This window comes from Pempheris klunzingeri, chromosome 19 (genome assembly GCF_042242105.1).
Source record: "Pempheris klunzingeri isolate RE-2024b chromosome 19, fPemKlu1.hap1, whole genome shotgun sequence".
NCBI lineage: Eukaryota > Metazoa > Chordata > Actinopteri > Acropomatiformes > Pempheridae > Pempheris > Pempheris klunzingeri.
In genome coordinates, this window is record NC_092030.1 from 5,375,541 (window position 1) to 5,447,629 (window position 72,089).

Genomic DNA, 72,089 nt, shown 5'->3' on the forward strand with positions numbered 1-72,089 from the left:
GTAAAATCTACTTCATAGTGATAAGCATTATTTCTCAGTTATGACTATCTTCAAAGCTGAATTATCTTTCTGAAACATCTTTGTAAAAGTGCCCCCAATCTCATCTTATTCCATCTGGAGGTAACTCCCCTTTCAAACATCATTAGTTTCTTGTTTGCATCTTGTCTACAGCTGCTGTAGAACACTGACTCTCAGCTTTTGCTGACATGACATGATCTCATTCTGGTACTTCTTTCCCCTCGCTGGCTCCCATCTCGACTTCGTGTTGACGGTTGGGTTTCTGCTGCTTGTTTTGACGGCTTTAAATGGGCTGAGAGGTTTAAAACTCTTAGGGATCCCGCAGAGAGGTTAGGTTGTGAGGTTGTGAACCTTCGACTGTGGAGGAGCCCTCACTGAATGAAATCTGCAAAACTCATTTTATTCTTCTTAGCACTCTTATGTAAGTCAGCACGGCTGTGAATGTATTCCTGCTTGCGTTGTGTGTGTATGATCAGATGTTTCGCAACCCTGGTGTATCTGATATATTTCGTATATTATTTTACAGTATTTCGATTGCCCACGGTTGTTTTAAGCTTTGATTTATTAATAACCTTGACTTCATTTGGACTTAGATACCAGAGCTATTCTTTTGTTTTCATCTATGTGGAATAAATAATGTGCAGTGTTTTTAATGAAACGTTTCCATGGGTTTTTCATGCATATTTTAAAAATCTCAGTCTCGTTTAAAACACACCAGTCTCTCTAAAGGAATTCATTCCTGAAGTTAAAAAGTCCACATGTAAATCACTTTGTAGCAAGAAGGTAACAGGACACTTAGAGCCCATTGGCTGTTATCTGATGTCAACTTCTGGGGGCAAGAGCTGATGTTTTGGGGCTTCCAGAGTAGCCAGCGGATATCCAGATAATGGATGCATATCCTGACGTCCTCTTCCATGTGCTTGTTAATGTTCAACCCATATGAATGCAGATAAATTTAACTGTTGACCGATGATAGCTAATGGGCTCTCAAATTGCATTTTGGCCAATGTGTTCCTCCTCTTTGTCTTTCTATGTGGCCTGCCTACCTGGATACAACCAAAGCCTGCACTACAAGCGGAAACCAGAAAGCTTTCCAAACTAAATGTTGCCCCTTGATAATCAACATGATACTGTAAGCTGTGATACAGAAAATCAAGAAAATAGAAATACACTTTTGGACAAAATCTTTACAAAACATGATTTACACCCAACACATAAAAAGAGATACTTGGCACATATATGCACACATGAAAATGCATAATTGATATATTTAAGAACTGTCCGAAACCCTGTGATTGAATGAATGCAGATAACTGCTAACGTCACACACCTCACTCCACTGCAGTGCATGTCTAATGTATCTTTTTGGAAAATGCTTAAAGTCAGACAAACAGTTGTTAAACTCATGTAAAGTTTCATCATTACGCTAGCCACCCTGCAAACAATCCTACCGTTTTGCCTCAGGACATTTCTGTGGAAGGAAAAAAAAACAGGATTCAGGAAATGGCCTTTTTAGAGGGCAGTTGGTCTTATCAGCTCTTGGCCTCAAATGCCACTTCAAGCCAGAAGCTGAGTTTCCCTAACCCTATTGTCAACACTTTCCCAAGAAGGGATTTATGACCAGCTGGGATGATTCACCTCAACAAGGTAAATGCTGCCTGTGCTAACGTGTTTTCAGATGCCCGGGCTGTGTTCAGTCAGAGTGTGCTAGCAGCTTGTGGTTGATGTCTTGTGTGTGCAGGCTAGGTTCTGCTCTTTAGTTGTGCTATTATCTCAGGTGCTGCTTATGTATTTATAATGACTGTGAGTTCATGTCTTGTTGTGAGCTGTTGATGTTTTTTTGTTATTCTTTGCCAGAGGAATATGATCCCGTTATGCAGTTTATTTACTGTTTATTAACAACTGTCTTTCTCACATCTCATTCACAAAGTAATTTCAAATTACTGGATTCGTGAGAAAATTGATTTTAGAAAAATATTCACATTTTCTCCACAACTTCATGTTCAGCTAAACAGTAGAAACATATTTCAAATGAAAGCAATGTGCATGCATATGCAACAGCTTATGTCACTGGTGGACGTGTGGTGTAACCCCCCTTGGTGCCCTCTTGGACGCCTCTATGGTAAATAAAATTTACTCCTGTTAATGGAGAAAAAACGATGCATTGTACTAATGGCTGCCCCTAAAATAGCGAAAACAAGACATAGTGCAATATAAGCTGCCCTATAAAATAGGGTTTGGAACTGTTTCATCATAAATCCATCACCATGTTTTTTTCGCCCCTGCCCCTCAGACAGCCTGAGTCCGCCACTGCCTGGTATCATTATTCCATCTAAACTGCTACACTTTTTACTCAGTGCTTTATTTGTTGCTTCACTCAGCTGCATTCTTGGCCAATCTTAAGTTAATACCAATACACTGATGGTCATCTGCTGCTTGTCGATGCCACATGGTATTTCATAAAAAGGGACTGTCTGCTCCAAGGCATGGATTTCTGATTTTAATATCCGAAAGTTGATAAGCATCTGCTTCTGGGGTGTCTTACCCTGCTGCCGCACATGTGGTGCATTATTCAGTTTAGAATCATCTAAGTTCACAATTGCATACATAGTGCATTACCTCCCATGGCTGCTGATGGATGCTTTGTTAGGGAGAGGCCACTTTCAGCTGTTGCTGCTGGCTCACAGATTCCATAACATAGTTTTATACAGCTGTATCTTAAGCAGTTTCAGTAATTACATCGATTTCCACCTCTCAAACACTGCTGTGGTGGGTTAAGTGTGTTCTTGTAGGGAGTTACACAGTCAAAGTCATCAAATATCAATATGTGTACATACTCTGCATTCACTTAACTAAAACCATTCCTTATGAATTCAATCAAAAGAAGCTGTATTTCAATCAGCCAGATTGAAATACAGCTTCTTTTGATTGCCCTTTTCACATTTTTGGTGGTGTGCTTGTTTAGGAACAGCCCTTAAAAATCTCTGTGGAAGGAGGTCAAATGCTTTATCTCAACATAGTTCAGAAGGCTAACCGTTGTTGGGCTCCAGAAGAGGTTGCAGACGTGCACTTTGATATAAACTGAGGATTGGGGCATGCTGTACAGGCTGCAATCCCAAAATCAATGATGCATGGGCAACAAAGCAAACATTTCCTTTGTTTCCATGCCACTGTTTGCTCACCCTGGTTGAAGATTAAAAAAAAAAAAAAGGAGGTGGGAGGAAACAGGAGAAAGCGTCAGACCAGCAGTTGGTGATGATGGTATCAGAGATGATCTCAACAAAAACCCTGCAGTCCCCCAGTCAGGAGCAGATGGTTGAAGCACTTGATCTGTTGAATGGCACTCCTGGTGTGGGTTGCAAAAGCAGTGATGAGGCTGTTTTGAAATAATTGGTGCTTTGGTTACCATTCATTTGATGATGGAATTTGGTATTTTCACTTCTAACTCATTTCTCTTGAGCAGCCGCTGACTAATTGCTCTGACAGTCATAATTAAAATGAAAGCCACCCAGTGAGCCGCACTGCAAGTTGGAGATTATATGAGGCTATGAGTGATTAGAAATCATTCCTAGAGAGGCATACACATTGCTGTGAAAAAAAAACATCTAGTAAATGATACTTCACATAGGAATGTCAAATCAAATCAACATGCCTAACATAAAAAGAATGATTCGCTGGTGAGTCAGCCATCATCAGGTTAGACAAAGTTATTAGTGGCACATTTGTTTGAAGTGAAGACCAGCGGGAGGAGGAGGAACACAGGAATCAAAGGGGTTGTTTTGCAGTTTTCTTTGCCAATCCAAAAAAAAATCCTCTAATGGACCCCACTCTATACATCAAGGCTCAAAAAGGTTGCTGATGATGTTTACTGTTTTTCCTTGCTCCAATACTGTCTGTCTGGATATCCTCTAGTCTGGCTTGGCCTGTGTGTGCAGGTTTTCACACTCTTCACACAATCTGAGAGAGTCAATGTTTAAAAGTTATGTTTACATTGTCATGCGAGCAGCTTGATAAATCTTGTGTCAGTATATTTTGCTTATAGTTTAACCTCGTCTTCTTGGGGCCTTTCTGTGGAAGTGTTATAGACTGCCAACCGTTTGGACTCGGGTCAACAGGGAGACAGAGCCCCATGAATTATGCATGATGTCTGCTCGCAGGCATACAGGCCTGTCTGTGCTGCCACTGCACATGCAGCGCCAGAGACGGAGACTGAGTTACACAGATCATAGAGAACAGCAGCAGATGAGACAGATACACAGAAAGGAGAGAGGGGGACAGAGAAATACAGAAGATGTGTACATGGCAGGAAAAAAAAAAAAAAGACAAGATATTCAAAGGATCAGTTCACTCAAATCGCAAAAAAACATTTCTCATGTAACACTACTAGGACTAGGTCGTTATAAATTATTCCTACGATATCACAAGCCTCACACTTGAACCGCTGAAGCCAGCAAATATTTGGAATCTGTTCAAAATATGTGAATTATGTAGAGCAGGGCATTCTGGTTACTCTAGTGGTCAGTCAAGTTACTCACATTGTACCTGTTTTTGACATTTGACATCTGTATATTTACAGAGACAATGTCCCAGTTACTCTGGATATTGCCCAGATTAGCTCCCATTGGAACCAAATGTTGATTTTGAATGACTTGACCACCACAACTAAAATTACATTCAGCAGTCATCAATACAGAGTAAAATGTTCAATTTTTGTTTGACTATTTTTTTCATGTGTTGTGTAAAACTGAACCACCAGAGCCAAGAGGACAAAGCTCTTACTGTAATTTGGGTGAACTGATCCTTTAAGACAGAATGAGAGGAGGCAGGGAATGAAGTGAAACCTAAAGTGAAACGGATGCAGATAAATACTGGGAAGAAACCGAGAGTGAGCGAGATGTGGGCACCCGACAGAGAGAAAGACGTGAGGAGCAAGGGAGGGATGTTGTAGCTGGGGGAGCTAGGTGGAGAGGCGTATGTGAAAATACCACAAGGAGCGCAGGGCAGATTGGCCATCTGGATCTCTGTGCTGACAGCTTGACATGTTCCAAGAGCAGCAAACGTGGAGCAAATTCACTAAGCAGGACCCCCTCTTGAGATATGCAACACATTACGCAAGAAGCGTAATTAGAGGGCTGGTGGGGCCCACAGTGAGCGTCACCAGGAACAGCACGGTCGAACAGAGATCAATGTTCTGCTCTCTAAATTAATGAGGCTAATGTTGATGTGACAGCCTCATCACAGGAGATCTGAGGGCAATAGGATTCCAACGGGCGTGAATGGAAACGTGGAACATGGTACAAGCTTATTAAATTACAGTGGACTGCGAGCACGCGCACACAAAAACACACACAGTAAGAAACTGCCTCTCACACAAATAGCTTCAACACCAGAAATGATTGATGAATATTTTAATTTGACCAATTCATATTGCTCAACAAGAAAGTCATTATTTTCATTATAAAACATACTGTTGAAAGTGAACAAAGAATACAGCTGCTTACTAAATATCAACAAATTCAAGGGGGGAAAGCAGAAATTTACAATAGAAAATTACCATTTTCCTGTGTAGTAAGATTATGTCTGAAGGTTGAAACAAACAATTTACAACTCAATGCTTCTCAAATATAATCAAGAACTCATAGCGGATGAGATACAAGCACACGAGGAAGCGCGCACGGCAACATCTGCAGTCTGTACGAGGGGAGAGATGGGCTGATTGTGTTAAGGAAAGTGAAGCAAGTACTCAACATAAGTCATAAAATGTAAGCAGTGCTCGAGGTTGTCTTTCAGGCGAGATCTTCCTAATGAAGATGAGGTCGTTGCAAGATCATTTGTTCACAAAGACGTACACATTACACACATGAAGAAAAAAAAAAATCCAATTCTGTAACGGAGCACTGCTGGATGTGAGGGAAGTTGAGGCTTCTTTTGAATTTTCGTGGATTTCTTTTAAGAGAGCAAATCCTGGATCTGTTACAACCCATGGTGAGGAGAGCCAAAAGCCAAAATTGCTCCATTCGGCTCTTTGGTATTTGGTGTTGGAAATGGCAGAAACACATATTCATAAAGTACAACATTAACAACATTATAATTGCAGAAAATTACATTTTACCCTTGATAGGAGCTTTTTCTTTTTTCCCTCCTTTGCTTCTGATTGCCCTTTCTGTCCTCCAAATCAGACTAGATAGTCGAGGTGTGATTGCAATTAGAAACAACTTAGAAAAAACTTCTTTTTTTTTTTTTTAAAAAAAGCAAACAAACAAACAAAAAACTTCACAGAGTGTCATTGGCTGGGGGATAGTTTTACTTTCCTCTGGCAACTTTTCGCAGGCTTCAAACTATCTTCAAGCTGCCTACTTGATTTCCACCTGATGGAGCAGATCTCTTTTTACTGACAGGTGCACAGAAACTCAGTGACTCCTTTCATAATTTTTCTGCTCCAGTGAGGCACATTTACACCATCCGAGCCTTTGATGAGTCTTTCTTTAAAAAAAAAGGATTGAAAGATGATAATATGATGCTTCATGTGGAGTCAAAATATGGAAACCCATTTTAAATTATACACAGCTGTGTTAGCAGAGTGGTCAGAGCCACTTCAATGCTTTTTCATTAAAGATTCGTTGCTCAGTTTGCACTTTTTAAAGCCTCTTGAATTTGTCCAGTCTCTTGCCTGTGTTTTGAAACAATGCCACGCTGTCCTCATGGAGACAATAAGCTATACAATAAGCTCCCATGTTGGTTATAACCATCCACTGGTGCTTGTGAGTCTTCTCCTGCTGTTCACCATGGAAATGCATCTCCACAACCATCTGTGTCAGTGTTTGTGTAGTGATGAAGCAGGATGGGATGCAGCAAAGCCGATGACCAAAGACCACAGGCCAAAAAAAGACATTATAAAATTTACTAAAAAGAAAAAGACGGTAATCTCCGCATTGTCTTGGTCAGTGGTTGCCCTTGTTAGCGTGGAGGACCGTTTTGAATGTATCCTTGAATGTGAATTATGGGAGTGGGGTCCTGATGGGTTCTCTGCATATGTCTCCGTCCTGTATTCCTGTTTCTGTGTGGTTTGCTGCACCATCCAAAGCACTTTAATGGATGGTAGGCACATCTCCCAGCCAGGCACCAGGTAGGGGGCGTGGACACGTATACTCATTCTGCAGAGGCAAGACAAAAGACAATAAAGTTAAAACCACTTAACAGCTGGTCTGTGCCAGTTACAGAGGGGGTGGTTACAGTTTAAAGTTAATTATAGTGCCCAGTGATTTGATAACAGTACAATGGAGCTGTGACGGTGCCAGCAAGGCAAATTAGGGTAAGCAATTAAGCAGATGATGAAATCCCATGTACTTAGATAGCTTAAAAGGCTGAGGTGGAGTGACTTCCCTAATGTCTTACAGAGATTAAATGAAAGCCCAACACAGAGAACTCTTACAAGAGCTAATTTAGAAAATGTCAATTAAAGCTGAAATAATAGAATAAAAAAGGGGTTCAACTAAACCTGCTCACCTAAACATTTTGTCACATTATGTCATTTTTGCGACAATAGATATTACATTTTCCTGGTTAAGCACTGATAGGCTTCTGAACAGAATGTAAGTCAATTACCTGAAACCTGCCAGTGAGAGGGCTCATTTTTCACTTTTGTTTTTTTTTTTAGATTTATTGTATCCGTAGAGGGGGAATACATTTCTCACATACTGTATTTAGAAATATTTAAAAGCAAGTCTATGTAGTTTTTGTAAAGTATTTTATAAAGTAAATATAAAGTGATAAAGAAAACATGTTATCTTTCATTGCATTCTTTATAATGTAAATATACCTGAACATGGGCTTATATTTCCAGTTTATTCCCAATGTAATGTACGGTTACAGCTCTGTGGGCTACCTCAGTATAAAACACATTCATCTGAAATAAATAAGCTCCCTCCTATCACACCGCATATTTGTATTGCTAGAAACAGTAAATTAGAAATCATGACAAGTGAATGATTCAGGACCTTTAAATGTCAACGCTTTCCCACAGGTCAGCTCAAGCTTTTGGAGATTTTGTTGTGAATTAGTAAGAGATTTTGACATTTTACTCTCATTTAAGAGCCACAAGCTTTGAATTGATCTCCACACTGACAGAGGCCGAGGCACACTCAGCCCGTATATCCGGGTTTGCCTCTGAGCATTGGTGCTCTGAAACCTTCTACTTTATGACTTAACCTTTTAAAAGAGCCTATTTTGACTTGGCTACAGGTAAATCCACATTACTTTAATAACACAAATGCTGCGAGTTTTGCCAGGCTAAGCAATTTCTAAAGCTTTCAGAATCTGCTCAAAATTATCCCGGCTCAACTTTCTGCTGCTCAAGCTGAGATTGTTGTCGGCTTGAAGCAGATCTCTGTAACACAGGGCTGAGACGAGTATGCCCTGAGCGGAACTTTTATTTAAACGTTATCAAACAGGCTGATAAGACTTCACTCAACTTTATCTACCTCTCAGGTGGATGTGAGTGAATTGAAGACAGCTGCACAAATTGTCATACCTTAGACAATTTCACCAGAGCACAAAAACAGAAACATCTCAAAAGCTCCGGCTGTGTTGTTGAACACGGTAACGTGAATGCTGAAGCAAACAACACAGACACAAAAGCTGAGGCACACAACGCTCCGAAGAGGCAGACACACACATCTAAACGGAAACTCATCATCCTATCAGATGGTGGAAAAAGACGGGATAAATGATGAAATAAGTAGATCATCTAACCATTTAATTTCATATTATTACACACTCTAAAAGACATGTTATGCCCCATTATAACTGCTAATGAACCATGCATTGGCATTGATACCCATGTTTATCTGGTAAATCAAAGGTAATAAGAGAATATACAAGAAATCCATGATGATGTAAAGAAAACATTGCATGTTGCACAAATTACAATTTATATCGTCTTATTCATCATCATCAGCCTCAATCTATGACATACTTTGCTTATAGTTTGCTTATAGAGATGAAATGAAATGAAATAGGAATGATAACCATTGTCTCCTTCATTTATGTAGTATATATGTTACAAGTTTAGATATACCCTATTTCCCATAGGGGGAAATTTACACAGTTTACAGTTATCCAGCATTCAGCTTGAAATGTTCATTTTACATTGTGCTTTAGCAGGACCTGAATCAAGTCAATGTGGGATCAAAATAAGTGACACGGCAACAGGTTGAAAGTAAGCGCAGTCACATCTCTTACATTTAAATTCAAAAGATGATCTTCACATATATTGCCGGGTGACTGCAGGGGTGCAATGGTCGCAGGGCTAACTGTCACACAGCTCACCATGCTTTATTTGATGGTAAAAGACCATTTTCACTAGAGCAAAAAGATGATCAACACCAACTGATGAACTGATCATGTTACTTTATTGTCTTGTTTTCTTGTTTTTCTGTAGTTTTGTTGCTGCCATAGTGTTGTTATTTTAGTTATTTCAGCATTCAAATGTTTCATGGATACCTGAGCTGTTATTTGAGAAAAAAGTCATAATGCATGATAACATGATTTTCTTCATGTGTTTTGTAAAATGATGATTGTGACTCACTCTGCTGCTCACACTTATTCAAACACTTGCATTCCAAACAGCCTGTTTGATGGCTGTCAATCACAGATTGGAGACAGTGCTATTACATCACTTTGCATAAGTTCACGGCTATGGTTGTTATGTTTTTGTCCCCCAACTCACTTATGCTTGCATTGAAGACTGCTCACATTCTTGATGGAAGGAAGAAAGACATGCTGCTGTGCAATGTTGGAAAGGCAATGCTTGGTTCTGCAACATTTTTTTAAGGACAATTCAAAAGCACTAGTTGCCTTTCACTAGTTGCCTTTCACAAGGGAGAAATATACTTATTGTATCTGCAGGAGTAATTGTGCTCGTCTGCTGTCTGCGGTAGCCAGATAATTCTGCTACTACTTCCATGATAGCAGCACAAAAGTAGGGGAGCTCATCATTCTAAAAGCAAGGCCAAGTTAGCTTTCTCGAATTTAGCCAAAGATGGAGTTACGACAGCCTGGCAAGAGCCCAGGATAAACTTGGCAAACATTATGGTAAGGGGTCTCTCCTTCCCATCGATGCAGGATGGCAGCACGTGCTAGAAGTGTAGCTGATGGCTATTAATACCGTTCAAGATCTCAGAGACGCTCTGACACTGGGCCACGAGGAATCTGCCCCACAACACATCACATTTCAGGCAGCAGAAATGAAGATGCTAATGTAATGCCCAAAGATAAGCCAATTGCTGATAAGATACATTCTGATTCTGAGTCTGATTTAGAAGTTTGGAGAGTGAAAGAGGATTTGTTTGCCTCAAGCACAAACACCCTCTGTCCTTTGTGGATCCCCTGCCACCCCATAACAAAGATCCTGGCAGTTTCAGACTGGACAACTTCCCCTTGATTGGACTGATTAAATCCTCCCCCAGAATGCACACTGAAAAGCGAGGATTCAGGGGACCCAAGGAAAAGCATATAGGAGGGAGAAAGCCGTCACTATCAGTGGAGGAACGCCCTCATGGAGAACAAAAGCGCACATTGCACATTTTCTGTCATGCCAACAGATCCACCTTTACTGTCCCGAACCTGTCCCACAATGTTTGAATAAGTGCAGGATTCAGCCTCCACTCGTTTTGAGAGGGACCTCTAGACCACTCTGATGGAGAAGAGATTGGTATGACACCACAGCAGTGTATCTCTGGCAGCTGAACTGAGCGAACGCCGCCCAGCTGATATGAAATGCTAAAGTAACCAAAGCTTTCAAACATGGTGCACACTCTCATTTTCAAACCATATGCCAAAGCCACTTTTGCCATCCCATCCTCTGATAAGACTGCACACGTGACTTTTGTAGTCGACCTACTTTTACTGCACTGCATTATCATTATTGCTGTTATGAACATAACTTTGTCCTCCGTGGCTGTTAAATGGTCAAATATTGGCTTTCCTCATCTTCAGCCTCACCCACCACCAATGGTCTAATCACAGCACTAGCCTTAGCACTAGACTGGGCTGTGTTGGTCTGTCCAAACTGCTTTGAAATAACTGCACAAAACAACACTAATAAACATAATTAAATAGCTCGCACGATGTCTCCCTGTTATATAGACAATCTGACTACATCTAAGACTAAACTCGGGTCTTTTCAAGAACACAGGTTACATGTCCAGAGCTGTCTCTGCAATCACCCACCCCTTCTAATGCCTTTATGTGTTTTTAATTAGGATACTAATTAGCAGGATACAAACATGATGTAATTAGTGTGCTCTCAGTCAGGACAGCTGGAAATAACACAGACATATGCCAGCTACTCTCAAAGGAATACTCCACACAGGGCTCCAATTACCCTGTTCTGTCTCCCCACCCCATTGCCTGTATGTCTGTGTGAAGTTGCATATTCCCTTCTTTCCATAAAGACCATGCAAAGAGAGAGAGAGAAAGAGAAAGATATATATATATATATATATATATATAGAGAGAGAGAGAGAGAGAGAGTAAGAATGTGTCAAGTCTTTGTGAGTAGTAAAGTTAATGAGACAATTGTAATGCTGCAACTTTGGGCTGGCAACCCTACCAAGGTCGATGCATGAACACGGCTGCTATTTAATGTTCATACATATATGTGCATATGTACAATATAGTTTGCCTTTGCATGTCTGCACACACAAAGACACACACACACATACACACATTCTTAGATTCACATGGCATACTACTTGGACAAAACAGGGTAAATTAAGGCACCGCAACCAAGCTTATTTCTGCTTTAAGAAAAACAACAATTATACAAGGAAACTCTTTCTGGGGAGCTGATGCCTTTATAAGCTCTTGATCTCTGCACCACAGATTCTTACATTTTCTATTAAAATCTCTCTCTCTCTCTCACACACACACACACACACACACACACACGCACACACACGCGCACACACACAGTCAATCCTCTGATTAATCACGACCAGTAATATTTCTTTTTTTTTAATAAATTGCAGTGTTGATTCATTTTCATTTGATGTCTCAGTGGCTGGTAAAAAAAAACCATATCAGTATATGAGCGACTATGAACAAAGATGTCTGTAAATGTCGGTAGAAGTTGGTTTGGAGTAACTGGGATCCTTTCATTAGTAACAAGGCAGTATTCAATGGAAATGAGAGGTAAGTGAGTGGACTTCCTGCTAATATCTTGGCAAAATCCTGTCATTGAAAGCTTTCAATTTTGTATTCTGCAACGTCACGGTAGTCGTGCCTGACTATTAACACACATTCATCAATGATTCAATATTTGTATCATAGGAGAATTCAATAAACTTAATTACCTTTTTTTTCTTTTTAACCATTCCTGTGGCTCTTGTTCATTATTTCAATAACCATCAGGATAATGTTATGTCTAATATAAATGAATAATATACATACAGTATAGTGTATAAAAGGTGCTCTCCCATTGAATTGCATTCCCATCTCTTTTTAAATACATATATAATATGTACATGGATTGATAACAATGCTGAGAGCATGATTTCAGGAATATAAAATGAATAAATCTGGACAGAAAGCGCAGTATTTCTATATTATATTTGTATTTAATGTCTTTAAATGCAATAGAAAGGAAAGGAGGTGGTAAACAAACCATGTGGTTCTAATACTGTAAGCACACCATTACATCATTACAATCTGGATGGAATCACTGGGTGAACAGAGGCTAAATACCAGTCACTAGAAATTGAGGCTTACTCATTCACATCAATTTTGACCGGCATATAAAAGGGTAAACACGTCATTGTAATAATGACCTCATAACCTGATTCGAAGTGTAACAACTACAGCAGCGAGCCATGACAGCGTTCTAGCAAATACTGTTTTAAAAATAAAATAAGTAAAAGTATATTCTTGCATAACTCAAATGATTGATCTCTGTGATGGTTAAGTGTCTGAGAGAGAAGAAATAAGGTTCACTGAGCTTAAGTGTATTTACCTTTTAATATGCCCCTTTCTCTACTATAAAAAAAAAGTATTTCATTAGAAGCGAGGATATAGTGACCCATATGTAAATGTGCCAGAGAGAGTAAGCTGCTCTAACGGAACATCATTTGAAGTTAAAGAGAGCGATTGAAGAGTGTGTGCGCATTAAGCGAGAGATTCAAACTCTAAACTCAAAATCTCTCCCAGGAAATCTGATCTGCGAGTTGTGGCTGGAAGCAAACTCGGCATGCCCCTGATGAAATGTCTGTGTCTGCGCATATTTATGTAAGTGCATGCACATGCATGTTTCTCTGTGCCTGGGCGTCATGATTCATGATGATTGTGATTTATGAAAGTGATAGATGACCACATTAGGAGCAGCAGGTTTTCCCCTGCAAATCTCTCTCTGTATATATCATGTGGAGCACAATAAATAAAAAAAAAAAAAACATAAATAAAGCAAGAAATAAATTATTACCCATGTTAGGATACATGTATCATCTGAGGAATTATACCCGTAGAGGCACGTTCTGCTACCGCAATGGAGTGCATGGTCACAGTGTCATTCATTACTTGTATTGTCCAAGTAATACCATACACATTCGCCAACAAATTGCCATTTCATCAAATTAAAAATCTTTTACTGATTTATTTTTTATTTTTTGGTTATATAACTTAGCTTTGATTTGGCCCGTTTGTTATAAATGATTCAGAAATAATAGTTGCTGTGCCTTAGAATTCCTGCTGCTTGTGTTGCTAGGCAACATGTAGCCTTGCAAACCATGAAAAAGGCTGACATCAATTTGAAGGGACTGGCTTGGATTATAGGTTCTTTTGACCAAAATGTTAGTAGTCTTGACCAATTTTCAAGGTTTACTGAAAATGTCACTGCTTATCTCTTCTGAAATCAAACTACAAGCATACAAAACAATGTATCTTCACTGAAAACAGGACATTAAGAGGAACTCCCTCTTTAACACGCGCATGCTCACCTCACTCCTTCTATCTCCACCTCTCTTCCATTGTCACACTCATGGCAACACACACTTTAGATCTCCGTCTCGCTCTCTCTTTCTCTCTCACACTCGAACTTGTGAACTCTCCCCATCTCTTCATTATCCTTCCAAGTAAAGACTTGTTAGACTCAGCAGTTTTGGCCACAATTTCCTTTGCTTTTCACCTACAGCTGTCCTTTAAATCTTCAGGAACCCCATGCAAGTAAATTACTTGGTTGAGATTAGCAACGACACTAATATTTTAAAAAAGATTAATAGAAAATTTTAAAAAGTAATCAAAAAGTGTTTTTTTTTGGCAGAGAAATCATAACATCTTCCCAATTTTCTACCTTTTTTGGATTTCTTTAAATGAAAAATTTGAAAGTCAAAGTAATTTTCTTTTCATGGTGCGCAGAAACCAGGTAAATTCTATTCCATTGTCAAGTTTGCAGATGACACTGTAGTGACTGGCTGGATCACCCACAAGGATGAGAAGGCCTACCTGGTGGAGGACCTATGGTACTATAGCACAAAGCCAACAACCTCTTACTACAAATGACTGCAAAACCAAGGAGCTAGTTGTGAATTCTGGGAAGAAGCATCACACAAACCACACATCCCCGAGGAATGAAGCAACATTTGTAGACAGGGTGAGCACACTTAGGAAATTAGTGTGCTTCTCCTGTCAGGGCATGTCAAGACCAGATGCCCTGTGGAGAGTGGTGTACCATCTGATCTACACTCTCCACACTGCAGGACTTACACACAGAAAGGTGCATAACCAGTGGTAGTATGGTTATGAATGATCTTCACCATCCTAGCAATAGACCTTTCCAGCTTGTATGCTTAAACACTTCTACAACCACAAGTTCAACACAGGCTTAGAAAAAGTGAGACATCTGTATATCCTCTGCCTTGTCTAGCACACTGTCCTCTCTCAATGTGAGAGAGGACAGTCTGCTCATCAATGCTCACAATGGCTTAACAGACGTACAGCAAAGATATCCTTGGAGGCAGATAAACTATAGAAAAATCTCTTGGCATCTAACATCGCAATGTTCAGACATACTGTGCACTGAGCTATTATGAGGGTTTGTATTAAGCATTGAACGTTTGGAAAATGCTTCATTTTAACCATTGTGTTTTCAAAGCAAGAAATATGCTTGACTTTGAGTACTCTAAACTAATATAGCTACACACTCTAACTAAAGTTCTTGATTTTAAAGATATTCTGGCATTTATCAACACAATCTCTCATATGTAAACCAAAAATATTTGAAAATACCACAGCGAGATTGTCTGACATGGGCTCTGAAATGAAAAGGGGCTGTTTTTCTGTTCTGCTCCACGTCTGGTGCAAACCCGAGCACCCGTTTGCTCTCATAATCCTCTGACTTTTGGCTGTTACTAGAGAACAAGAGGATTTAATGGCAATTGGCTAACTAATGAAAATACTTTAAAAATGGCTTTGGAGAGGAGCCACGGGGAGGCAGGAAGGAGATTGACCTGTATACAATGGAGGAGTTGGCCTTCGCCAGCCAGCTCTGTTGCTTGCTTAATCTGGAAATTAGCAAGTATTAAGTAATCATGATCAAAACATACAGTCAGTTACTATGAGCAGCTGGTAAAATAAACAAAGTGACAATATACATCTTGCTGTAGGTATAAAGGAATTCTATAAACTTTTATATTTTGCACTTGCATTTATGGTAGCAATTCAAATATGATGATAAAGGCTTCAATAGCCTGGAAATTTTTGCTTTAGGTACCTTGAAAGTGCTTGAAAAGTGCTGGAATCTTTTTTAAAAAGCTGCATGAACCCTGTACTATACGACTGTGTCTATGTTCAAATCCAATCACTCTCTTTTCCCACATCTTCTGAGGCGAAGTTGGAAACTGAGCAGCACAGGGGCTCTGCTTTTGTCATGCTGGCTCCCTGCAGATCTTCTCGTCTCAGCTGTAGAGAGGAGCTGATGGAGTGACCTAAGCTAACACTCAGCTTCTCTGAATCCGAATCAGGTTTATTTCCAAGTAAGTTCTCACATTACAAGGAATTTTGCTTGATATATTGGTGAGTAATCAAGAAACATAAATAGAAAAAAATAAAAATCCAAATTTAAAATAGAGATGTCTTACAATAAAGAAAAGTGTACCCTTTATCTGTTATAAATGGAAGAGATAGATAAGCAATAAGAGGTGTCTCTACATTCAACACTCCAATATTGCACTGACAAGTCAAATATTGCACAGATGCCTCAAATATTGTGTGGGTGAGCAGATAGCTCACAGAGTGAGTTAGATATTGAAGCCTCCCAACCGTCATGTTTCCTTGGCGAGGACAGTGTCATGATCCTCTGAGTTTTGTTAAGTTACAGTTTTGTCTCGTCTCATGTTGTCCTGTCATTTCCGGTTTTTAATTTGAAGTAACCCTGTCTCCCTCTCGTTTCAGATGTCTTTAGTTCCTGTCCTTATGTGTCCCGCCGTCTGTGATTGTCCAGCCCCTCCCTGATTGTTTCCACCTTGTTCCCCATTACCTTGTGTATATATAGTCTGCGCTTAGTGCATTTAGTGTCTTTAAACATTCCTCTGTCCCCACTTCTCTTCTTTTTCTGACCTTAGCTGTCCAACTATGGCTGTGAACCAGGCCTTGCTGTTGTGCCTCACTGTGGTGCCTGATGGTGCACAGCTGTCCTCACAGAAGCTGATGTAGAACGTCCGGTATCGATCCACGCAACCATGTCTCCGCGAAGCATAGAACAAAGAATAAAGAAAAGTCTCTGTTCTTAACCCAATAGTAGCTGACGTTTGTTTCAAAGTGAATGCATGTTAGAGTGAAAATATTCTCGGATGTTGCGCAATGTCCGTGCTGATGGAGACACATTGGTGCACAGACCCACCTATCTCCTACAGCATTTCACTGTGTGTGCAAAGGTGAGCGCACTTTTACTGGTTTCTATGCTTGTTTTGCTGCTTTGGATAAAAAATGACTCCATTCTCTTCATTTCATTTTTCTATTGCTGACTTTGTGATTTTTACATGGGAAATTAAATGAATGTGTCTGACGAACTGTAATGACTCGCTGAATGAATTGGCCAATAACAAATTATAGTGGAAAGAAAAGGTCACCTTAAATTATGGAGTTCATTATAAAAAAAAAAAAGTTCATGTGTATTATTTCTGTGGTCAGAGACAGTTCAATCAATCATCATTTTATAAGCACGAGTAGCTCATTAGCAAAGTCGCACAAGGGAGCCAACGGTCTTGTTTGCTATTTCATTTAGAACGGGGTAAAAATCTGCACCAGGAAGTCTTCATGTTTGTGTTCAGTCTAAAATATTGGTAATGCCTCTGATGTGAGAACATGTCACTCACTTTTGGCTTTGTATCCTTTTGACACTGACTCAGTAAACATCTTTATGTAGAATCAAAATCTCTCTTTGCTGACTTAATGAAATTCACTTCAGACCCGTCTTGATGCGATACATTGCATTTCTATGATTAAGTATGATAGAATTGTTGTAAACACTTTTATTATTCCATTATTTCTACTGGACAGTATTTTGGCCACTGGGTGCAGGAGTGGATTTTTGGCATCAGTAAGAGAGAAAGATGTAAATTAAAATAGACTCAATGTAATGATCATGATAAAAACCTTTTTAGATGATTAATTGTGTTCTGTTTGGATGGATATTGGAACAATGTCATTTTATTAGAGATAATACAGAAATCAGTCAACTGAAATTAAGCCCCCCAAACAGGCAATTGTTAATTCACAACCCAATGCTGCTGTTGGTGGTTGTGCGATTTGTATACTGTATGCTGTGTCTACAGTAATTGCTTTTGACCATGCAGAATGGTTGGTGAGTAGAAAATATTGAATATTGACAGCAGTGTTACAGCTGATGGATAGATAAACTGAACCACATACAAAATGGCAGTTCATTGGGGAACCTTTTAAATTAAATACTGCAAATACCAAAAAAATCACATTCTAGTTCCAATACATAATAACCAAGCACACAGCTTGGTTAATATATCTTGCTAGTGTGCTCCACTGAGTGGTGTACCATTCTAACAGAACTTATTACTTTTAATCATGCAACCTTAAGTTCTTCAGGGTCAGCTGTACAGATTGAGGGGATTGGTAGAATATGGTCAACTTTGTATTTAAGGATAGAGGATGGGTTTTTCCAATGCTCTTCATCATATTGAGAATTGTTTTGAAAAGTGGCATCAAACAGCCATTCAAAAAAATTTACACTTTGGATTCATTGTTCACAGCAAGCACTGTGGACACTTGTGTTGGCTTTATATTAGCCTCACTACAACCTCATACAAACATTAAGTCTAATATTAGGTAATTGGTTGGACACATCACCTTCCTGTTTGCTGTTTGTAGAAGTAGGCTAACACACACTTTTAAGTACGCAACCCAAATGTTAGGGTGGAGGTTATGGTTCAAGTAGCTTTAAAACAGGCTTTAAGGTTAACACTTCAAGGTTACGATTAGGGGATCAAACAACTTTGGTTAAGGTCATTAATTTTACAGGACTAAAAACTAACTCAGGGCATCAGTGTCTTTGACTCCATTTGCACCTGTCAGATTTTTTAGCTGTCATTTCTCAAAAATGCTAAATTTAAATACACCCATGAAGCATTTGAGACATACTGAAACCCGCTTAAGTGGTTTGAGTCTGGCCAGAATTATAAAAGTTGTAGATTCAACCATCTCTCCAACCAATATTAGTTTTATTAAAGGAAAAGGAAAAAAGGCTCCAGCAGTATACATGTACAGGCATGAAGGTGCACTGAGCTACTGTAGTGCTTCTCTGATCCCTGATCAGTTTAACCTCTGAATCATCTGTGTGGGTGAGAGAGCACTGATCAGTATAGTTGAGGGAGCAACACGAGTGAAAGCCTGTGAAGATTTTTAGACTTTTGTCTCACTTACTTCCATTGTAGTTCATAAATACGATTCAAATACAAGTTGTTAGCTAGCAAACTAAACTGCTACAGAGCAGATGCTATTTTCCTCTGGCCAGTTTTGGCTGTTACAAATCCAACTAAGCTGGAGTGGAGCCGACTCTGATTTGCATGTATCCCTGGAAAACCAAGACAACTGTACTGATCATATTTGTGATCTGGCCAACAGAGACACATGCTGTATTTGTGGCTTAGTGTATTACATCCCCTCTGTGTTTTAGCCCCAATACGAGACAGTTGAAATGATCTGTGTTTCCTCATCTCTTTCATTCAATTTTCTCACATTGTGAACTGAGCATTTGTATTTGAAGACAAAGGCGAAAACTTTCTGAAATCAAAGGAGACCAGGTTCAGAGTGAATGCCTCTTTCAGTTGTGTTGAAAAAGGGGGAAATTACTCATACACTTTCCCACCCCCAAATCTTAAAAAAAAAAAAAAACCTCTGACCTTTTTGATGAAAAAGCTGCCTGTCAAAAGGATCATGGTTGGATTGTATCAATTATGTCATGAAACTGTCTCCCTATTTGATGGTACATAATTTTTATTTCAGTATAGCAAAAATAGATGTGTCAGTTTTAATGTTTTGTGTAACTGTGAGGGCCATGATTCCTCATTAGATTTCCAGTTTAGATAAGATGAAATTTAACACATCATAAAACTAATATTACACAAAATTAGATGTCACTACTGCTTGGTGGGGTCATGTCATGAAACTCGAAATGCATTCTCATATAACAGGACTGGCTGAGCACTCGTATTAATCCAACAAAACACAAATACAGTTTTGCATTTTGGCTACTAGGCCTCCAGTTTCTACTTCTCTAGCCAAAAAGACAAGCATGTTTAATTAAGTTGTATTTTTTCAATTTTCTTTAATTTGATTAATCCATTTGCTTAATTTCGGACGGAGCTCTGTCATGCTGAAGCAGCACCAGTAACAAAAATGTGTTTAATGTCTTTAGGGACCAGTGGAAACTTTTACAAATTTTTTGTCTTTCTATCCTGTTTCCATGTTCCAAATCAGCTGTGACTTTCTGATATAAAAGGACTTGATCCTGAAGAACTTCAAAATAGCTGCAGGAGACATCTTTTTCATCTCCCTCCCCTTCCCACTGGAGTGGCTGTTGACACTTGCCAGAGGGTGCAATTGTGCAATTAGCACTCCTACTGCAACTACTAGTGACAGTGTCATACTCAGCTGTTCATAAATAACAGGCATAATGTGACATTTAGCAGAAAATGAAATGCAAATGATACCATGATCCTGAATGTGATGCCTTGAACTTTTCAAGCACCCTGGTGTAAAAACACTATCAGCATGCCACTGAATCCTAGTCTATTACCATGGGAAAGCTTAAAATTGGAAAGTCTGAGTAGACATGTTAACCAAAAAAAAAATACAACAACAATGGACACACTGATACTATTAAGTATAAAATAAACTACACCTAAACATCTACATGTGTGGTGCTAGCAGATACACGCCTTGTGTGGAGTAATGGGCTGTTAAAGTTCGGGATGGGTAAACTCTTAAAGGGTTTCTCACATCATCAGTTTTTATATGAAGTAATTAAAGGAGAGAAAAATCAATTTGGTGGAATTATGTGAAAGAAGAAACATATATTTAATCAGGAAGTCGTACAAAAGGGCTGATAAACTGTGGCAAAATAACCAGAACTGGATCATAGTGCATGTTTGATAACTCCAAACCAATGATTAGCTGTCACAGAGACACTGGATATCATGCAGTTTTCTAAAAGTCTTGTGAAATTGTTTCAGCTTTACCACTCAACGCTAGAATGTCTATTCCAGACCATTCTACTGTACATACTGTTTATTAGGTTGCGTTCCTACTGTTTTGTTCATTTTGTCTATGTTTCATCCCTTTTCTCTGTCACCGGTGTATCAATCATTCTATATATTAGTTCATCTTTAAAAATCTCTCTATGCACTTCTGTCTGGGTAGATGCATTGTACTTGTATTTACTATGTACAATGTCAATAAAGTTAATTCAGTCCAATCTAATTATAGAATAGTCACACTTAACTCTATCTATAAGCACTATATAAAAATGAATGGTTCATAATGCAATATTAAGCATTACAGTGCTCTTGTAAACCACATTCATTTGGGCATGACCAGTTAATGAATGTCCGATAACATGTTTAGTAAAGTTGTAATTTAATATAAAAACTGCTTTACATATGTGAAAGCAGTTAACTCTGGCTAACTCTTTATCATGCTTTTTCATTATGAACTATTATAACGACAGGCTAATCTATAATCTGTGAAGGATTTGTGCATGTGCATAATCATTTATTGACTGCTTTTTCTGCACTATAAAAGTGTAGTGAGCTATTATTCAGAGGGTTAAACTAAGTGTTACCAGCATACCATAGTAGTACTATAGTAAGCCAGTTTTAGAACAGTCCAAATAGAGTGTAATAATATATAACCAACTGTATTTCATACTTCTTAACATAGGACTGATATTTTCATGTGGTGTATTCTGTCTTGGCCTGATGACATAATGCACAGTGTAATAATATGTATGACAATGTGTTGATGGTCTTTCTCTCTACATTGTTTTCCCTTTGTTACAATGGCATATCATGTAAACTTTTTAAACTTTAATCAGGGGTTACTCTAAGTAGAAAAGCAACTTTATGCTGTACAGAGTTCTACAAAAAGAAGTGGACTTTGTGGCTGGCTGTGGCTGCTGCCTGATTCCAGCGAATGAATATTATGCCTAAAGGGCACCATTCAAAAATATGTGATCTTCACAAATGTCTCTGCTCTTTTCTGAAAACCGCACTTTAATAATTCAAACATTTGCAGAAAAAGAGCTGAAGCCTTGGAAAATTAATATTAATGTGACAAGAGGAAAAAGAACATGCACATACAGGACATTTCCGGCCAAAAAGAACTACTTGCAGCAAAACAAAAAAAACACGAAAAACAATCAAGGGAAGACAAGACCATGAAATATTGCACAGCAGTTTCTATAATTTATGATTCTAATAATACTAACCAATTATGATGAATCACTCCACAAAAAATTGCCAGTTTTGTGTCATAAACTTGGTGCTGTAGATAATTTTATAAAATGATCACGGACAAGCAAAATATGGTCTGTCTGACTAAGTCATCTTTATATATTTCCTTGATAGCAAAACAAACAGTGCTGTAAAATATTACACTGCATTAAATTGCAGTATCACAAAGAGCCCTTGCTGTCCAAATTATGAAAGCACATAATCTCTGCTTAACTTCAGACGGGCCCAATCTCTACAGAAGAGGGTCAGTATGTCTGGCTGAGTCAGTTTTGTCTTAGTCCATCACAGTTAAGGTAAAGTGGTCATTGCTGTAAGTCTCCTTATGGAGCTGCAGGCCTGCTCTCTCAGCATCGAGGTGATTTCATGGTGCTTCATGCATGATTGAACTTTGACGCAAGTAGCATTTTGAATGACACGTCGCCTCCTCCTTCCTTCTTTTGAGTCAAGCTGATTTCCTGCAGGCTTCATTTCCTGCACCAACAGTTGGCTCACAGTTGGGGACAAAAATTTCAAATGAGTAATCAAAGGTGCTACAAGGAAGCTTAAAAAAGACGAATGGGTTGATGGGAGTATAAACTCATACCCTTTGCAAATAAAACATGACACTAAGGTTCTAACTAGTGATTATTTTTGCTAGCAATTTTGATTATTTTCTAATAATCATTTAGTGCATTGGTTCCCAATGTGGATTTCAGAACTCCTCAGAGGGTTCATTATCAGGGTTTCTAAAATCCAACAGAATAAATCCAACAGGACAATAACAGGGTGATAAAGAGAAAACAACATAGTTCTGCTACTGCTAGAAATGTATTAACAAATATTGGAGTGATTGTCATGATTGACATTCGTGTCCCCCCAGGTTGAACTGTAATCCCTTCACTTCTCCTCTAGCGCCATCTTTGGATAAGAGTTTCAGTTTTTCCAAGTCTTGGGTTTATGACCAAATACCTGCTAAACTAATGACATTCCAATCAGGTGCGTTTTGCATTTAGGGCTAATTTCTTAATGTCAGCATGCTAACACGCTAAACTAAGATGGTAATCGCGGTAAATACTAGTCTGCTCAACATCAGCATGAAAGCGTCGTCACTGTGATCGTGTCTTTGGTAGCATTTAGCTCAAAGCCGTGCTGTGTCTGAGCACAGTCATACAGAGCTGCTAGCGTGGCCGTAGGCTTAGTCTTGTCTACTTTAACATCCAAGTGAAGTGACAAGGGGCAAAATGAGGTTCTGACTGGAAAAGATAGATTTAGATTTTTTAATACATGACATAATCAGTCCTATCAGTCCTCATGTTGGCAGTGAAGTGATACCTTGTTAAGTGACAAAAGTGAAAGAAATGGGGGGAAAAAAATCCACAGTCCTGGTTTGTTAAAAATTCTATTTTTACAGTTCAGCTGAAGCTAATATGCAGCTTCAGGATACTGCCACTTCAGAGGGGTATCTTCATCCTGGTATTTGTGCGTAGATTTATTTCCAGTGTTTTTTTGTTTTTTTTCCCCGCAATACAACAGAAGGTAACCTTCCACCTGAGGAAACACTGTCCAAAGAAACATAAGTACTGCTTAAAAGAGTGCAACACTGAGACACAAACTTGATCTGACTGACTCAGACTGCTTATGCCTCATTTTAGCTTAGGATAAAACGTGGACTGTGCTTGATCAATCAATTGATCTATGAAATGTCAGAAAATGGTGAAATAAGTCAATCACGATTTCCCAAAGCCGAAGGAAACTTGTCTTCACATTGATTGTTTTGTCACACGAATAGATAAATCACAAACAGTGAACCCAAAAGACTAGAGGAGAACAGATTAGATTGGCTAAACATTTAAATTCAACTATCTGAATATCATTCCTTGGGGCATCCTGGTGGCGGCATAGGGTATTTAAGATGCTGATCATGTAATTGCAATGTCCCCATTTTGAGCCAGGACCAGGCAGCCAGGGACCTTTGTTGCATGTCACATCACATCTTTCTCTGGCGTTGCCATTTCCTGCCTGGGCTAGAACTTTTGTACAGTGGTGCAGTGTGTTGGCTACCTGGCTTGTTTGCAAGTGCTGGTTGTGTTTTTGTAAAGTGGTGCAGTGTGTTGGCTGCTTGGCTTGTTTGCTAGTGCTGGTTGTGTTTTTGTAAAGTGGTGCAGTGTGTTGGCTGCCTGGCTTGTTTTCTATTGCTGGATTTCTTTTTTCCCCCTCTGCTCCGTATGCTTGCATTTGAAAGCCTGGAAACAGCAAATGTTTGGCATTTTTTGATGAATGACTTTTGAATCAAAACTGTTAATTATTTTTCCGTTCATTACTTTAGCATTATATTACATGTTCACTAACTTCTATCAAGCTTATTAAAGTAAACTAAAACTTATAAAATATAGAAAACCAAGAAGATATACATGAAATATCAATTGTTTTAATCTTTGTCAATGTGGTTATATTTCTCAACACTGCAGGATGAAGAGGAATTGGTGCACACTTTTATTGAGGATGGGATCTTTACAACTGCCTTCGCAAAGTGTGGTGTTTATACAGTGATGCCAATGCTAAACGTCTTTAATCTTGCCCCAGACAAATACCCCCCCCCCACTCTGCTTCCCATGTGTAAAGTTGAATGAATGCACTTCATAAATAGTGAGCATGTGTAAGCAGGTGTGTTGTTTATATTAATTACACTTAGACCTTGCAGTGTACAAATGCTGGTTACCCCTATATCCATCCAGTATGTGCACACTTCCCTATGTGTATGGATTTGTGCCGGCTTTGTAGTTATAAAGACTGTGGCGGAATAAGATGTTTGCATGTTTTTGACAGAACAAGTGAAGGTGGGTGGGTTGATGTTACTGTTATCAGAGGATGAAGAACACAGTGACTGCCAAAGCCTGTGGCAAGAGGAAAAGGGGAGCAGGTAGGAGATTATAAAATTCAATTTAGGGCAATAGAGGGGGTGGATCTTTTATATAAGGTACCGCTGAGCTGCTTTCCCCTATTCTAAGACACAAACACACATGCATACACACACTTTCGAAAATCTGCTGTAGAATCTTCCCTCTCTGTGTTTTTGTTGTGATATCCAGTAAAACAGAAGATCCCTATTTGTCTTAGCTGCAGGGCCAAGCCAAGCTCCTGATGCTGCTAATAATACACCACTCACTGGGGTCTGAGTTGAGTATGTATGACTGTACTTCTGCATGTGAGAAGAAGGGAGGAGCGCCTTGGGCTAAAGAGCCACGTTTACAACATTTCAGTACATGCATCATCATCCAGCTCAGCCTCTGCAGGGAGGAGTTCTTTTGAAGATCACTCTGCAATCGAGGGAAGAGGGCATGAAATTGCCCCTCTGAGATAGTTAAGAGGTTGTTGTACTGAATAAATGGAAATACTTCTCACCAAGGGGTTTGTCGGCATTGTTGTCCGAGCAGCTGTTCTCACCGTCCGCACATTCAAATGAAGATAAACGGAGATGTTTTCGGTTTTTCTCTGTTTTGTCAACCAGAAAAACATTTGAGCCAAGCAGTAATGAACATGTATCTTTCCCTCATTAGCCTCCCATTGCCATTAATAGCGGTTCATTTATTGGCTGACAGGAGCAGCATGATCTCGCTCCCACTCGAGGTGCAACACCCTGGGAGTTTAGAAACTGAATTGAGCGGACACAGAAAGCATTCTACAAACTATAAAAACCTCTTAATAATTCAATTTTATAAAACTCTATTTTGCTTGATCACAGAAATGATGAATTTAATAATTCAAGACCAGAGAGGATTTCATGATGCCCACATTAAAAGCTGCTGTTTCTGCGCCTGGAAGGCAGAAGTGTGTGTGGGGGGGGGGGGGGGGGGGGGGGGGGGGGGGGGGAAGCACCAGAGCAAATGACTTGACTGGAATCTGGAATATGAAACCTACTGTATATTCATTGAAATCTCGCTCCGCGGTGCACGCCTGCTTGCACTTAAGCTCTTAATGGTTTCTTAAAACTGATGAGGTAAAGGGGACAGGGAGCAGAAAATGAAAGTGTTCTTCTAAATGTTTTTTGGAGGAACGCCTGTCAAGTGGAACGGAACTGGAGGGGGAAATTAGCCAGGGGACATGTGAAGTGAGTGCTGTGGCTGGCTGTGTGACATCCTTCTCTCTTCAAAGCTGTCTAGGAAGGGAGGGGCACAGTATCTCAGAGAGGCAGGGAGTGCTTGAGGAAAAGACCACAGAGAGACAGTGAACTTGCAAATCTGCTTTTTCTGTCTCTCACAGGAGCCAATCACAACCTCACTTACCTAGTGCTGAATTCTTAGAGTGTTTTAGTGATTGTTTATACCATTTAAGCATTTCTGAGTCCTTTCAAAGCCGAACATCCTTTAGTTAATTGCAACCATTTATCTTACAGATAAACAAAGACTGGGGTTGGGCATCTTTGGGAGTTTATCAATACTGCAATTGATACCTCTACTGCTGAGCAGAACTCTTATCAATACTCCTTGATTCAAATGAGAGTCAAATTAAGAGCAGCAGTATTCAATGTCTTTATTTATTCATTTTTCATAAAGTGTCCATGTCGTATTATTGTTTACAAGGAGATACGGAGATTTAGTGTGTGATTTAGTCTCCTAACAAATGTTATACATGTATTATTACATGTTGAATACTCAATTCTGATCAATTACTGAACTGTATGCTTTTTATTTCTGTATAACAGCCCATTGCTATGGATGCAGTTCTGATAGAGGAAGCGATAAAATCATTTCTAAGTCGATGTTTTGGGTCAAAGTAGGGATTTCTTTACTATGACATAGTATAGCGAGACTGTCAGTATTGCAAAGCGATCTCCAAACAGGGTGATGAAAGACCTGTGTCATGCTGAAGGGGTTTGTTTTGCAGTAATGCCTGGCTCTCTGTACATCATCCCTTATATCTATTGTAACTACTGTCGTTCCTCAAAATTACAAATTACAAGATTGCATGATTGCACAGCTCAAGTGATGTAGCCTCTTAGCGGTCGTAGTAATTATGACTTTTGTCCGTCAAGGAGGAAGTTGGGTGAAGTAGATGTAGAACTTGAAAGTCCGTCTAGGGGGCAGGACGTGGTGAATGAATGGGTCAGCTAAACACAGGACTTTGCCATGGGAGGTCACTGTTTGTTCCCTGACCATAAGCACACGGTTATTAGTGTAACCATGATGACGAAAAGCCTCCTAATCTTAATGAGGTAGTTATTAGTTAGATGACTAACTAATTTAAGTTAATCAAGTTGTTTTCTAACCATAACCAGACAGTTATTTTAGCCCTAAACCTCCATGTTTGTGCCTAAATCAATGACAACTAATGTTGTCATGCCAATGGCTATAACATGTCATTCAGGAAGGCAGTTACAAATGATGTATTTTGCTGTTTCATTTGGAGGACAGCATTTATCTGGGAGAGTTATCAAAGTAAGCAAAATGCACTTTTTAATGCCTTTTCAATCTCTCAAAGTAGGTGTGTGAAAACAAATATTAGATTTTGGCTCCTCTTCTCTACAGTTCACTTCGTGTTGAACATGTGACCTCCTTAAGCCTCTCAGCAGGCTGCAGGTCCCGCCTACTGAAAACTTAAAACCGCCTCGCTGTCTGCCATTGTTGTTACCACACTTTAAAGAGACTGAAGCTAAAATGAATTGGGGGAGGAAGAAAATAACAAGATGCAGTATATGCAAGGTATAAGAATTAGAATTATGTGTTTTTGCTACATATTGCAATAAAGCCACTGTCACATAAAACCATTCCATAATCTGACAGTGAGAATGCAGCCTAAGTCAAAACCTCTTACAAAAAGCTCCATTTGCAGGAGGAATATGTGCCAGCTTTGAATATGACCCATGTTATTTTAAAAGTAATAATAACAAACAGTGCTTTTAAATGTAATTGTGGTTGGATATCATTGAAGAACTGAATATGTCAAGAATACAATGCCTTGAATCATGTTTTGTCCCCCACAGGTCCCAATGCAGCTACTTTCTAAAGATATTTTTATCTGAAAACAACACTTTTTTTTACGACTAACCTAGTTCATCAGCCTATAAAACACACCCCACTGTCTTTTATCAGATCATGGAAGAAATGGAAACAGTACAACAGAATTAAGCCTCACCATAATACCATCATATATACCTAATGAATATACCTACCACTAATTATAAGTATATTTTAAACCTCACATATCTGTATTTTCGTTGTTTTGACTGATTAGACCCCGTCTAATGACTGTTTGGGCGTGTACACACCATGCTTGATTGACAGATTTTCTGCCTCAGGAAAGGGGTCGGACAACTTGCACATGCATTCAAACCACGACAGCAGATCAAGGGACAAAACAAGCAAATGGCCTGATGGCATACCCCCCACTGCTAGCACCATGGTCACAGCAGATAAATGAAAGTGTAGCTATTTTTACCATGTTACATAATTAGTTGAACTGGTCATTTACACTGGAAAAAAGACATTCACCTCTTTTACTTATGTGGATATTTTGGCAATTTTCACAATTCCAATTCTCGGTGTCTTCTGATTAAAATCAGAAAATTGAATTGATTCGAGAAACTGAAACCTATTTACTTGAGCACACTGTGTGCAAAACGTTTCAATCATGTTTTTGGTCAACTGAAATGCAATATGCAATATAACAGGCAGTTCAGCAAACTGATCTTGATGAACCTCACCAAACATGTTGATCTACAATCTGTGGAGCAAGAAAAAAAAGCAGTGTTTGCGTATATTTTTATATCTCCGGCTTTGTAGTATGCCCTCTATGCTGCAAGGCTAGTAACAGGAAAAACCATCATTATCCACACATTTGTACAGATGTAGGTCTTTAAAATTGGAACAGACTGTGAGCCGAGTTATTTTTTTGGTATAAAAAAGTTTGGTCAAGCTGTCGTGTGTGTGTGTTCGCAAATGTGTGTGTGTGTGTGTGTGTGTGTGTGTGCTGGTTTTGCTGGCTTGTTTGTTAGTGCTGGAGTTCGATGATCCGCTCGCTAACATTCGTCTCTGGGCGATGATGTACTCTCATCTTGCAAAGCTACTTATCAACTCCTTAAATCCAAACACTGGCCTTCTTTGAAGATTAACAGCGCTAATTTTGGAATCTTTGAATTGATGCAGAATCACACAAGACAAGAATCTAAATTCTTCTTTAAATGCACTTTTTCCTTCAATCCCACTTGTTAAAACTGTTGTTGATTATGTAAGTTAAATGTCACTATTAAAGTGATGAATTGTTGAGCCTTACCAGACAATGTAGACTCCTTTTTAATAACGGATTGTATCAGTGGTAGTATTGAATTCGCCAGATCTGATGGCTTTCTCAGTAACTCTTTCTTGAGATGATTTGAGCTGCATTTCCCTTTCACCTGCTTGCATTTGCAGTCTGTACAACTGATGTGAATGTGGCATCACTGAATGGATTTTAGTGATCTCAGCAAACCCCCGATACGGCTGCATCCAACGTGAGCAGAAGTCTTTTCAGTAAATGATAGCACACCTGTCTGGTCTTAAAGGATGGAAACTTCAAACTTGAAAGCTCCCTGTGAACCCAAAGTGAAAGAGACAGTGAACTGTTTGCTGCTGGTCTCTGACACCATTCTGTGCCAGTTTTGACAATACCTCACTGAATCCTAGCCACAGCATAGTAAATGTGTTGTGTTGGCTTTTGTTCTTCCACATTGCCATCCTCAGGGGCTGCTGGTGCTGCACAGCCAGCCGGCCAGCAAGATGGCACTTTCATCAAACCAGGCTCATGCCAGCTTCTCAATTATTAAACGCCTGAAATAAGCAACAGTGTAGAACACCCCAACGGTAGTCTGTAGGCACCTGTCAGTGATGTTGAAAAGGAGAGATTGTTTTTGAGATGATGAGATTTGGATTAGTGTTATGTGGCGAGAGACAATACACTGATGCTGATTGCTACGGAAACGCTTGCAGTGTTAGACGGGAGAATTAGAACACCCCTTTTGTTTTGTAGCAAACTGCAGTCAAACTGCATATTGATGCCAGATGTACGACTAACATCAGGCACAGGAGTGTACATACCACTGCCTAAGCCTGGGTCTCAACTCCCTGGTCCTGTTTTTAGAACCCAAAATAAATCTGCATGTCATAATGCGAATTTGTTTATGACAAACTGTGTTATATTTAACATAGAGCATGGCAGCAGCATCAAATTGATTATACATAAATGACAGGTTTGGAACATATCTAATGTGTTTATTGTTCTTTAAAAATACATCAAAAAGACATCTTTTTTTTTTAAACATTCTACAAAGCAGCTAACTTGGATGTGACAGACTAATTTGGAATGTAAACAATCACAGTATGATTTTTTTTTTTTTTAGCCAAGTCCCAGTAGGACTGTCAAGAAGAACTAAATAACTCTGTGAATTCAAAGAGACATGGAATATCCTTCTCCAACATCCATGGAGGTCACCGAATAATGGGTCAGAGTTGTTAATAAGTATAAATAAATAAACGTCCTACACAGCACAAACCTACATTTTCAACGTTAAAGCAGGCTCAGCAATTTTTTGTGAGCCCACATATCAAGCAACGGATACAGACATTTCGGTTCTTTTCTCAGCTCACTGCACAAGCCTCTGATTCCTTTATTCTGAGAAAACACTGCAACCACATTTTTAATCTCCAGAGAGTAACACAGCATTGGGGCAAGTGTTTCTGAGCATGCTCAGGGACCCAGTTCTGTGTTTACAAAAGCAAAGGTATCATACTTTGATGTATTTTTGATTGTGTTTGTTTTTTGATGACAATAGAATTCTATGGCAAATGCAAAATCAAGTTGAGGCCCATCTTGTGGCACAAAAGTGAGTTTTCTTTAGCAAACATGACAAATTTCTTAGCATAAAAAAATCTCAACTTCAAAACCCTGCCATGGAGACATGAGCTACACTTCAAACTGAAGATTTAAGTCTGTGGAATTTCTGAAAGGAGTCAAAACTTTCCTTTCCTTATTGGCTTTAGATTTTACATTGGTTTTGCCCCTTAATCATCAGTGGACTGCACCATTTGAAACTCTCCTTCACTCACAGATAGCACCAAGGGGACGGCCCCGGTCACTGACTGCTTGATTAGTTACAGTCTTAATAATTTATATGAACACAGACTGTAAGCACAAGTTGCAGTTTCATTTATGGAAATCTCACAGTAAGGCAGGATAGAACACGTATCTTCTTTCAGTTGTGCATTGTGAAGCCCCAGAAATAAATCTGGTGCCCAATCATAGCCTTTTAAAATGTCTCATCCATTACATGTAATCATGATCCAACAAACTATTTCGCTATAGCTGCAAATGTTTTGATAAAAGTAATCTTGCTCTATTGTCACTGTTCTTTTGAACAACAATAACGAGTGAATAATGAGTAATAATTTGCCTTGTACAAAATGTAGGATTTGGAAAACTCCATTACTAAGGTAGTCATTTTGTGTTTATTTGCCTTTATTTAGTTATTTATTACCTTGACTTACAACATTTTGACATTTTTATTTTGCTTATTTGTTTGTATTCAAGGTGGTGGTCACTTTAACTTTCTATGTTATTGTAACACCAGAATTTCCCCCCGGGGATCAATAAAGTATTTATATATATCTATTTTTCATTTGAAGTATTTTCATTTCAAGTATTTGTCATTCAAATTGCAAATATTTTTTTACTGTCCCTTTACTATAATGAGCTATATAAATTGTAGCTATATACATTTAGCTATATACATTGTAGCTACATACATTTAGTCCAAAGTTCAGAATGTAAATTTTTCAGCATTAAAGGTTTTGAGTCTCTGTTGCTACCATAACTTTCTGTAACTAAAGAATAAATTATTATTTGGGGTGGTATCATGCCCCTTAGTGTTAGATATATTGCTTTCTCTTTTGTTTAGTTGTTACATTTTGAAAGAATATCTAGCAAACAGATTTTTTTATTGAACGTTTTAAACTCTGTCAAGCCCATTGTTGAATCTTGTATACACCCATTGTTCTAAAAGCTTCATGAGTTTTCAGGTGGGTGATTGTAATTACCCTGATTTACAAATATAATCCTTATCACAGCGGATGGATCCACATTTAAGATATATCATAAGCTTTGGGATAAACGTAATGCCTCACTTCTATGCAGATTGCCATGAGTCTCCCCACACAACTGAGGAAGTTTGCACTCTTCCGCACAAACCCGGGTTAACATTGAAGGGCAGGTACACATGCATATAAGAGACCATGCACATCACACACTTTAGTCACCTTTAATGGATATTCAACCTTGTGATTAGCAAACTAACATATTCCACTCTTTAGATGTGTTGAGGGCCTCTTAAGCAGTTCCTTGCTCTTTGCTAATTGCTAAGTCTGTCAAATCCAGATCAATTACCATGTAACCCATCCACCCTTGCTTTAAAGTTTGGACCAAGTGTTGTGTCTTTTAAATAGATGTAAGGCAATTTGGATATAAATGTAAGATATAAATGTGAAATATACATTCTGACAGAAATAAGTTCTGTGGACACATATTAATGTGCCTGACACCCTCCATCTCTACCCCACCCTCAACCTTCAACCCTCCCACTGAACACACACAGGTACACACACACACACACACACACACACACACACACACACAGTATAAACAAGCATTCACACTTTGCAACAAATTGCTTAACGCATGTATGAGCCATGCCATGCTGATGTGAAGTGGTGTCTACAAAATAGTTAGACAGTGTCCAATTACTCAGGATCCCTTAAAGTCACTAAACCATAAAAACACATTTGCAAAAGTGTAGCTTTAGATGAATACTGTGTTTTAGTAATTGGTGCCACATTCAATTAACCTCAGAGAACACAAATTCAGTATTGTGTTACTGTTATAATGTGCTCCTCTGAACCAGTGTTGTAGATTGCTTCCCCTGGATCAGATTAATTTTTAAAGTTTTAAATGTTTCACTTTTCTTTATCCTAAGTAAAACCTGAATAATTGGAGACCTCCAACATCTGAGGTAAAGCGTGTTTTGAACAAAGAGTCAAGGGTGCTTAGCTGTGATTCAGTGTCTTTTTACAGGGCATACTTGATAAAGGATTTACCTCTCTGTTGAGCCTTTGTATTTTGATTTTGAGTTTTTATTTTTAGGCTGATGCGATGGGTCATACCTCACACTCCCTGGAGCCAGAAATTGTGCAAGTGCAGGAACCAGTGCCATTGCCTAGCACCTCCAATGCCTCTGGTGTGGCAGCAGGGTTGTAGCTCATGTAATACTCTTGGAGCTGGGTGCTCAGGTTCTGCTCTGGCTCTGGACTCTTTTTGCGACGCTTCCGCCCCACCATGGATCGCTGTTGCAGCAACCTGGTTGCACCTGGATAGCGCCGCCACAACACATAGATAATTGTCAAGAATAGGGACATGGTGAAGAAGAGTGCCACGCTGCCCACCACCACTTTGTGCAGAGTCATGTGCTCTATCTCTGGGGGTGGGATGACAGTGGGTCGAGTACGAGAAATTGAGTCTCTTGGGTCTTTGCTCATATGCACTGGAAAAGTAGGATGAGGAATAGGTCGAGGTCTGAATGGTGGGAGAGGACCAAAGGTGTTGGTTGGTGGCATAGGTGGAGAACTTGTAGGAGCAAAGGTTGGTTCAGCGGTGGCTTCAGAAATGAGCTCCGACATTGGTGAAGGTGTTTCAGTCAGAATGTAATCAGTTTCTTCACAAATACCATGGTTCCTTGTGGCTTCCATCATTTTTTCTCCCTGGAGATACTTTGGGCTGCTGCATATCATAGTGGTGTCTTTACTGCCCCGGAAATGTCTTAACCAAGCCACAAGTGGGCATATGCCAGTTCCACAATCCCATATGTTTCCAGCAAGGCTGATGGAGGTCAGTGAGATCCATGCTGACACCGCCTCCTGAGACACATTGGACAGTTTGTTGGATTCAAGGTTGAGGACTTGAAGGTTGGGCAAACAGTGAAACACAGCTGGGTCCAGCGTCTGGATTTCATTTCCAGACAGATCAAGCTTCTGCAGTGTATACCAAGTCCATGGAAGGCCCTGGTTGACCACCCTAATGCGGTTCCACTGCAGATAGAGTGATCTCAGGTTGGCTAGGCGTGGAAAAAGAAAAAAGTTGATCCGTGAGAACTGGTTGTGTTCAAGATGCAACTCCATCAGCTTCTGTAGCCCCAAAAAGGTGGTGCGTGTAAGAGCCTTTATTCGATTGTAGCCCAAATCCAGAAACTCCAAACTTCGGCACTCCAGGAATGCACGAATTGGGATGTTTGAGAGTCCATTTGACCGTAGGTGTAGGTTTTGTAGTTTTCGTAAGCCATGAAATTGACCTGGCTGCAGAATTTCCAATTTGTTGTAGGATAAGTCCAGACTGCGGAGATTGGGAATTCCATGGAATGTTGAATTGTGCAGGGACGTGATCCTGTTGGAGCTCAATATTAGCTCTTTCAGCCTGCGGACCCCCTGGAATGCACGACTGTCAACTGCTGAAATCTGATTGTGGTCCAAGTATATCCAGAGAAGCTGGCTGAGGTGAGCAAATTGATACGGTAGAAGGGTATGCAGCTCATTGTAGCGCAGGGAGAGGCCTTGGCAGCCCACTGAGACATTTTCTGGGACATCTAAGAAGCCAGCTGAATCACAATGGACAGTTTTCCCCTCACATCGGCAACTATTGGGGCAAGTGCGTTCACCAAAGCTGAACAACAGGGGAGCCCGTAAGAGGAGGAGGAGAGGAAATAGGAGGTGTGCCAATCGTCCGTCACACAGCTTAGGACCTATCAGAAAATATAAGATGGAGAGTGACAGAGAGAAGAGAGGAGTTAAAAGACTTTACTGAAGATCAGATCACTTTTTTAACGTCATTTGCAAGTGGACAAATAAAAAATGTAGCATCCTCTGTCAAGAAAAAAGGTTTCTCAAGTTTTCCAACAGAATTACAATGTGAGAAGTCATTTCAAATTCTTTGTTAAATACTACTATAAGAGATGAGTCACAAGAATGGGAAAATTTGATGAAAAACTCTGAGGTGATTTAAATAAAATAATGACAATTATTAAAAATACTTTTTGAAAATCACTTCTACAGTCACGCAAACAGAATAATGGCTCTTTGTAAGAATAGTTTTCTGGTCCCTATTTTTAAAGCAGTTGTAGTAAGAATCAAAATCTGTACTTTCCATATCCTCCTTTTTAATGTTCCTATAAGCACAGGTCGCAACACTGGTTTCAGCAAAAGTTACTGAGATGTTTGTCTGCTCAAACAAATTCATATACTGAACATGGACATGGAAAAGGTTGATGAACATCTGAGCAAAAAAAAATCTGTTATGGGTTAAGACAAGGAGAGACTCACTGCCTAACTAAAAAAAACTAAAATTCTAAGGTAGTATTCTCCATTTTTAGAAGTTTTCACAATCCTACACTGATATCGGTTTGTTAGAAAGGTAACTGGGGTAATGGCAGTGCTGCTGTCCCAACAAGGGTCAATATTTCAGCACCATGACCTTTTTATACAGATTTTTCAGATTCTTTCACCAAATTGCAGAAACATAAAGATCCTCCCTGCAAAAAGTTTGTAGGATTCCATGCCCCTCTTCTTCAGATCCAATCTAAAAAATCCTCTGCATGATGCAGCCTGTAGTTTTAGGTAACTCAAGACCTGAACTCCTTATGTGATGAAGGAATTTTTATTTTGCTTCCTGTCCTGTTCACTAAAAATGACAGTGTGTCAAATACTGGTAACATCCACCTCTATATTGATGACAAAATTGTTATTAACAAGCTGCAGTTGAAATCTGCAGTCCAAAGTGCATTTCAAAGCAAATTTTCAAAGCTTGTTTTAAATGCAGCCCTCTCCTTTTAACTAAACTAACTAACTAACTGGGACAGATAATCTCAATCAAAAGTTTTCACTCTTGAAGGACCTTGTATTAAGTGAGTCTTTATATATTAACATCTTGTCATCTGGATCAATGACAACCTTGACCTTTACAATCCATGCAAATACAATAACTCTAAAGGTCTTGCTTTACTGGTGTTTGAGGGTGCTTATATCCATCAATCTAGAACTCAAACTCTCTTTTTCTATGTAGTCCTACAGTTATAGGACAACGCATCTAAACAATGATCCTCAACATGCAGGTAAGGTAAGGCAAGGCAATCAAATGTTTTTAATGGCCAAAGAGAGGAATGTTCTTGACTGTCCTAGTCAGTCACCTGAAGTAGGCACTTTAAAATTAAAGCTCACAGTTGGTCCTGTAACCCCAGTACAAAGGCAACATGTTGAAAGATGGTCTAATACATTCTGACTGCACAATATGCCAAGGGACACATCCTTGTCCCAGGGTGCTCATCTGGTCTCACTCTGAGTGATGCTCAGACTAAGGATGTTCATATCTCAGGACGCTGCTTTCAAATGTACTTTTACCTCCCCTCAGGCATCTTTCTTCTCTCATATTGGGTTTTGCAGCAGCTGCTTTGCTTTTAACAGCTAAAGATTTGACCATTAACAAAGGCATAAAGAGAGGTGCTGAAATGCCGATGTTTATCAATAGGAAGAAGGCGAGGGGAGGGATGATGAGCTGCATTGTGGAAATGTATAAAGCAGTTGTTGCAACAGGGATCTAATTAGGGTTTTTTTTTTCTATTATGAGGGTTTCAATAGCGGTTCTATTTACTATTTGTTGTTGGTTGACTTTTCTGTTCATGCGCTACACATGGGTTGCCAATGTGAGAAAATGCATGTTGACAGAAAAATAAGTCTCATGTATCATATTTCTCATGATTAAACCTAAGCATTAATTCATGCATACTTAAATATAACTTATGAACAGCTGACCTAGTGTTAGCTGCACATGTAACTGTACTTGGAAGGAGTTGACTATTTGTGCAACACACACATTCTGTGGTCAGATATTGCACAGATGGGTCGTAATATTACCAAGGGCTCTAATTCTGTTTTTTTTTTTCATTAAAAACAATCTAATGGTTGTTAATGATATACCATTATTTGTTGGCGGTTGACTGTTCTGTCCTTGCCTTTTTTTCTTTTTATTGTACAGCACATTACATTTTCTGTGCTGTTATTGCACAAGCTTAAGTCTTTACAAATAATACGCAAGCAAAGAATAATTTCACCTTTTGCTTCTCTTACACATTGATTGCCAATGTGAGAAAACGTGTACTGACAGAACAAGGAAATTGTAATTCATGCATACTTGAATATAACTTATGAACAGTTGACCTAGTGTTCGCTACACACGGAACTGTAGTGGTAATGCTCTCTTCAAAGCCGCAACACTTTATTTGCAAAAACAGTAGTTTACCTCACAGAACATGTGAGGTGCTAGACTACTGCTGCCTCAATGTCTATGTGCTAGTTTGTTGACCGCATTCCATCAACTCCCATGTTCTAGGATAAAATTATTGTTTTTATCAATGGAGACTTTGAAAAAAAGCGTAGAGGTTTACGATGGATGTGGTTCCTCAACGAAAAAAGTGATCTGATTGCAATGTAAAGCAGTGAAAACATTCTACGTACAGCACACACCTAAACTCATGACTTTTTTTAGGTGGGCCATTCTTTAGATGGCTAAAATACTTTTTTCTGCTGACCTTGTCCACAGAAGTACATTGCTTAGCATTCGTGCTGGTAGTCATGTCTGCTTTTCCAAACTGGGGGGATGAGTACCTTGCTCTATTATCAGTAACACCTCATATAACCTTGTTTCAAAAACTCCAAAGCCTCCCTTTAACCCCTAAACAGCCCTTCGTTGAAGACAATGTCCTTGTTCTCAAGGTCTGACACTAACACAAATGGATGTACAAGAGCAAACACACACACACACAAAATGTTGTGGTTTCGTGTATACACAAGAAGTTACTGTTTGACTTTGGACAAGGTTTGTAAAAGCAGGCATATTAATGACATGAACACAAACCCCTAAATGCATCACATCATATATTGAATGTGCAACTCTGTTTACCTAAGTTTTGGAGAGACTTTCCAAACATAAAGAAATTACCATGGATAAACAGATAGGGGGAGACTATAATGTGTATGAATTGATGATGCAAATCCATACGTTTGCACACCATGTGCAATGTAGTCCCTTTATATTTACATTGACAAGTCATCAGAAAGAAAAAAAAATGTAGAAAATTCCTCAATTGAGTGGCTGATAGTATACAGAGCATCATTATACCACAGCTTGGGGAGTGTCACATAGCACTTTGACAATTTCATGCTCAAGAGGGCAGCAAGCATGCACGCTCCCACATGATCTGCATTAATCGCAAGCTACTAGTATGTCACTTTGCCATACCTCTTTACAGACAGGTTTGTTTTAAGGCATTAAACTCACCAAACAAGAACAAGCACAAACCAACTTTTGAAAATTAAATTGCATAACTGCATAACTCATTTTGTTTCACAAAATTTTATGTTTGATGGTTTGTTTAAAAAAATGACATATAGAAGTAAAGAAGACAAAGAATGAAAATGTTGCTGAATTTTCATGAATGTCAGAATGCAAGCAAAAAAGTACAGCAGCAGAGCACCCAGGTCTAGTGATGAAGAGTGAAGAAACATGGTGTCTGAAAATGCAAATTAAATCCCTCCAACCAACAGATGCACTGCCACCTCCATCACCTCCATTAGATGCTCTGTGAACTGGCCAAGCATTTGCAGAACTATCAATTTTCCCTAAATGATTATCCCATTGGACCATTTATAGGGGTCTGTTGTTAACCCCCTAGGGACACCTCTGGGTTGTATCACTAAAATTACATTTGGCTTCTGTCCCTAATAAAAACTAAGAAGGAGATTCAGACATATTTTAGAAGCTATAAAAATCCAGGCTGAACGATTTGACAAATAAACCACAATGCTCATTGACGCCTCCGCATGACAGCGTCTTTAACTACCATACACTGGATCGGCATGGAGGGTGGTGCAGTGGTTTAGCACTGTTGTCTCACAGCAAGAAGGTTCCAGGTTTGGAGCCGGCAGCTTGCGGTTTGAGCCTTGAACTTTACTGTGTGGAGTTTGCATGTTCTCCGGCTTCCTCCCACAGATCAAAGACATGCAGGTTAGCTTAATAGGTGAATCTAAATTACCCGTAGGTTTGAGTGTGAGCGTGAATGATTGTCTGTCTCTATGTGTTGGCTCCAACCCCCCACAACCCTTGAGGATAAGCGCTATAGACGATGGATCAGCATGGATTTCTACGTAGACAGAGGAGTAATAAAAATCCACTGGACATGTGTACACTGGGCTCCCATGGGACGCTTTACAGAGCAGAACAAAGAGAGACTTATGAGAAATGATTATCCAGTCATTAAATGTGGTATGACGCCCACAGTTTCCTCTTTTTAATAGATGCTGTAAGAACCATGAGGCTATTGTGGCTGTATTGGTGGTGCTAACTTTGCCATTGCAGAGATTCTGGAACAGGTTAGTTAGGTCAGCTGGCAAGTAAACCTAAGCATCTTGCCAGGTGGCTATTTTCTGTTTACTTTCAGTCAAACTTAGACCGTAAATGATTTATGTAAAAATCAGTTGGAAAGCTGAACAAGGCCTGACCAGCTTATTCTGATATGCGTCGTTTCTGGAGTCTTCATTTCCCCAAATCTCTACAACAAAGGTGACGAGCGCAAAGTTTGCACAAGACAAAGACATTTATGGGAATTAGCCCAGGTTGAAATGAACTGGAATGATCCTTTAATACTTAACTTGTACAGTGAATTGTGATTTTTGGTAGTGACACACCAACAATTCTTGAAAGACCAGAAGTATTGAAGTAAAACAAAGCTTCATGATGTTAATGAAAATAGAGACCAAAAATAGGGATGTATGAGAAAGTCAAATAACTCTAATGTATGCATGCACATGCATACATTAAGATACACCAGTACATTTCAGTCAGTTGCAATTGACATTAATAACCTGCTACAACGCCCAATTACATGCACATGCATTCATTACCATTCATCACGGCACTTCATTGTGCTTTGTTAAAACTACTATAAGAAAGCTGAAATGTTATATTTATGAAGTAGAATATACCTGTCTTGATATCATCGTTAAAGAAAAAAGATTAAGCAAAATGATACTAAATCAACCAAACAGTTTGAAGTTCGAACCTATATATAAATAAAATGTTTACAACCCTGGTTCAGCCAAGCATTGCTATCGGTTCCCCGTCAGAAGAGATTTGATCTCGGGGTAAGCTGCATGCATCTGCTTACCTGGCTCGCTCTTCTTAGTAGAGCATGACCAATCAGAGCCAGGGGGTTTTAGAGATTTCATATCTTTTGGAAGTTAAATTTTGGAGATTTGAACAACTTTTAGTACAGCAATACAGATGTATACACTAGTGTAATTATCACAGAGGTAAATCTGTTCCTAACAGCTATAAAATGTCTTTTTTTAAAGTATGAATTGCATAATACTGAAGCATAGTGTTATTTCTGTCATAGAACTTCAGTGGATTGAGCCTGCAGTTATCTCAGGTAATCCACCTTACACTCAACCAACAAAAGTTTGCTGCACTCTTCCAAACATTTTATCTCTGGTAAATATTAATATTAATGCAATCTTTCCAACAGTAAAACCTTGATTTTAAGCCGATTAAAATTGTTATTCTTTTTGATAAAACCCAGTGTATTTCACAGCCAGTGGAAAGGTGGTCTCTGACTAGGACAAAATGGGTAGCTGTGCCTCAAAGCAAACTGGCGCACACACGCTTTGTCTTTTATGTGTGCAAGGAATAATACTTCAACACAATTTACGTCTGATAAAGATGTGACTGCAGCCAATAAATATCAATTAAAGAGCAGGCCGTGTGCTCCCGTGTCCCTCAGGGCTCACCTACTCACTGGCTGAGACTAGTTTGCTCAACTTAGACTCAAGTGCTTGCAAATTGCACAAAACAGCAAAAGTGAAATTATTATATAAATCCCTAAAATATATCCTTTTCCCAAATACCTCACCTACGGTCACGTTTCAATGGCAACCTTTCTGAAATCCTATAAAAGTGAGACTACAGCCCTCCCCCTCCCCCTCGAGGACAGAGTGGATTCTGGCAGGCCCAACAGAGTCGCCTGTCGTCTTCCTTGGCGGTGCGACAAGCTGATATTTCATTTGAATGCATGGTGCTCTGAGCACTGATGCAAAGGCTATTACCCAGAGTGCCCGAGTGGGTTGGCCAACAGCACTAAGACTGCATGCTGGGGCACATCAAAGAAATGAAAAGTGTGCAAGAAAACAAAATATATCAACTATTTCTTATTAAAAAGTCTACTGTAACACAGTTTATACACATTAAAAGGGAGAATTTCTTTGTGGCAGCTTTTCAAGGTTATAGACTTTACAGGTTTAATGTAGAGTCAACAGTTCAGTTATGGGTTTATTGTATACGTGCTACATTCTGAGAGAAAGACCTGGAGGCTGTATTATATATAATATATTATTCTTACAGAATCTAAACTTTATGGTATGTATTCAATATTTCTTTCCACCCCCAGCTCCTGCTTTCACTTCCCCCCCCGACTATCTTCCTCTCTGACACGGGGAGCCAAGGGTTTTAAAATGTGTGATGTGTGATCGAGCTTAGGCAAGCAAAATTCTAGGGCACTACAACATGTGTGATATATTACATTATTGAGTGTGTTCACTCAGATTTAAGGCACATAAAATTAAAAATACTTTCAGGGCACAGAAGTATGTGACATATCACCAGTCACAGGGCCCATCATGCAATGGTGATTAATTGGACACACTGGCATTACAATATTGAAATGAAGTACCTTTTACACACTTAAAACCCATTATTTTATGCCCATTAATTTGAAAATTGGAGTCAGTTGTAATTTCAACTCACAGCAAAAGCATGAAGCAGTATAAAATGTCTGATTTATGATAAAAGCTTATTTTACTACTACTGGAGCTGCATGCACATGCAGAGATAGGCGGAGCAGCTGCTCTGAAATACATACTATACTATAAAATAGGGAAAAGATATATGGGGAAATAGAGCGTGGCTGGTTAATATCACACCATTAATGGCAAAATACAGCTGAAATGGGGCAGCGTTCTTTCAAAATTTAAATGAAACGAGCAGTCGATTTTGTTAGCTCAGTTATTCTGTCTGGATTTGTGAGGGATATAATAACAGAGGTCTAGTGAGTCCATGACCCACTCAAGAGCAACAGTGAAAGACGGGAATGAAGACAGAAATTGCTCCAGCTTTGCCTGCTGGCTCCTTTTATAGGATAAAGAGAATTATTACCACTTCAAGACCTAATGCCATGATTAGGTATATTGATTTTTTAAGACTAAGCATTAACATTCCAGATCAATGGGATTAGCAACATTCGGTATATAGAATTCTGCCTTATCCACAAGAGAACTGCCTCTAACATACATCTACGTGTCACTGGAAGCACAGTACAGAGCTGCTGGTCACCGTGTCTAATGATTGACGTGCTCTTCATTCTCATTTATACCACAGACCCTGTTAACTCTCAATTCTGATTGGCTGGCAGGTGAGGGGTAACTTTCAGTAACCACACAGTACAACGGCACACCTACAGTAATGTCTTTGTTTGCTGCTCTAAAAGTGAGGCTTGGCTGAAGAGCTTTGAGCTAGCATTATGTAGAAACAAAGAATAAAATAGATAAATAGCTTCTGAGTGAAAACCACGCAAATTTAAAAGATGAGATAGTAAAAAAAAGAAGAGAGCAATTGTAACCAAGCCCAGCAGAAAAGAAATCACTTGGGAGACGGGGCAGGTTATGGTGTGACAGACAACACGAAATAAAATATTGTAAGTGTAAACTGAGGCTCATTTTCTCATTTAAGCATGCCTCTGATACCAAGTCAACTACTGGTGAATATTTTATAATAATAATTAATATGATGATTTTTTCATGAACTGAATAATTGTTTACTCTGGGAAGCTGGAAAATGAACTTGTTGCATTTAAATATACTAAAAAATAAATAATCAATTAATAATTCATGAACTGTTAATGAAAATTATGAATTATTTTTCAGCTGATATAGATTGATGAAATTATTTTGACATTTAGGCTACTACTCCAACTGATTTCTGGCAAGCTTTTATGTTACTGTTTGAATTATGTTAATGCTAGAAGTCATTCACTAATAAACGCCTCATGGAAATCACTAAGCCTATTTGTAGAAACCACTTAGTTGACTTGTCACGGGTGTAAAATAAACATTGCATGGAGGAAACCTTTAAAAGGGCTAATTGATTATTTTGAATGTCAACATTTTTACACCAGCAGGTTTTGTGTTGCCATGAAAGCTGCCCGCTGTGGAAAAAGGCAGCCTTAATGAGAAGTGTTGGATGCAAGTCCACTTGGAAAAGTGACTTTTTAGAGGAGCTTCAGCCAAACCGTTGTGGTCCAGTGCCTACAGCTTTCTCTCAGCCACAGTGCTGCCTGATATTTCAGCGACTTTGAGCCTTATCATTATTCAGTAATCACACATCTGCTTGAGCATATTTGTGTAGCCAGCATATGCACTGTTTAAAGATTGAAAAAGCCATAAATCTGTGGTACTTAAGCGATGTCAGGGCAAAAGTGTAATCTGCACACTGCTTTATATTCCCATTAAAACTTTAATTATCTATTGCGGCAATGTTTTGATCTGACAGGATGTTCATGCCTGATGAAGATCCATGAAAGATAGAAACACTGCAGCAATAGATAAAGTTATGAAACAGTGTACAGATTTTATTTTTGCCTCCATATCTGGTCTTTCTTCCAGCTACTGTGCTCCTTATCTTTCTTAGACATTGGCAGTAGCTTAATTCCTTGGCTGTAAAGATACAAAACCTAAAGATTTCTTTCCATGAAACTGATTAAACTACAATGGAAAATGTCTGATATGACGCCGACTTTAGCTATATTTATTTTCTGTAAACTTAAATAAACTTATATCATACAATCGACTTCCTGCAGCCGTGAACTGCATGAGGCAGATGGTTTGCTTCTTTAAGAGCTGCACCCAGTAAATCAGCCGTATCACTAAATGTCGTCAACCGAATCACCCACAGCGCTCAACATCCGGACTCAGCCTGTCAAAACCGTGACAGCTGAAACTCTTCACAGGAGCACAGATTCACACATATCAGGAACTATACTGATGCCACAAGCACAGGTTATTGGTTTAGAAACCTGTGCAGAAAGGCAGAGAGCTGCGCTGATCGAAATGAGCGCCGAATGTCAAAAGATCAGCACAAACCGAGATCAGCACGTTTAAGCTGGCCGCTGTGAGGTGAGCCTGCTGCAAGGGCTGAGGAGTTGACATTCTGGATGACGATATATACGTGGTATATGCCAGCATAGACACACATCAAAAATGTTACTGTCGTTGGTGCCTCTTTTTTTCTGTTTCCCAGACATCCAAGTGACCTGAAAGGACATTAATTTTTTGTGAGGACGCAAAAGTAGACCGTCTACATTTGTCTCCGTGTTCCCTCTGGGCCTCCATACTTCACACAGAGAGGCAGCCCTCATCAGAAATATGACAGCAATGGTCATTTGTTAAAAGGCCCTGAAGACCTAATTTTTAAACCAGCTTCTTATTATGGATTATGGGCTGCTGCATGAGTTCACATTTCTTGTGGCCAAACTTAGAACAGTTCAGGATTTCTGTATTTGTGCTTTGCTCTCTCACTGGTTTCAGCTGGATCGGGCTCTGTTGGTTAAATGTGATGTCACACCCTTCCATGCACCAATTAGGACTTGGCAATATTTGAATCCAAATGTGATGACAGGCTTATGTTGCCAAATGAATATTAACTAAGGATGTTTACTTTAGTCAGTAATTCATAAATGACAAACACAAAAGATTGAAACCAAGTTTTGGGGTGCTTTAAACACTCAAGAGCTGTTTCTTGTGAATTGAGCAGTAAATGATGCTACTCTGACACCAGAGACCACGGTCAATACTATGTCTCCTACTACCAGTGATGGTTTCTTGTGACTATGACCAAAATCTCTCCCAAACGGTAACCAAGCAGTTTCAGTTGCCTAAACTCAACCAAACAGAAACCACAGAGGTGGCGGATCAGAAAACACTCCGTCATATATTGTATGTCGTTTTGGATGGCACTGACTGACTTGTGTGAAAATAAATCCAAAATCTGAACATAATTAAATGTATGAAACCATGACAACCAAACGCGGGCTGTACTGTAACTCGGTAACATACAAAATACATAGTACATCATCATGTGCCTCCTGTTGCAGAGTCTTATTGTGCAAGCTCAGCTCCCAGTGCTCACTGCCAGACTTTGTTCTCAGCCTTGTGTCTCTACCCATATTTCACTTCATGAGTTCAATGTGCAGGACACATTGTTTGTCTTACACAGTTATTTCAGAATTTCGAGGAAAATACAAATTGAAAAAGGAGAGAGAGATACACACCTGAATGCAGTGTTGCCATTCAAAACAGTCTGGCATTCGGCAAAACAATGAGAATAAAAACTAACCTGAATGATCTAGAGGTTCAGTGAAAAAGTTTTGTTTGTTATGCTGTATTATGACAGTTGGACGATGTGTGTGGGCAGTGTTGAAGTGAATATTACTAAATTCCTGCTAAATGTAACTGATGGGGTCTTTCAATGAGGCTCAGGATGAGGAAACATGCCTCACTCACGCAGACAGAATAACACTTATTGATGGCTTCAGCTATTTCAAAAGGAGCTATAACCACGTTGCCTGCTCAAGGTTAGTTTTCAGTCTATCTTTATTTCAGTACATGCAAGGTTTTTCAATATCATACATAGCAGGCTCTGCAAGAAGCACCATCAAACCAACCAAGGCCGTAGCTTTCGTCTGCAGGATAAGGAGGCCTCGTCTTTCATGTACCGCATTTGTTCAATCTACAAATCTTAATTTAAAAAAAAACAAAAACTGTGAGTTTGACTATGATAATGATGAATGATAATGATTGATAAACTAGATCCATATCCACTGCTAAGACTGCATAATGGTGTTAGAGCTACAGGAGAAGTTAGTGCTTTTGTGTTAATGGTGAACCAGTCAACAACACTGAACCCTCTCATTATCTGCACTGTTATAAGCTTGAAGAAGTAGCAGCATTTTTTAACATCGACCGTCTGCCTGCTCTACAAAAATGATGCATTATTGAATAAATGCAAGGTTATTTGAGCGTAATTGCCCTGTTGCTCTGGCCTAAGCAGCTCTACTACAGCACATCAGTGCGTTCAGTCAGACTGGAGACCATCAGGCCCATGTTGTTCACAATAACAATTACTTTCCCCTGCACTTACTGTCTGACAGCTGAAAATTTAGGGATTTTTTTTATGCCCTTTTAAGAGTTTAGATGTGGGAGGAAGACGAGGAAGCTTATTTGTGTAGTACATTTCCAACAACAAGGTCCTTAACATAAAACATTAAAAGCACTGTGACAAAGTGCAAAAGAAGCACATTATAAAAAGGACATTTGAATACAGTAAAGAGCCAAGACAATAGAAATGTGAAGTTTCGCAGCTTTGGCCACAAATAAGTGATTTCAGTATGTTCCTCCTTACCTGTTATTCATTTGGAAAATTCATAACTTGAAACTATTCTCGAAACAATTAGTCAACTAAATGATTGCCAGCAGAAGATTTGTCAATCATTTTGTTGATCATTTAGGCTGTTTATCGGTCAAAAATGCCAAACATACTCTAGTTTCTGCTTCTAAAATGTGTGGATTCTCTGTTTTTCTTGGTTTTATTTTCAATATCTGAATACACAGGTGTTGTGAATTGCAGGATGGAAACACAAGCAATTTGAAAGGGAATCGCATAAGGGGAATTATTCACACTTAGACTGAACTATTAGGTGATAAATCAAAAAATCATTTATTAATACTGCAAATAATTGTCAGCTGTGATTCTAGTTGCTGCTCTGAACAGTTGTATCCACACAACACAACAGTTGTGTGGATGCGTTGGATAACCAAAGCATGTTAATGTCAAATTTCATTGTCAGATTCATGGAGAAAACTTCAGCTCTGAGGGCAGTACAGATTTTTATTTCCCAAACAAGGCTGTGGATGAAGATGGGATGGATACTTCGAGAGAGCTTCAGTCAAGTGTTGATATCCTTGCAAATGCAACCACTTATTTTGGCTTATAGTAATTGCAAGGACATAATTAAAATGTGCTCATTAGTTGCACTAAGCTGCTCATTACTTGGGAAAACGCCACACTTTCTGCACAGATGTGTAGGCAGCACGCGTCCCTCAAATCTGTGCCACTTTTTTTTTCAAATGAAAAAAAAAAGAAATGAAATAAAAACAGCAGCAGAAATCCAACAAGTGAGGAGTCAAGACACACGCACTTAATCACAGCGGTGCAGTTTAAAAACTCAAGAGGCTGTCTCTGCACCTAACCGCCCATCAAAGGTGCCCTGTTCTTGGCGTGTGCGTGCGCGCCCACGTATGAATAATAGTCTTTCACAGAGATGCTCGACAACAAAAGTTGCACTGGAAGAAATGACTTGAAGCTCCTTCTGAAACAGTTCCACGGTGCTTGAAAGTCAAAATCATTTAATCTCAAAGCACATTCGGAGCACCCACGGATCCTTTGAGCACCCCCCCCCCTCCCCCCCACTCGCAAATAAAAATACAATATGCGTATTCTGACTACAGCTGCGGAACGCAAAGCCCCTGAAACGCCGAAGAGAAGTGTGGGTTTGTGAGCTTTGTGAGGCTGAGCGGTGAATTTAGCTTTTGGAGCACCCACAGTGCTAAAATGGAGGTGGTGATATGATAGGCAGTGTGGGATGAGATTGTAGGTGCCCAGAGCTGTCAGGAGAAGAGGAGGTAGGAGAGATGGGACGGAATCAAAACATGTCAGAGCTTTGAAGGGAAAAAAACAGAGGTGGGGGGGGGCAGCAGAGGGAATTGGGATTTTGTGAATAAACTTGTCACTGCAAAAACGTTATGTGACACACATTGGCCTTTTTCTTTACACTCAGCTCGTCGTGCACTGGCACCTATAGATCCACGTCGACTGATTAAGATTTTAAGCTACATCACCTCCACATCATAAAGGTGAGAGCTTCTTTGTCTCTCTCCTCCCCTTGATATTCAGGAGCACTAACACTCCCGCCTGCAGCATTTTTTTTTTTTTTTAATTCGTGAAAAGAAAAAGACTGATGGTGATGATGGTTTTAAATTAAAACAATCCCTGGAGATAAAAAATAATAATAAGGCAAAAGTGCTGCTCTGCAACAATGGGGATGTCAGCTTGCTGCGCAGGAATAAGATTTAGATTTAGGGATTTTTTCTGGACATCCACACACTCACAGATGCGCCAGAGGAGACACATCTACCCACAGTGTTTTTGTGAAGACCACAAGTGCGCTTAACTAATAATAGTGATGATTTGCACACCCCCTGGGCTCCTAATGCTCCGGCGGCAATCGTTTCAAAATGAGACCTTCCTCCACTTACTTACCCATGATGTCTCATCGGTCCGTTCCCTCCGTCCTCCGTCTCGCAATCCGCCGCACAGATCACGACTTCCCCCGTGCCTTTCCCTTCCAGTACCTGGAGAGCCCCGGAGCTCTGCGCGCCTCTCACGCGGAGGGTGACTCACCTGCCTTCATTGTAAAAACTGTCTCGATTATAAAAAGCTTTTAAAGTTTGCGCCCATGCTCCGTGGCGCAGCGCAACTTTCCAGACCTGCCACAAAAAAACCGTGCCATCAAGCCTTAAGTTGGGAGTCAAACGCCTGGCTCTAAAGTGTTTTCACAGCCGATGGAAACATAGTCTTGAACCAGGTGCCTGCAACAAAAACCGGGACACGTTGCAAAAGTTAAGAGGTGCAAAGGAGGATCGGTGCAGTCTCCGGCGGAGGCAGGTGTCCTCTGCGCCAACATCCAGCGGAGCGGCGGAGACGCCAAGCAGCGGTCACAGGCAGGAACGGGCACCGACAGGGGCTCCTGTGCAGTGCATCGGCGAGCAGGTCTGCGTGTGCGCGCCCGGCTGCGTGGGGGACGAGTGCGCGCGTGTGCAGGCGCGCACACGTGGGAGAAAGAAAAGGAGAGAGAGGGGGAGAGAGAGAGACAGAGAGAGAGAGAGAGAGAGAGAGAGAGAGCATTCAATGCAGTGTTTAACAGCTGCAAGCAGATCTTGGTCAAATGTGAGATTTGCTTTTGTTTTGTTGTTGATCTGCTTTTTCCTTCCTAATCACCACCGACACAAACACATCAGCGCACAGGAGGGCTCTGCCTTCACCGTGTTTTTCTTATAAGTCTGTAATACAGGTGTTGTGGAGGATATGCTGAGGGCTATATGTGGTCATCATTATAGCGTGAGTGGGTAGCCTGCCTGATCCCACCTCCTGTTGCATAATTGCGGATGGGAAGGCTAAATACAAGGGTTTTGTTACAGCAGGGATACAGGCGTTCCAAGACGTTTATTTAAAAAAAAAAAAATCACACTGTAGTGAAGCATTTCAAACTCTCTCTCATTAGGGGGCATGTCATCATCTAAACCAGAAAAAAATGGCTGTTTGAAGCCCTAATATGCTTTTGATTTTTGAATGATTAAAAGTCGGTGCAATTGAGCCTTTTTGGCAATGACAAAAGTCCTCCTGCAACGACATTCCTCTCCAATTTGAAATACTCAGTTGAAGCTATATCCACAGTCCATAACACTTTCAAATATTTGATTTAGTTGGACCTTCTTTAATCACTTCACATTGTGATTAATTTCTGGAATGGTGTTTAGTCTTCCAACTGGTACTTATTTCGGGTGATTCAGACACAAGAGATGAAAATAGACGATAAATCATAAGAAATGTGCCCATTATAGGAGATAGCTCCAGCCTGGCTTGACTTTCGGTTTAGCCTTGTCGCACTATTTGGTGACTTAGTGAAAGTTTTTCTGAAAGTATAACACTGAAAGTATGAAGTTCAAAGTGAGCAAGTACAGACGATAAACTTTATCTTCAGTCAGGCTTTGAGTTTTGCAATGAGAACAAAATTTAAAGTGTGGAGGCTGTTACAGCAGTATATTAACAGCTGTGGGTTTGGAATGACATGTTCAGCAGTCACATAGTGGCGTAAAGTTAAGGGGTCTGCATGCATGTGACTGCACTGTGTATCTTTCATTATCATTTACTTCATTTAGTTAAGACAGCTTAGGCTACTTACCAGAGGGCTGCTTGTTTAAAATTCATAGCATTTCTTAAAGAAAATACTGTCTTCAGCAGAAAGGCTTCTTTACTCTTGTAATTATTTAACTTCAAATCTCTTTGGCTGCTTTTCAAAAGCAGTGTGCATGTGTAGAAAGCCATATACCTCACTACAAATCATACAACAGAGATACAAAGCAGCGTGTTTCCCAACCTAACAAGTTTGTTCCTGCTGTGGGCAAAACAGCTGCAGTTTCTGGTTTTGTGTGGTCAGACTGACAGTATCACAGTAATCTGTTGTGGTTCAGAGCTCATTTGAATGTCAGACCTGTTCCCCGTCTGAGGATTCAGGCCTTCAGCTCTTTCTATATCATACAGCGCTACTGTAAAGCATTTCCTTGACTTTTTCATATTTATTTCAACTGAATCTGGAGGTAACATTTAGTGAAGTGTAGCTCAGTCAGGAAAGACACTCTGGACAAGGTATGACAAGAGCCATAAAATTAATCTAACAAGCACAGGGAGCTGCCCGATGGAGGTTTGACATTGGCCTTGTCGCCTGCAGCCACAGTCACAAGGAGGCAGAGCTGTAAATCAGCAGGGCGATGGAGATCCCCCCCCCCCCTTCTCCCTCCTCCCTCCTCCTCTCCCTCCTTGACCACAAATGGGGCCTTGATGCTGGTGGTGAAGAGGAGGAGGGACAAATACCAACAATACCACTCAGGTGAAGGAGGAGTGTTTGCACGTGAACTTGAACTAGGAGCACCTTTCGTGCTAAACATGGTTTCTATAAGAAAGAAAACAATGAAAATATTTTCTCAAAGATCTTTAGTGATATGTGGTAAGAGAAACCTCACGGTTCGGGTTAAACTGACAACTCAGTTAAAGGATATCTCTGGTATTTTTAAATTTGGGCTTATTTTTACATTTTGCGTTTGAAATGAGTGGTAGGTACAAAACCTTTTGGAAGTGGTCCAGTAGATCACCTCTGCCAGCAGCTGAGAATAGGCTGTAATGGCTGCAATGTAATCCTTTGGGGCAATTGTACAGTGTGCATCCATTATAAGTGCTTGTTGTTGCCACTGACAGACTCAGATTGTTATTCAAAGTGTGCTACCATGTAAAATTACAGTTTTTGTCAATGGAGGCTGGTGTCTGTGAACGGAGTGATATCGCGACTATTTCTGCTTCAACAAAAGGGCCCTTACAGATCTATCTCTGAAGACACTTAATATATCAATATGAGCCTCTCAGTGGCAAAAATATGCACTTTTAGTGGACGTATATCTCGTGGGATTGCCCCATGGCATTAAATCAGAGTCACTATAGCTCATTTGCCGCCCATTCTCAATGAGCCGCCCATTCTCAGCTGCTGGCTGAGGCAATCTACTGGACCAATTTCAAAGGTTTTCTACCAGTCATTTCAAACCTAAAATATGTAACAATATGGGACCAGCCTCCCACGGAAAAGTCAGACCCAACCATCCATCCACGTCGCCCTCCTTCCTCTGTGGTCTTCATGGCTCTATAACAATGTCAAATTATCTCCTCCTTTGCTCCTGACAGACAAGAGTAATAACTCCCATAGTAGTTGGAGAGCTTCATCACTTCAATGCAAACATATGTTGCTTCATGGCATTTGGTGAAACAACTGATACTGTTGTTTTTCTTGAGAGGACAGTTTCAATTGGGGCGCTGAATCAATAATCTGCAGGGTGGACACAAATGACATTTTTTAAATCTAATTTAGAAGAAAAAGAAGCATAAGAAGAAGAAAAGGAACTTTATAAATCCCCTATTGTAGAAGTTCTTTATTGAGGTTTTGCAATGTCTGGGACCTTTCTGAAAAAGATTCTGTCAGTGACCCCCACAAAATTTCCGGTTTTATGGAGGCGGTACAAAATATTTCTTTGAGAGGGACAGATTTGGTAATGGCTTTGTTGTATTTTTGTTAATATTGCTACAACCTTGCATTATTTCCTTTGAGACTTTATACGTATTGATTCATGTGTGAGAATATTTCGTACAAATAGAATTTTAGTGATGCAAAAGCTGAAAAATACCTTCAAAGCCCACCCCCCCGAAGGCGAATATGATGAAATTGTGTTGCTATTGGCTGCACTCGTAAATACATCGTCTCTGAGGTGGTGTTTGTGAATGCTATGAAGTTGCCGCTTGTAGCTATTAATATTCTGTTTGGTACAGTAACTGTTGTTACTCAAAAGGTTCAGGAAAAGCTCATTGGGTGTAAAAACAATGGCAAGAAGAAAAAACTTTCTCTCATGACATTTCTGAATGTATTTCTTTGAGGATTAGAGTTATCACATTTTTCTAAATATTTCAGTGCTCTGTAGTTTTGATGTGATTAGGATAAGGATCTGTGCATGATTCTGTTGTTTAATCAGTTGCAAGTTTAAGTCAGTGGCGAAAACTTTTTGTCATATCTAGGACAACAAAATCTTGTACTGTGAATAACAAATGTTCATTGTCTCAACCAGACATCCATCTTTCTTTATCACATCACCCCTGCTGTTGAAAGCCATTACTGTCTGAAAATGATCATGGGAGAGTCACCACTCTGAAGAAAAAAATGAATGAGAGACTTTCTCATTTTTAATGCAGAAGCCAGACACATCCATTGTTAGATTTGTGTTACAGTTGATTGGTGAGAAGTGTATCTCTAGGTCATGGTTAATTGTGTATTTTTCCAAATATTGCAAAGAATGCAGACTATGTAAGATAACTTTAGTATATTTTCAGCTCAGCTTCGACAGAGTTTGTTTTCAGCTCTCTGAAACATCAACATTGCTTTTGGTTTCAGTACCTCGCAACCAAAGAGCCAAGGCTTGTTTCTTGGCTCGCTATTTTCCACAAACAATCAACAGAAACAGACTCTTTGTTCAAGAGGCAGAGAAATGAGCGTCCCTAACAGGAGCACACCATGCTGTGCAGGCGCAGACATGCTGTGATCACTGAAATGCCCCTGGGTTCATTAGCCAGTTGACTCGCTACATGTATTCTCCCACCTTTTTATTGAGCGGAGCCACTTCATATCAGTTTCCTGCAGAAACACGGGAAGTCAATCACTGAAATAGAAGTGAAAGTGGGAGACTGTAGAGGATGTGATGCAGCAAAAGAGTGAAATGAAAACATTTGACTCACTGGATTGAATTGAACAGAAATTCACTTCAGAAATGTTTTTAATGAAGCTCAATGGGATTCCATTTGTTGTGCTCATATTTGGCTGCAGCTAGTGATTACATCTGTTACTGGTCAATCTTGTAATTATTTTCAAGATAATTCAATTTCCCAGTCTAAAATAACGTCAGAAAATAGTGAAAACCATCACAACCCCTTCAAATTCTTTATTTTTTACCCAGCAAGATACATCATAGATAATAAATAAGCAATTCACTGCAATACGGAACTGATTATAACAGCAAATCTTTACATTTACAAGACGCTGGAACCAGAAAATATTTGGTATATTTGCTTAATAAATAACTGACTTACGAATGTCTTACAATATGATGACAAGGATGATCACAGTTACTGTCTGCTAATTTTCTGTCAATGCGTGTGTCAGCATTACTCAAATTCTGTAAACATGACATTTGAAACAACAACTTGTCTTCCCAGACACATCGTCCAAGTTTATTTTGGACAGTTTTCATGGGGAGATGATTCACAGAGAGATCTGGTGATTATCTGGACTTATAGGGACATTGTTGCTAGAGGTATTGCTGCTGAATTTTTCACAAGAGTCCTAACTAGTTGCCTAGCAACACTCTGTGACAATAAGACTACAGGAAGTCACTACAACTGACCGCAGCATGGAACCCTCCTGTACAACCACCAAACTTGTTAAATAATGGTTTGTGTATTGATCTTACAAAAGGTAAAAGTTCCCCCTAATTCCAGTCTCTTTGCTAACTCTAGGCATGAAAAAGAGGATCATAGTTTCCAAAATGTCAAACTATACATGTAAAGAAACAATTTGTTACGTACTCAAAGGAAGCTGGAAAATGTTTGGCTTGCGGGGCCACCAGCTATTTAAAGACATGTGAAGTACCTGATCTGGTCATATTTCTTTGATTATGTGATGAGCTGGCTGTAGCTAGAGAGGCATGCTCCTACATTAGATCTGAGTATCAGTGGTTTCAATTAAGGCCCTGGAGATGAAGAACCCTGCTGGTTTTCTTTCCTTATAGGTCAATAATTACATTTGGTTTCCAAAGTCAAAAAATCACACCCTTATTAGGCGGCTGAAATTAAAGATCTGGAATCTGCAGCTATATGACGAAGAACACCACAAGTGTCTGTGTATTATTTTATGACATTAATCTCGTCAGTCTCCTAGGGCAAATTTTAAGTGGCTAAACTCACTGACTTTCTTCATGCAGACAGACCAAATGACCTAGATACCTCAAAAAGTACTGTGCCTACATTGTATAAGCAAATACATAATTAGTCCTTGAGGCTATTTCAACTAATTTCCCCTCTTACCATAAGTAGTATAATGTTCATTCACATTGAAGGACACAAATTTTACTGCATGGCTGGAACTGCCATTGTTTGCACCTTTTTAAAAGAACCTCTAATTGACTGCTGAGAAAGTCATGAATCGTGGTATCAGCTGTTAAGATGACTCAAACTGCAGCAAAAATCAATAGTAGCTCATATCAAAGCTTATTGGAGTTCCGCAAGGAGAAATGACACAGCACATAAGTGATAGCTGGGTACTGACTCACTCAACATGTTGTGTTTAACGGATTTACAGGGAAGATTTAGTAACACTTCTATGAAAGCGTACTTGGGCAATTTTCAACCGTCTTTGTATTATTATAGTGTTGCTAGTATATGCAAATGAATATTTAATTTTCCTCTGTGTTGCCTGCAGCCAGAGCTCATGGCTCTAGGGTTGCTGTTCAACTGAACGACTGACTTGACAGTAAAAACAATAATGATAATAATAATAAGCACACGAGCGCTTTCACTAAGTATGTATTTGCCATCTCGTGCAAGCTTACAAATACAAGGTGCATCTTCTTTTCTGTTTCTGTAAGTTATTCTGTCATTCATTCATTAATTGTTCCTCCTGGTGAGAGCAGCATGCGCTGAATAGGATAAAGAAATGAAAATCTACAGATGATAGTAAGAAGATACAGTGGGAGGTTAATAATATAATATTGTGGAATTCAAATGATAGAGGAATGCTGGTGGTGTTGTACAAAATAAAAGAGGGCGGATGAAAAGTATCCAAATGAACATTTACTAATCAAATGATTGAATAAGTCACTGATTCATTCATGAATCTAAATGGTAAACTGCTACTGAGAATGTCTTTCTCCCAGTCATACGCAAAATGAAAACTTTGGCTGATATTTCATATGCACTTGTGAACCTCTTGCTGCTACAGTATATCACAACTGAGGCAAACACACAGTGCGCAGTACACTTGCAACTAATTGGAATTGGCTGAAATGGTAAACAGCGCGGATTTATTAAAAGGGAGCAACAAATACAGAATGATGAAGAGAGGAAACTTTGCAAGGCTGGAACCCGTAATGGACAAAATATTGTAGTTGCATAATGTTGGAGTCATGCAATGTCAAAGCTATGTATGGGTGATGACATGTTTGGTAAATCAGTTTTGAAATACAAGCTGAGGGTTCAGGCCTAATTGTAACTATACTAAATGGTGCATGTTAAATTTGACATGAATTGTGAACATGCATATCAATTATTCAACATTATAAACAAAGGTCAGTCAAGCAGATAAGGTCACATTATCATAATAAGCCACCACTCATCCTCTCTAGTGAAGTTTTATCAATACACAACACTAACAGCCAAAAAGACTTTCAATGCATGATCTCAAATTACTGTATAATGTAATTTCTCAAAGCAAACATATGGATGTAAATGTTACTGTGGTTCTGTGAATTCTGGATCAGTACCAGGAGTTTTGCTTTGCAGCTGCTTCTCTCATTACGTGCACGTGCAAGTTAAGTATCTAAATCAGTCACCTGTGACCTTTATGATCACAGGAGACTATGCCACAAGCTCATCTACTGTAAACCCAAATGCACAGGTAACATTTCTTTTGAATTTGTGGAATCAGAGGGAAAGCAGGACAGCGCACAGCTTTAGCAGATTTGTAATATATTCCACTGCCATGCTGCAATGGCTGCAGGGAAATGGCTGCAGGAAGAGACTCTAAAACTGTAACCCCCTCTAGCCTGTGCCAGTGGAATCCATCCAGATCAGTCAACTAGATCTCAAGACCTTGGCTCCAAAGTGACAGGAGGCCCAGAGGAGTCAGATTATGCCCAGTGAATTCATCAGGATCTAGAAAACATGTCCTTTCATAATTTAGTAAGAAGTAAAAGAATATTGTCGATGTGGGAACAAGGGAGCTGTTATTAGCCAAGAATCAAAAGACATGCAGAAGGCTCTCTGTTGAATTGACACCATGCTGGGTACCATGGGACGCTGATGTTATGTGTCCCCGACAGACTGTGTCTTTGACTGGGAACATAACAATCAGTAATATACATAATATGGAAGAACTCACAATCCTCTTGTCTGCAGCAGGGTCCGTGCAGCTGCCATGCATCTTGTGTACACAAAATCCCAGGTGGGAGCTCTCTGAACTGGTTTGCCACTTTCTTTGAAGATAAACTGAGTTGCCTGTGCAGGAGTGCTATGTTAAATCAAATAGGGTTTTTAATTTTAAACCAATACATGAAGTATTTTCACATCTGTGATATATTCTACAGGTGCAGACATTGAAACTGTGGTGATAGGTTTCTAATGTTGCCGACATGTCAATATGACTATCACAGATCACCCCCCCCCCACACACACACACAAAAACGCATCTAAAAAGCACACTACAGTATACCTGTTGCTAGGGCATCAGGGCATGGGGGAAGCTGGGAGGCATCACCATCCCAAGAAGTCTTTGCCATTTTATCATATGCCAGCAAACAACTATGTGGAGCAATGTCACAAAGGCTCTGCATCCCTGGTGTTAAGTCTGAGACAGGTCATGAATCAAATTGTGAAGAACTTCCAATATGACCTTTTGGAGTCACTGTTTTATGGCTCTTTGTTGTCAGTCCGTGACTTACCCTTAATCTGGCCTAACACGAGATACATAATCTAATGACGCTATAAGAAAGGAGTCATCCTGCTCATCTATATGCAAGGGCTTGAGGAGCTCACAGGACTGTGCCTCACAAAGACACTAAGGTAGCTGCAATCAAGGCTTTGGAGAAATATGTAAAAGAACAGGTAAAGTATCTACTCTATCTGCAAGTGGGTCCTATCTTCTTGTCATCCTTCTTGAGGAGATGTTTTTTTCTGCCTCGTGCCGCTTCTAAATTCTGGGTAAGGTTGCTGCGGTGACTCCAGAAGGAAGGAGCTTGTCAGCACACAGACATGCTACTTTCAAGATCTGCCAACCTGGCAAAATGCAATTGCAATTCATGTATGCATCCTCAGACCCTGTCTGAGGTGATCAATACCAAGACAAGAGCGGCATCTATCATGACCATCTTGAGGTTGAACAGGGGCAAGGCAAACGGTGCACAGCACAGGCACACCATGCTTGGAGAAAATGAAAAGTAAGTCACAACTGCCTGAGATCATCCTCAAAGCTCACTGGCTAGATAGCAACAGATGTACTGTAATTCTACCAGAGGCAATCAAATGTGTAAGTTTTATTCTACAGTGCAGACTGCCAACAATATCAAAGTCAAAGAAAATGTGGTGAAATACCCCTAATTGTACATTGCTGGTGCTGTGTGTTTTCAAGCTGTCACTCCCAGCCAAGTTTAAAGCAAATTACCCAAGAATACTTAACTGCTTCAGCCTTCCAGTCCAAAAAAAAAAGCATGAGCCAATAATTAAGGTACCAACTGCAAATACTAAAGCATTGCCTCTATACTCTGTTCCAATACCATGTTACTAATACAATGTTTGAAATAACCTAGAATGTAGCCAAGGCTTCAGAAGGAGCTAGATTATTTCTCCCCCAAAAAACGGACCATAAACCAAAAAGTTTTGTAAGAACACGACTGTACTGTGCCCAGAGGGATAAAAAACTTCAACACCAACTGCAGTATTCCAGCCAACACCACTAATAGCTAACACTAGCTAATGGAATTTCTGAAACAATCACTGGCTGCGTTAAATTATAGCCTTAAATTCATGAGTGTACCTTTTGTGTAGGCCTACATAATGTACATAAATATGTAGGATAACACATGGCATTTTCCCTTGGGGTTATTTTGGCTCACGGGTATTTTCAAAAGATCAGACCGCATTTATGTTTGTTGGATTGGTTGGTTGTTTTTCTTTGAGTCTGAACAGGGTGTGATGGATCACGCTGTCTTTTCTCTGGTTAGACTGTTTTTAAGGCTCTCTCTGTCTGATCCCTTCTTTGTAAGTCAGTCAGTCAGTCAATTCTGATTTCAGCATCCGCCTGTAGTTAGTTTTTTGCTATAGTTATAATAATACAACAATAATAAAGAAAGAAGCAAGAAAAATAACTCTGTCTGTCTCCCACCAAAGACCCATAGTGCTGGGAGTCAGCTTAAACTGACAGAGGGAAGAGGGGGTATAGGGGGGAGTTCGACAGATTAAATATGCATTTCATAATAGATGTAAGCTATTGCTTGGGACATTGTAACATCTCTTCCATTATTTCCACAACCCCCAAGGCCGCCAATATATGTTGTTAAAAAAATGGAGCCAAATGTAGCCTGGCTGCAGCTCTAGTACAAAGCACCACCTCTGGCAATCAAAAGCATGGAACAAAGAGATTTTAGTAATTATGGACACTCAAACTAATGTGTGCCCATTTACAATAGTAGTTTAGTTTCAGCGCAGGTGTGATGTGCAGCTGACTTTGACAAACGAACTCTAGACTCTGCACCTCTGGCAGCCAGAAAGTATAGAACAGACCTGACTGTTGAAAATGAAAGGTACCCTTCATAGACTGAGAGGGAGTAGAAATAAAACGAAAGAGCCAGACAAAAAGCTGGATGGCACTATTGAAAAAATGAATCAGACCCTGAACTTAGAGATGGAAAAACTTGTATGGTGAAGACTCTTGGCATTGTCGTGTTTGTCCTTCTGAGTTTCAATGAAGCCATTGTGTACACCTTACTAAATCACAAGCTTCAGCGAGGATCACCTTGGTCGTCTTTGTACAAAAATTCAAAGCTTTTTAAACATTAACATTAGCCTGTTCTTTCCCTGTCCAAAGTGTATGAATACCTAAACATCCTTTGCCCTGACATAGACTTAAACTGTTCTGCCTTTATTAATGCTACTTTTATTATTAGGTTCAAAGTACATTTTTTTTCCAGATTTAGAAATTGTCACCATCAAGAAATACCAGTGAAACTAATATGCTTGGTAATACATTTCCGTTCAGTAATACTGAACCATTACATTTCATAATCTTTTAGCCACACATAAGAGTTTTTGGAACTGACATGTCTAGTTTATGCTCCATACTGATTAAATGACAAATCAAAATATTATATAATGCTTTTCAATACCTAAGAATCTTACAACAATGACATCTATATTCATAGTTAGTTGGCAAGTATTTCTAGATTGCTGAGACGATTTTTTTTTTTGTCCTTTGTTTTTGCTCTGTTGAGGATAAAGAATCAAGGACTTCCTTTTCAGCAAACTGATAAAAGGAGAACCTCTCGCTTAGTGTACTTTATTTGGAGCTGGAGATGAAGTTTCAGTTTTTCAATTTGCACCATTTCATAGAGGTTAATCTTAATAGAATCTTCAGTGTGTGTGTGCGTGTGTGTGTGCGCGCGCGTATGTGAATGCTTGTGTGTGTATATGGTCTGTGTTTGAAAGAGCTGGGACAGAGAGAGACACGAGGAAAGACAAAGAGAAAAGAAGCTACTTCTCATCAATCTAGCAGACAGTCAATGTTCATTTGTATGGCTCTCCTGTGGCAAATGGTTCAAGTGTGGATTAGCTATAAAGCAAACGCTTTTCAACAGAATGGCTGCTTTTGCTGTTTGTATAAAGGCCAGCTAAATAACCATCTATTTATTCTGATGTGCTTTAAAAAAAAAAAATATGCAGAGGGAGTCTTAACTAAGGGCTGTATCCCATTTTACTCAGTTTAGTCTGCCTCTAAGTGGGTGTCCCACTCATGATGTAAAGGCATAAGCTGCAGATTTGGTTGCTAGGTTGCAGAGTCATGAACGTGTACAATGCTACACATAAAACAGAGCCAGCAAGGGAGAAGCAGCAGCAGCAGCAGCAACGATTCATTTACAGTTAGTAGTGTTGTTTTCCTCTGTCCACACACCAACAATTTGCAACCTTCATGTAGCTACTGTATAGAGGCCAATTGTCTGTACAGTGTTTTGACAGTCCACTATGCACTTTTCATTGAATGTCCTTTTCTTATGGTACATTAGGTTCACCATAGAAACTAAGAAAATATGTGTGTACCTGGTGTGTCAAGAGATCTTCAAACTATGAGAAAAAAAACTTTCTCTCATGCTCCATGTTTTGATAAATTTGTGTAAAAATGCTGACAGTCTCGACCACTGAAAACCTGAATCCATCTTGCTGTCAGCCATTGCTATGTAATAACAATAATAATAACTTTATATAGCGCCTTTCAAGGAACCCAAGGGCGCTTTACACAGAGTGCAAGCAGAGAAAGTTAGTGGACTGCTTTCTTAATGAGGGCTGTAAACGAAAAAAAGTTCAAGGATGGTTCAATATCAGCTGTTCATGACCCGACATCAGACTTAGAAGTTGGAAGTTTTGCCATATTTCATGATGTGTTGATGTTTACTTGGCAGGTTAGTCTGTTGAAGTTGATGTTAGCATGTTGCTTGGCTCTGTGACTGACTTACATTGCCGGAATGCTCAACACGAGGCACAAGACGATCTGGCACAGGACAGGGGAAAAAGCAGATAACGCGTGCACCAGGGAAGGGAGCACAGGTGGAAACAATCAGGGTGGGGCGGACAATCACAGGAGCAGGAAACACACAAGGGCAGGAAGTCAAGGGGACTGAAACAAACGGGAAAAGTTAAACCCATGATAAAACAGGAAATACATAAAACGCATGAACTAACTTTAACAAACTTGATGAAACCTAACAGGTTAGGGTTAGCTATGGAAAGAAGTCCTCACTGAGACAGCAGCTATAAGGGATTGTTAGAAAAGAGGATGCAAAGAGCAGTATGCAGTATCCTCAGTATGACAAATGAATTTTTTTTCCCTCAATATTACAGCATGTAAAACATATTCTAGGAAGACCACCAAACAGAAGTATGAACCTGAAAATAAGCATACTATGTGTCTTGTAAGATTTTTTTTTTGGGGGGGGGGTTCTTTTTGTTTTGACAGCACTAATAAATTTGCCAACGTAAGCCTAAATATTCATGCATATAACCTCTGTCTGCAATCAACAATCAGCATCACAGGGTGTCTTGCAAGCAGGAACCATACTGTTCTCCCATGCCAGCACCACACCTCCCCCCCCACTGCATGTCAGCACCACAGCCTTGTCAAAGTTTAGCAGAATGCCAGGAGAGGTCTAACTTGCACAGAGTCAGAAAGACTGTGTGTAAAAGCCTCTAAAGCCGCTGAATAATTGGGATGTGGAAATAATTGCTGTAAAAAATAGTCAAAGGTTCAGAGTGAATGAAGTCAGTGATGTTTAAGATCTAAAAGCTCCAGAACTGTTCACAAAACACATTTTTTGGAAGTTGCATATTTTCAAGTCAATATACTTAAAGCAAAATGTGTGATGACGAGGTGGAGACACTAATGCAAATGTTCATTAGAGAGTTTAGTACAATATTTTATCAGTGAAAATGATTTCATTGGCTTCTTACAATTATTCTGCAGCTATTCAACAACATAATATGATGATTTCAGCTGTTACATTTAGCGGTTCTAATCTCTGTGTCTCTGTTTTGTTCAGAATGGGCACTGCAAATTAAACACACTGGTCTCGTGCTTCCCCTGGGTAGAAAGAAGGCCTATCTCTCTGGCAACTGACCCTTGCACATTTAACCATTCTTGTCTATGTACTGACTATGCTGTGCCATTTACTATAAATGAATACCATATTTACAGTAAGTTACTGGCAGCATGGTTCCTAGCAAGTTACGGAATTATGATTTAAAGCGATTGCACTGTAATGCAATTTACAGTACATAGAACAATGCTGTATTACTGCGCAACAGTATTTTACTGCATTTTGTATTTCCTCTATATCCATCCATCCATCCTTCCATCCATTGCCCATCTTCAGAGCTTGGGGGACTAACACAGACCCCTAGCTGAGCGAATTCAAATGCTCTATTAGAAGGGTCTACCTGAAAGCAGAACGAAAAAGGATAAAAAAAAACAGACTGCATGTCTCCTATTAAATATATAAGGAACGTATAAATTCCAGCCCTGAGTGTTAAAGATGCAAAAGCGAAATACCTCTCTGATATCATCACCAATAGCAGTCACAGCTTCAGGATGTTGTTTAGTAATGCTCTAGTTAACCCTCTGCTTGCTCCACTACAAATCCCCCCCCCCCCCCAATCAGCTGTGAGCAGTTTGAAAATGTCTTTCTCAATAAACCTCGCAGTGTAAGGTCGAATATGTCACACCCTATGAAAGATTTTTCAGTCCCATCTTATTTTAAGCATGCCATAGTTCAGCCACTCCTTAAGAAGCCTATTCATGATCCGACAACTCCAAATAATTTTAGGCCAGTTTCTAAGCTTTCTTTTTAATCTAAGGTTCAAGAAATGTAATCAGTATCAGAATTAGGTTTATTGCCTTAGTATAGTGGTGCATAATCAAGAGACCTAAATATAAAATATAATTTTAGATATTTACAATAGACAGTGTAAGAAAAATGTGCACTAGGCTTATATCTGTTCTTAAAAATGAAAAAGCTATCTAAGCAATAAGGAAGTCTTTACGTTCAATAACAGCCCTTCTGAGAGTAGCAAATAATCTCTCTGCTGTGGAGGCTGGTAAATGCTGTGTTTTAACTCTGCCAGATCTCAGTGCAGCCTTTGACACTGTTGACTACACGATTCGTCTTGATTGGTTCTGTTCCTACATTTTAATCAGACATTTCAGATGTTTCCACTGGCAGCTTATCACACTTCACACCTGCAAATATTTCATTTTATGGGGTTCCGCAGGGCTTGGTCCTTTCCTGTCTTTATGCTTCCATTGGGAGGAGTCATCTAAACTCATGACACCTCTTTTCACTGCTAGGCAGATGATACCTGCCTGCCCCTCAACTTCCAAAATCAGACAGATGTGACTTGACTACCTATCTGTCTGCAAGATATTAATAGCAGGTTGTCTCATTATTTCCTTCAGTTAAATGAGGACAAGACAGAGATCCTACTCTTTTCTCCCCCACACCAGATCACAGCTATTGCCCAGAACCTCAATCACCCATCCACCTACATCAGACCAAATGCATTTAATGTCAATCAATAGTCAGGTCAGCTTCTTCCATCTCAGAAACATCTTCAAAATCAAATAAGGAATCAAGGAATCAATTCCTGTAACCCTATGATTTAAAGTCATTCATGCACTAATATCATCCTGTCTGAACTACTGTGACGCCCATTCCAGCATCTCTCAGGATACCATTTACCATTTGCAACTAATAGCTCAAAAACCAAGACCACATCACCCCTTGAATCCTTACACTGACTCCCTGTTCAGTTCAGGTTAACTTAATACTTACTGTTTACAAATCTCAGATCTCAGAACTTCTCACCCCTTACAGCACTACCAGATCCATCAGATCCACCCATTGTGGCCCTCATGGAGGAAAAACGTGGTCAATAGAGCCTTTTCTGTAGCAGTGCTGAGCTTTGAATAGACTCAACCTAGGAAATCAGACAGGTTGCGTCTGCTGATTTTTTTAAAATGCACCTTAAAATCAATTTTTATTGATGTCAAAACATATCAGTCTCAATGTGTTTCCGCTATGAAAAAACAGGCTAGATTTACCTGTCACGTTGCTCATGCATGCCATGTAGCTGCTCTCAACCTGTTAACATGGATGCTGAAAGAAAAACTAATCTGGGTGCGTTGGTGCAAAATTATTCGCACCGCAATTTCTCAATTTAGCAGAGTATTTAGAATGACTACAAACCATGACTGCAAAGTAATTCTAAGCTGTTCAAAGATGCAATCAGAGAGCTCATTCTCATTGTGCGCCTGCCGGTGACTCTAAGATGCCTGAAAAATATCAAGCAATAACTGTCATGGAGTCATGCAACAAGCTACAGCCAATTAGAGCAGACATGGGCTGGGGGAAAAGATTCGAGAAGGGGAGATGGAGGAGCACAGAGCAGCAGCCAGAAAACTACGTGCAGTCATGTAGTCTGACCAAAGTTTAACATATTGTTGACTTTATTGTTGAACATTTCAAAACCATCACATTGTGCCTTTGTTGTTTTGTTTTTCTTTTCGGCAGAGCCATTGTTGTTGTTAGTCTCTGATTTTTTTTGGCATCTCTATTTCCAGTTTCCCCAGGTTACAGTTAGCCTTTAATGTTGTCATAGAATATTAATAAACCAAAAAGAAGCACAAAGCTGCAGTGAGTATATACTGTGCTGTTTCTGACTGTGTTTATATTCCAAGCAAGTTCGTCTTCATCGTTTTTAGCATTGTTGCATGAGGAAATATTGTGGAGATCCGCAAAAAATGTTAGCTATGCTTAAACATAGCATTCTTAGGACATCAACTAGAAATGTACAGGAACGCATATGGATAAATATGTTATATGTTTATTTCCCCCACTATTCTTTGTGAGCTGTGTACACCTTTTTAAGAGCACTAATATGTGCTGGGGCTAGTGTACGTGTTTTACAGGTATACACTTTATACCGACTAAAGTTCCAGGAAATCTGTATATACGTATATACGTAACAGTATAATATTGTGACAGAAATTTTATTTCTTTAGCAGCTTCAGCTTGAAGTGTATCTCTCTCTAATCTGTCTGTCTTTGCTAACCTAGCTGGATCATACATCTTTTGGTCTGTCTTTGTCTTGCCCGCTTATTCTGGGACTCTGGGCCTGACAATAGAATGAGTGGAAATGTGACTATCTATTAAATTTAATAAACAACACTGGGCAACAGTGTTAACAAATAATGTCTTATTTATGTCAGTGTGAAAATTTACTAATGTTAAAATTTCAAAGAAAGTATTCTGTTCAATAAACACTGAAAGGTGGAGGGAGCGAGGATTGCATGGAGAAAGCTAACGGGTTGAGGGTTTGTATAATCAGAGAATATAGAAGACTACTTGCTGAGTCGCTCTCTGTTACAAAAAGCGGCCATTGGTTACAATGGGTAACCATAGGTAACCAATAATATAATTTATCAGCATACCCTGAATAGTGACCTTTGAAGATGCACTTAGGAATGGAGCAATAGAGTTTTCTTTTTTCTTTTTCTTTTTTTTGCAGACTCTCTCGACAAACATGGAAATCCACTTTAGAGGTGCAAATATATGACCTGTCCCTTCTGTTCTTCTCTGTGATGTTGAAATCTCTCTTCCCTTTTGCTTGCCCGACCATCTATCTCACCTGGACTAATATGAAATGTTTGCAGAGACTCATCCTGGGTTTTTTTCTGCCCCACCTTATTAATCTGACTGTCTTTAATAGACATGACAATAAAGCTGAACTACCTTAAGGCGTAACAGCTCACAAAGAATGGCATGCAAGGATATGGCCAAATAATGGATACTTAAGGCAACTTATGTCAAACCAATGACATTTCTCCCATTACCTATTTCCTTATGAACTTGGTGGAGAAGGCTGTGCTGAAAAAGAGCACAGAATATTCTCAGGTGACAGGTTGTGGGCAGGTCGGTAGCAGAGCTACTAAAAGCCATTTCACCATGTTTAGTTCTGACAGTAGGTATTACCAACAGATTTCTCTCCAGTGATCTGAGAGGTCTAGCAGGTGTGTCCTGCTGAAACATACCTGAGAGATATTTTTGTCCTGCCCCATTAATTTGTAAACCATCCGCAGTACTATAAAGTCAATTCTGTGCCTTACTGGAAGCCACTGTAAGGACTGTAAGGAAATGTGGTCAGTTTTTTTGTGTCTTGTTTGAACTCTAGCAGCTGCATTTAGTACAAACTGAAGGTGTTTGATGATCTTTTTAGGGAGGCCCGTGAAAAGACCAACCCTACTGGAAATAAATGCATGAATTAGTCTTTCTAAATAATCATGTTTTGACATAAGACTTCTGAGTTTGGCTCTGTTTTTGAGATGGAAAAATTTTGATTTGGTTATTGCTTTTATATGGTTTTGAAAACTAAGATTGCAATCAATTAAGAAACCAATGCTTTTAACAGTGTCTGTCACTTTAAGTCCTTTTGTCTCAAGATGAATGGCGACCCTATGAGGTGGACCTGAGAGCTCAACACACTGTAACAATGGAAAACACAAATGCAAAAGCCTCAATACGAATGCAAAAGTCACAACACAAATACAAAAAGCCAAAGCATGAATGCAAAAGTCACAACATGAATCGAAAGCTACAACAAATCAAAAGCAACGTCATGGATGCTGAAAGACAGCCAACCGCAGGGTGCTCGAACCGGACAAAGGGTGATCTGATCTCGGGGAGTGGCGGTAGAAACGTGAGTTTCTGCTTCTGAGTTTCTGTCACGTTTGGTTGAGTCCCATAAGATTTTTTTCATCAATGTGATAAAGCACCTTCTTATGTGGTTATTTAATCTGTATGATTTTCTTTTTATTTCAAGGTATAGATCTGTTCTTTTGAGTCATATAGTCATATAGCAGCCATGTCAAGCGCTCCTTACTTGACCACATCAGTGCTGCTGGACAGCTACAATGCTCTTAAGACGGCAGTGATTGCCTGAGTCATGGTGGAGTTCAACTTCAGGGGGGACTTGGATTCCTGCTGGCTCTATGTGATTGGTGCTCTGTGGAGTTTGTTTGTGGTGGTGCTGAGCAGGACCCCTGCAGCCCCTATCAAACGCACTTCACATCAACATCTCACTGACCAGGTTTTCATCACTTGTTGAATGCCTAAAACTTCAGTCACTGCTAGAAAGATGTGTGTAAATAAATACAATGCATTACTTTGACAGGGGCCACAAATAAGCTGCTTCTCTCATATAGAGATGTTCCAGTTTTGAGAGAAAATGAGCCAGCAGCCTTGGCTCTGAAGACAATTTGCAAACAAAATGAAACACACTGTAAATCATAGAAAAATTGATATGAAGTGAATAAGGTGAGCGTGGCAACAAGTCACTACAAACCTGTTTTCTAAACCATTATCCATTTAAAGTCTGCTGAAATCTGAGAGATTCACAACTGTACGATGTCATTGGTCCAAAGGTGATGTTGTGTTCTCTATAATTCAAATAATAGTTGTCGTTTCAATGTTTAATTCTATGTCTCAGCAGCTCACAAAGAAACACTTTGCAAAAGGAACTTGAGTATTTCTGCACCGTTGTGAAGCCTTCGATTTTACTCAATTATTTTAATTGGCTGCAACTGTAGATACCATTTCTTTGAACACACTTTGGGAAAATACTCTTCATCTTTGTCTGCTTTGAAAACATCTCCTCCTCAGATCTTGGAGCGGTGCAACCAAAACAACCATTTCTTTACACAGCAAACATATAAAAATCCTAAGTAATAAAAAACAATAATAAATGTGAATTTGGCTGCACAGAGGTTGGACAGATGTTTTCCAGATGACACTGATGGTATCTGTTTTTCTGGTCTGGAAAACTGTGTGACTTGATACCGCGCTGAGATCACACTGTGTGTGGGAGGAAGCACGAGTGGGTTTCTGATTATAACCAGAGGAAAGACAGCTTGCATAGCTGATGCTCATTATTCTAAACACCCCCGTTTTCGTGCGAGTGGCTGGTGGATGACATGGCAGTGACACGGCAGTTAATTGTCAAGTAGCGAACCCCCCATAGGCACACTTCCAGTCAACACTGTGCCCGAAACATTTCAACTGTCACCCCAACCTGGATCGCCTTTTCTCGACGCGCTTGATGTGATTCATTCATGTTTGCCCGACAGCGATGTTTTTTGACTCTGAAAATGAGCAGGAATGACAGCATGGCCTCTGGCTCATGAGTATAAACCATTAATGGCCTCACATACTGCAGGCATAAGTGATGACCAGACCCCGTTGACCAGACACAAGCACAAAACTCTGACCCTGCCCATGCATCAGTGTCTGTGTGGAAAGGCACACTCTTAACTGCGGTTCTAGTCATGTGACAGCAGACAAGATAAGCAGGCATTGATTTTTCGCCCCTTGACATTGGCTGAAAGGAGAATCCTGCCCTGTTATAATTGTGTTGGGTCCATGCTTTGCAGTTGTTGAATAGGACATGAGCCAGCAGATGGTTGTAAGCACTGAATGACTAATATGACATACATCTCACAGATTGAGCTGACCCTATAAACTGTCTTCACGCCTGTTTGCCAGCGCTTCAAGGCAAACTCATTTACACAATGAAATGCCCTACAGAGAGGGGAGTTTCATCCTTTAGTATTCACTGCAGAGTGAGCTGTGATCTGTGTGAAATGGACCGGAGCTGCCGTACATTTATATTCTTCTACTTTTCAATCCCCATCACGAATTTGAGGATTTATTCAATATTTTTCTCCATTAATCATACCATACATGCACACACTGTGCTGAGAACAAGCCTGCTATAATCTCTGTTGTTAATCTGGATAAACACAGTCCTATAAACACTTTTGAGAGATACTTAACATTCAGTTCATTTATTTCTATTTCTGAGAGAATGAAATCCCAGCAGCGAAGCAGATCAGACACATGGTAATTTCATGAAATGCGTTAATTCATTCATAGACCTGCTATAGTGGTTTATGTTTTGTTTTTATGCTTACAGATGCATATACATATACAGTACATGGTGGCGATTACGCAAACCACACTGTGGTGATTTGTCTCAAAGAGACACACAACTGAAACACAGCCCATGGCAGCCACTTTATTGCCAAGCTGATGGACCATAACTTACTCCCTTAAGGATTCCACAGAGGTTTCTCTCCAGCAGCTTATGGCAGACAGCCTGATGCAATTTGCAGAGATTTAGACATTTAATTGTTCTTTTCCTTGTTTTGTGGACAAATAAGGAATATAGAAATATGAGGGTAAAAAGATTTCTTGAGTCAGTCGGTGCATCATAAAAAAAGTACTGGAAATTTAGAGTTTTATAAAATGAAATGTGTTTTCAAAAATATACCTTTACAACCACAGCCCTTTAACCTTAGTATATTATATTCACTGTGGCTGTCAAGCAGTTTAACAAGTGAAATTCCATGCTTCAAGTATAGACTTTGTGTAATACTGTTTTTTGCTTTGGCAAATCACACACCCATGAATAGAACTGATTATTAGTCATATTCCTAATGCCAATAAGTCAATATAGTTGCTGTTATTATTTTGGTTTTTGCTTGCTGTGCAGCCTCCCTCCCTCTCTCTCTCTCTCTCTCTCTCTCTCTCTCTCTGTCCAACCTCCACCCAACACGGACACCGACAGAAAGCCACCCACATCTGAGCCTGGTTCTGTTCGAGGTTTCTTCCCGTTAAAGGGGAGTTTTTCCTGCCACTCTGTCTAATACCTGATGCTGCTCATGTGGGAGATCCTTGAATCCTTCATTTTGAATTCTTGAATCATTGGATTTTTTAATTAAAGAGTTTGGTCTAGACTTGCTCTTTATGGAAACCATGTTGAGATAACACTTGTTATGAATTGGTGCTATATGAATAAAGATTGATTGATTTATTGATCTGGTTGACTAAATTATTCATCCTATCCTACCTCTGTAAAGCTGCACCATATAAACTCTTCACTTTTAAGTTTTGTGTTTGTTGTTTTCGTAAAAATTAGTTAGATGTCACCATTGACTCCTCTAACACACAATCACACAGCTACAGAAACACACAATCAAGGAAATTAACCACATAATCAGGGAGCGATGTAACCTCTCATTCTGACAGTGAGGGTGGTGCACACTGAATGCTAAACGTGATGAAGAGGATGATGGTTGGATGTTGGCATCAGCATCAGGTGCTTGTGGCAGTGAATCAGGAGCAGCTGATTGGGTTAATAAAGAGCACGCTGATTACTGATTGGCTCCCATGTGTGCAAGCAGGAAAAAGGGAACCTTGAGGTTTCATTAGATGATGATGTGAACTAAAAGAGCTGATTCATGAGAATATAGCAAGTTTTCACAAACTGAACAGGGACTAGGAGCATTTGCAATAATACAGGTCCTGCTGTGGCTGTTTGTCAGGAAAAGTCACATTGGGAGTTTGATTTTACTTTTGTCTTTCTGGTTTTTGTCAGCCAAGGATTAAAAACCTTCTGACTTTTTTTTGGATGTATCTTCTTTTTCTGGGCTGAATCCTCCTTCACTTCAGTGCCCCATGTTAGCACTTGGACATTTTATAAAGCACAAATAGTTGCCCATTTTAGTTTACAAAGAGAAACGAGCACTTGTATCGGACTGGTGCTCCGGAGCAGCTATGGCTCAGTGGAGAATGCAATCCAGGAGCTGTAGTAATACATCTATGAGTTTGAAGGCTTATCATATGGCTAAACAGTGTACAGCAGTTTTTATGAGGAAAGACCTTACATCGGCCATTATATCTGTTATCTGTCTGATCATGAGGTAAATAGCAGAAATGCAGCACCACAAAGTTATATGTGCTTGCACGTATTTGATCAGTCTATGCACTGCCTTGCTGAATGAAGATACATTGCGTTCCAGCAAAAAATGAACAAGGATCAATTTTTATGATGCATGTTGAGACTGAGATTTTTTGCAGGAGCCCCCTGGGCCTGATAGGATGGCTCCATTCAAATAAATGAAAGGCATGTGTTTTGTTTTTTCTATTCGCATTGAACTTGTAGGGTGATTGTTCTTCCTCTTTTTTTTACATGTTCATACTTCATCACTTTTCAAAAATAAAGATTCACTGTTACCTTTTTCTTCGTTAATTAAGTTAATTTAGCAGTGTACAGCACATGCAAAGAAGTTGGTTTTCAGTTCCTCTGGGAAATTAATTGTGACTTGTACTTAGAGTAACTTAGAATTGCATTATAATGAATTATAACAGTGATTATAATGTATTGTAAAATTATTATAATGTATTATAATCCTGAGAATAGACTAATGCTCTTGCAAAAGAAATTTCAGTGAGTGACCAGCAATTGTGAAATATTATGATACTTGCCTTAGGCATTATAAAATGCTTTATAGTGCTATGATTATTGTTATGGACAATTATTAATATTTATGAGTGCTTGTAATGATGATTCTACAGTGCTAGGCACATTATAACATATTATAAATATGTTTATAATGCATTATAGATATGTGTGTCATTGAAAGTGATACGATAATTTCTCAAACCACAATAAAAGCTCATTTAAATATGTGCTGTAAAAGATAGAGAATCTTTAATGTTAAACTCATTCTGCTAATCAAAGCATTGCTCTTGTCAAGCAAAGTAATATTCTGTTATATAAATGCTCAACAATCAAAGTTTCTTGTGTTAGTTCTTTGTCAAACTGCCATCAGTGATCATGGCGATGCTCTGAATATGATTGCTTGCACAATCACTGTACGTCATTTATGATCCCTTGTGTTCTGCGCAGGTTAAGAGGAACACATGAATGCTAATAGAATTCAAATGATTGCCTTCGGAACTGAACACATCAGAAAACTGGTGGCCTGCC

At 39.5% G+C, this 72,089-nt stretch overlaps 1 protein-coding gene across 1 annotated transcript; it reads right to left on the reverse strand.

Moving 5' to 3' along the window:
* Positions 1 to 6,837: 6,837 nt before the first annotated feature.
* Positions 6,838 to 48,640, reverse strand: lrrtm4l1 (leucine rich repeat transmembrane neuronal 4 like 1). Its single transcript, XM_070850514.1, has 3 exons — positions 48,570 to 48,640; positions 33,212 to 34,839; positions 6,838 to 7,172 (listed from the first exon to the last, which is right to left on the reverse strand). The coding sequence occupies exons 1-3, from the start codon at positions 48,571 to 48,573 to the stop codon at positions 7,107 to 7,109; spliced, it is 1,698 nt and encodes a 565-aa protein (XP_070706615.1). The 5' UTR covers positions 48,574 to 48,640; the 3' UTR covers positions 6,838 to 7,106.
* Positions 48,641 to 72,089: the final 23,449 nt, after the last annotated feature.

Excerpts from the sequence above, each read along its gene's own strand:
- lrrtm4l1 (XM_070850514.1), bottom strand. Across the intron at positions 7,173-33,211 it reads CTGGCTCCAGGGAGTGTGAG|AATGAGTATACGTGTCCACG; the intron begins GTATGACCCATC and ends TTGCCTCTGCAG.